We start from the raw sequence: 72,089 nt of genomic DNA on the forward strand, positions 1-72,089 counted from the left end.
ATAATCAAATGGCTCTAATCAGTGGGCCATACTTTAGACGAAAATCAATGGATAAAAAAATGGGTGCTAAGTGATAACTGAGTCGGGATTGGACGTGCGGCCGTGCGATCTTCTTCGCTCGGCGAGATCAATCAGGCAGGCAGTGTGCTGGTCATGCGCCGGTGGTAGTGGTCCGGTGGATTGCTGGTTGGGCGTCGGGTCGGCATACAGCGGGTAGAGAAAGAGAAGAAAGGGAAAGGGAGCTAGGATTGGGTGGGGTCGAGTTGTGTTTAGATTTTTTTAATAGTAAAACTTATATATATATATATATATATATATATAATATTATTTATATGCAATATATATATATATATATATATATATATATATATATATATATATATAACGTTCAATAAATTAATATTATTACTAATCGAGCCAAGTCGAGCTCGAGTTCGAGCTTCGAGTCAAGTCGAGTCGAGTTAAAATGCCCCATGGTCGAACTCGGCTCGAACTCAACTCGAGCTACAAAAATTTAGCTTGACTTGGCCCGAGTCAGCCATTTAAGCCGAGTCAATCCAAGCTGACTCAAGCCGAGTCGAGCGAGTTATTCGAGCAAGCTTGACTCGTGAACAACCCTAATTGCAAGCTGTACAATGACAATCAGAGTGCAATACACTTGGCTAAGAATTCAGCCTTTCATTCAAGGACCAAGCATATTGATATCAGATATCACTTCATACGTTCGTTACTGGAAGATAGATTGATTGCTCTGGAGAAGATCCATATAAGTAAGAACCCTATGGATATGCTGACCAAGGTGGTCACACGGGAGAAGCTGAAGCTCTGTTCAGCTTTGATTGGTCTTCAGTCTTGAAGACAGAGAGATGGTGCACTCCGGATGTAGAAGACGAAGGTTTATGCTGATGTGTCTCTAAGTGAGAGATTATTAAGGTATGAAGCTAGCAAACTAATTGTGCCCGTTGAAAAATGGAGGCCTTTCACCGTGCTGCTCGATCAGTCAAGTAGACTGCTCGACTGGTCGAGTGGCTGCTCGACCGGTCGAGCGGTGCTCGACTTAAAGTCCAGCAAACTAATGTTTTAGAATTCCGCGGTGCTTGACCGGTCGAGTGGGCCGCTCGACCAGTTGAGGCCCTTGCTCGACTAGTCGAGGCTATGCAGATCCTAGTCTGGATTTGGTACGAACTGCGTAAATTTGAGGTGGTTTTCACCAAGGTGCGGAAGAGAGTTGCATAAACTATAAATAGGGGTTCCTAGGGCTATTCTAGGGTATTCTAAGGTATATGCAAAGGGTTTTTTATATACATCTAAAGAGAAAAAGGGCTATCTCTGTGCATGGGAGCATTGAGAAGATTAATATATTGCTTGTAACTTCGTTTTCTTTATAGTGGAAGTTTGCACCCGTGGTTTTTTACCCTTGTTGGGGTTTTTCCACATATATTATGCCTTATGGTTTGATGGTATGTTTTGATTCTACTTATAGATTATATTTCTTATTGTTTATCGTTTGTGGGTGAGACCGGAGATTGGATCTCGGTTCACTAGCGTTGTTGGCGTGCTGCATAACAGTTTCAACACCCAGTCAAGGGTTCGAGTATCCATAAGTGGTGAAATGCCACTAGTGAGTGTGTGGAGGTGTGTGTGCGTGTGTTGAGATAGAGAGAGAGAGAGAGAGAGAGAGAGAGAGAGAGAGAGAGAGAGAGAATATGATTATATATATATATATATATATATATATATATATATATATATATATATATATATAAAATATTCGAGTCGACTCGACTCGAGTCAAGCTCCACTCTCCCCAACCTTGGCCCGTTTTTAAAACGAGTGAGGTCATATGAAACTTGACTTGTCTATAGTTACATTTGAAGTCAAGTCAAACCGAGCTAGATAGAGCCAAATCAAGTGAGCTTCTCAAGCTAACTTGACTCCTGTACAACTCTAACTTCAAATATGCTTCAATTTTAGTCTCATGCCCTAAAATGAGCTAGCAAATGAATAAACGGCATAGATATTAAACACATACACCACGGTAGCCTTGCGGCTTCTCACAACCCAATCCACGTCCCTTTCATGGCTTGTGATGGCTGGATCTTGGAAAGATGTGTCACGGCGTGCAGATAGCATTGGTTCTACAACTCGCCCATTTTGCCCAAAGCACAGCAAGTCAAAATGACTAGGGGAGATTTCAAGCCCACTTACTTGGGAAGCTCAAACCATGCTATGGCCTGATCTAACTCATCAAACCAACTCAGTGAACTCAACACGACCCACAAAAAATTGGGTTGAGTCACTCGCCTGAGTCATACTGTCTTCTGAAAAAGGAAAACCTCTGCCTGAATAGTAAGTAAAGATGTCGAGTCTTTGAGTCAATCTAACACGGCTGGATATCCACCGGAGTCAGGCTTTTGGGGTTTGAAATATGCATATCAGATTAAAGGAGCAACTGGGTGTAAAAGAAACTACCTAACCACTTCAAGTCACCGAGAATGGCCCATCAAATGAGTGGTGTGGCCTAATACCTAGAAAGATAATTCTTAGATACCTCGTGATAGCTACCTGGCTAGGTCAAGTTTCTAGCTAGGTCATGTTTCTCGAACATGGGAGAAAGGGACTTAAAGTGCATATACATAATCCACGCAAGCCTTCAGGTGCATCACCCCTTGTTTAGCCTTGATTTCAAAATCAAATTGTGTGAACACTTACGTGAGCCTTCTGGATGGTCATGACTTTTGGGTTCCAAAGTGGACATGAGGCAGTGTCGTTGATGAGTGGATCTCATGAAAGTTTCACCCACATGGCTCTCATAGGGTTCACTAGCCCAGTTCATGTAAAAGTACAGCGTCTTTATAAGGTGGGCGCCACGCAATACTGGTCTTATGCACCAGTGAATAGTTACAACAAGTGAACTAACAATGACCTGCCATTGATCAGAACTAAACAAGACATCAATGGGCCCATCGAAGAAGATGCACTCATGCGTGGCCAGATATTGTACATTTCTTTATATAAATCCAAGTTGCAACTTATATATTCCATGTAGAACGAAAACTGATATTAATCCTATCCGCTAATACACACACACACACACACTCATGGGAACTTCCCATGAGGTCGAGCTGCATGGCCCCACCATGATGCGTGTCAAACATCTACCCGATCAGTCAAATGCACCATTCCATGGTGGAACTCGTGCTTAAAAATAAAGTCAATTGATGACTTTTGTGGGCCACACCACATACAAAAGTTGAGAGGGGTTACCTTCCCATTATAACATTCATAATCATTTTTTGGGCCCACTAAGGTGTGGTTCACAAATCCAGCCCATTCATTATGTGTGTCCAACTTGGATGAGGGGTGAGACCAAGTTTCAGATGCATCCAAATTTTAGTTGGGTCCCACCAAGTGCTTTTATATATTTTAGGCATGTCTTCACATGATTTTAGATGGTATGGCCCACCTGAGTTTCATATACGGCTGATTTTTAGGATATCCCATAATTTCATATACGGCTGATTTTTAGGATATCCCATAATTTAAAGGGGACTCATCAAATGTACAGTGTTGATGTTCGACACACATCACGGTGGAGCCCACATAGCTCGACCTCAAGGGAAGTTCCCAAGAGTTCCACCGCATAGACCCATTTCCATATATATGCTCTCCAGCTCATGGGAACTTCCCATGAGGTTGAGCTGTGTGGGCCCCAACATGATGTGTGTCGAACATCTACCCCATCAGTCAGATGCACCATTCCATGGTGGGCTTCAGGCTTAAAAATCAAGTCAATCCATGACTTTTGTGGGCCACACCACATACAAAAGTTGAGAGGGATTCTCCTCCCATTAAAACATTCGTAATCATTTGTTGGGCGTACTGAGATGTGGTTCAAAAATCCAGCCCATCCATTATGCGCACACACATATGCAATCGCACATGATCGCATATGCTATTCGACAACATTGGCCCCACCAAGTGCTTTTATATGTTTTAGGCATGTCTTCACATGATTTTAGATGGTATGGCCCACCTGAGTTCCATATACGTCTGATTTTTGGGATATCCCGTAATTTAAAGGGGACCAATCAAATGCATAGTATTGATATTCAACATGCATCACGGTGGGGCCCACACAGCTTGACCTTATGGGAAGTTCTCATGAGCTCCACCGCATAGAACCATATATATATATATATATATATATATATATATATATATATATATATATATATATATATATATGTGCGCGTGTGTGGATCCAGGGAAAGCAGCTTATGAATTAGAAATTAATTAATGATTAGTTAACGTTAATAAATGTGAGGGAGAGAAGGAAAAGGGGTTACCCAGTCACGTGGATTCCTCTATAGTATTTATGTGAAATCCAACCAACCATTAGACGAGTTGACCCTTGTTAGAGCCAAGGTAAAAAAACTCAGCCACATTCATGATTCATCTAGCCACATTCCTGATTCATCTATAAAAATGGTTAGAAACATTACACTGGGCAACACTTACCCTCCAAACTGTTTCCATTAGTGTGGCCTACCTAAATTACAAATAGGCCTGATTTTAGGCCCTAAGATTAAGTTTCAATGTTTCATCTAATGGTTGAAGTGGATTGCATATACTCATTGTTATGGGTAAAATTGGATTGGCCAGGCAACAAGAATAGGATAGAAGACACGAGGCAAATAGCTTGGAAATAGAGGTTAGGTAAAGAGCTCGGCTTATATAGCTGAACATGACCTCCACGACCAGTTCGAGCACCAATCACAAGCAATGACTTTGGGTCTGGTTAACATCTCATTATCACAACCAACGAACGACTATGAGTACCAACTCGGCCCCAAGGATAGGCCCCGGTCATAAACCAATGGTTTGGCTTAATCCATAGAACCTCAGCCAAACCAACTTGGAGGTCGGCAACGACGCCCTCAGAAGCCGACCACTCCGACTTAGAGGACGGCATTAACTGCCGACCATGACGCCCTCAAAAGCTGACCACTCTGACTTAGAGGACGGCATTGACAGCCTACCACAGTCTCCTCGAGACCCGACCACCGGGAGATCTATTTCCTACATGAAGAGGATTAAATCCCCGACATCTTAGGAGACTGATCCAATACTCAAGTAGGCCACACTACTTGAAACTGTGGTATTGAACCTCTATTGTTGAAATTAACCATGAGGCCTGCATATAATCAACATGGTGGGCCCCATGAATATTTTAACAGTGGTCATTCAATCTCCATTATTTCTTATAATGTGGCCCACTTAAGTTTTGGATCTACCTCATGTTTTAGCCCACCTCCTAACGTGATCTGATAAAATTGATGGAGAGGGTGGATTTTTAAGAAACATCATGATGGACCTAAGCCGAGAAGATATCTTAGTTGGGTAACTAAGTTTTCAATGGGGCAGTGATCATGGAGCCAACTTGATGTATGTGTTGTATATCCATGCATTTCATCTATTTTACCCCTTCATTTTAGGGCATGAGCCCAAAAATAAAGCAGATCTAAATCTCAAGTGGAACACACTGTAAGCAACATGGTGAATGAATGCCCACCATTAAAAACTTCTTTGGGCCACAAAAGTTTTGGATCAAGCTAATATTTGTGTTTTCATTCATCCTGGTCTATGTGATCTCATCAATTGGTTGGATGGCAGATAAATACTACGTTGGTCTCATGGAGGTCATTAATGATAAGCGTTCAATCACCACTTTTTCCTGTGGAGTGGTCCACCTTAGATTTGGTTTGAGTTCGTTATAGGCCAATACTCTAAAATGAGCCGGCAAAATGGATAGGCAGGGTGGATATCTAACACATACATTAAAATGAGCCCCACAGTTACAGCATTACCCGACCAGGTGTTTCAACATGGCAACGTGACACTTTTTGGTGAGAGTGGATTACGTGAGCCCTACCTCACCCATCAGGGTGCCGCCCTTACCATGGAGTTACCATGGGGCCCACCTTGATGTATCGATTATGTAACCACCCTGTTCATACATTTTTCCATTTCAGTTTAGGGAATTACTCCAAAAATGAAGCAGATCCAATTATCATGTGGACCATGCCATAAGACACAGTGGCGATTGTCTATAAAGGGGCCATAAAATTTTTGTAGCAAGTTGGTATTTGTTTTTTAACCTTAATTCAGGCTTATGTGACCTTATCAACAGATTAGATGGCAAATAAACACTACGGAAACATCAAGGTTCACCCTAAGAAGTTTTTAATAGTAGGATGGCCAATCATCTCTATTTCCTATCGTATGGTCCACCCGATAATTGGATTTGCTTCATTTTGTGGACAATACCCTAAAATGATCCAAAAAAAATAGAGAGTTTGAATACATAATCCATACATCAAGGTAGGGTGAGGTCTGGTCTCCCCTAATCTACTCATTTTGGTGAGGTGTTTTAAAAACATACCAAACATACTTATAAATCCTTGGATTAAGCTGAAATCAATATAAACTACTAAAAGGGCATAAGTAACTTATGTATAGTAAATTTTCATTGATGACTTTTATCATTGGCTTTTCATCGCTTCTTGAAACCCACCCCCCCCCCCCCCAAAAAAAAATAGAAAAAAAAAATGGCTAACTTACGGATACCGTCTCGCAGATAAGCATTGACGCGGTCACGCCAGTTGCCAAAACAAGGCCAGGAGTGATGTCAGATGCTGCCCCGCGCTTTGGACGGTGCGTCGTTTGAAAAAGTATGGAAAGGATAGTTCTTTCGGTCCAGTCAAAGCACCCACTGGTCCTTATTTGATTGGCTCCAGCCATCCTGAGTTTTAAGTTCTTGTCTTGACATGCGTATGTGTGGGACCCACAACAGTTGTAGGACCGCTATGGATATGACTTTCCGGTACCCTCTACAGGGAGTCCTTGTAGGCGGAAGCTCTGTTGAGGCTATGGCAATGTGTGCACAGATTTCCTATTTAATCAGGTCGTCCACCAATTAAGTTAGCCATAATTTGTAAGACTCTTATTAGGTGGACTATATATGATCATCGGTTTAGATTTGACTGTTAAATTATTTAGATTGAGTGATTCAGTGGACTTCGCTATAGTTGTAATCATTATAAATATGTTTGGGGCAAGGCACTTAAGCCGTGATCCATATAAACGGTTATTAAGACAGATATAGAAATCTATGGTGTGCAGACTCTAGAGGGTTAAAATATAACAAGTAAACTTCTATCCATCTTTTCTATAAATACTTGTCTTTCTTTACTGACATAAGAAGAAAAAAAACTCTAGTTACATTGAAGGTTTTCCTTAAAATGAGGTGTGGAAGATCAAGATTCATGTTAGCGATATTAAGGCATTGAGAATGTCTTCCTATCAGGTATTCTTTAAGACTATGGCAATGAATCTCTATGTTTGATGCATAGATGATCCTTTGATATTTTCATAACATAGATCTAACATATTCAACAAAGAATAGTAAGATTGCCTAATAAACTGTGAAGTGTTTTTTTAACCTATTTACTTACCTTGAAAAGTGGACCACCTTTATCTCTCAGCAGTAGCGTCTACATGGGAATGGATTGGCTACTCCCCCTGCCACCATCCCCATGGCTAGTGGTCAGTGATTTGTGGGCCCCACCATGATGTATGTATTTCATCCATTCCGTTCATCCATTTTTAAAGATGATTTTACGGCTTTATACAAAAAATGAAAGGGTCATAAATCTCAGGTGGACCACACCACAGGAAAACAATAGTGATTGGATATCCATCATTTAAATCCTACTAAGGCCCACTGTACTGTTTATTTGACATCCAATCTGTTGATTAGGTCATAAAGACCCAGATGAAGGAAAAAACAAAGATTAGCTTGATTCAATACTTTTATGGGCCCCAAAAAGTTTTTAATGGTTGACGTTCATTCAACATTGTTTCGTATAATGTGGTACACTTGAGATTGGGATATACCTTGGTTTTTTTTTGTAATATCATAAAATGATCTAGAAAAATAGATGGACAACATTGATGAAACACATACATCATGGTGGGGCCCACATAGCGCCGACCACCAGCCATTGGCTAGTGGCAGGGGGAGTAGCCAATCCGTTTCCCGTCTACACGGTGACTTCAACAGGATGGATGGTGTGGACAATTCACTTGTGTACCACACGGTGACGTCCACATGATGGATGGCATGGACAATTCACTTGTGTACCACACGGTGACGTCCACATGATGGATGGCATGGACAATTCACTTGTGTACCACGCTTACATATATTGTGGCTGCGCATTAGCTGGCTTGTACACTGGCTGGGCTTTTAATCGTCATTGAAAGTCCAGGGCTTTAATGGCGCAGTCTCCCATGGTCCTACACTGGGAAAAGAAGCCGAGGGCAAGTGCGATCCAGTGGGTCTCTGGCATGTCTTAGCTTGACTGAGGACTCGATTGCGTAGTGTAAAACATAGCACCATGTGGATACTCTATACAGTGATGTTTGTGTTTTATTCACGCCATCCATCCATTTTACACAATCATTTTACGGCGTGAGCCCAAAAATAAGGTGGATTCAAAGCTCAAGTGTCCCAGGATCAATCGCTTACCATTGAAAACCTCTGAAGGGCCACAAAAGTTTTGAATCAACCTGATATTTGTGTTTTCCCTTCATCCAGGTCTTGGTGACCTTGTGAACAGATTCGAGGGGAAACAAACATCATGGTGGCCCTTAAGAAGGTTTCGGTGGTGGTGTTGTTGTCTCCACTGCTTCTCGTGCTGTGGACTGCTTGAACTTCCAATCTGCCTTATTTTCCAAGTCATGCCCTGAAATGATATGAAAAAATGGATGTGCAGTTGGATAAAACACATATCATGGTTGGAGCATAAAAATTTCCGACGTATACAATACAAAGTGTGAGGCGCCATTGCTTTGGGCCTACATGAGTCGACCCATGAATGCTACGGGACTGCCGTAGACGCTACTTCCCTGTAGGGGAAGTTGTGGGGCCCACTATGATGTGTCTGTAAATTTCCTGTCAATTCGAGTTAGTCAACCGGTTAAGTGGGCCACAATCAGCTGAACAAATTCATGGTCATTGTTACGATTAGAAACTCTCCGAAATATCTATGTACAAATAACAAAAGAAATTCAATTAAAGAATACTCATCATTATTCTATTTCATTAATATGAAATTTTATTATAAACCTCGCATTGGTATTGATTATAAAACAAAGTACATTCAATTAATATATTGAAAGTAATTTGACAATGATTTTAGTAGCATTTTAACTTATAAAGCATCGGTCACAATGACAAAAAAGTTATGCGGGTTTGAAATCCCTACTTCATGTTAATATGCATAAAACACGCATACTATAGTGAAACCTCTGTTGTGCAGCCGCGCAATCAGACTATGTTGCGCGGCTACGCAACGGGCTATCTCCCTACTTCCTGCATCTTTTCTCTCCTTTTCTACCATGCTTTAACCCGTGGGATATTTGAATTCTGAAGCTCTTGATTCCAAAAGCTTCCAAATGTTTTTCTCTATGAGCTCTTTGATCTTTTTCTCTGGTCTCTAAATAAGAAGGAGAGTAGGTATTTATAAGCATTCACACATGCAAAACCTCACATCCACACAATAAGGCATGGTTGCATGGGCACGCAATGCACCCCTATTGTGCGGTCACGCAACATGTTCTTGTCGCACAACTTAATCATGTCATCGGTCTCTGTCTTCCATCCTTACTTTCACAGCTTCAAACCTAAAATTTTGCCTTCAATTGCGCGGTCATGCATTGTATTATTGTTGCGCGGTTGTGCAACATGTTTATGTTGTGCAAGTACGCAATGAATTTTGTGCTCCAACAGATGCTCTCTTGATTCTTCGTTTGAATTCGCTCTAACAATGCAAACGGGGGATCGAACCTCCCTCCAAAGATTTTAGATATTTGCTTCTCAATCGTTTTCCCATTGCGTGACCACGCAACATGTTCCGTTTGCGCTATCATGTCTGCGCAATAGCCAGTCGGGTCTCTCAACCTCTATAAGTTGGCCTCCCTTCACTTCGGTCACTTTGCTCTCATCTTCTTTCTTGAGTTCTTCTATCCTTTTGTGTGACCGCGCAATAGAACTCCTTTGCACGACCACGTAATTGATCTCTATTGTGCAACATCGCAACTCTCATCTACCTCACTAAAAACTCAGCTAAGTCCATATACTTTGTCAAAATTTCATCTTGTCCTTTCTTATTCTACTCCAATCAAATGGCAAAGAGTAAGAGGACTTCATAAACCTCCTAGGAATTCCATTCCTACTCATCAATCTTCTATGAGCCAAGGAACAAGATCAACATAGATCCTTCAATCTCTGTAGGTAGATGATCGTCCTAGAAAATGAGTAAAAATGACAACTAGACACCCCTCTTTTCAAGGAGCCAAGCCCTCCAGTAATAGACGTCTTAGACCAAATAGCTCTTTTGGCTAGCTCCATTCGCTAGGGCATAATCATTAGAGATATAGAAAGACCTCCTCGACAGGGCCATGTATAAGCATGGGAGGATTGGCTGAAAACCACTTCAAATATCTGGACAGATAGCTCTAGGCCATCTAATAGAGAGATTTGTCATCATCCCTCTTTCATAAAGAAGAAGTCATTGAAGAGTAATAGGCAACAACTCCAACAGAAAATCAAGGAGTTTAATACGAAGTGTCTCCCAAATACTTTGGACGACGATAAATGTGTGCTTATAAATGAAGAATTTATACATTTTCTCCTACTAATCAGCAACTAAAGGTTTCAAAAACCGCTATTGAGCTCTTTAGAGAAATGGAGAAGTTTCGTGACATCTGTAAATTTCCGTACCTCATCTGGCTCATGCATTTTTTGAGAGACCTTCTGTACGTTCCTTGTCTTTCTTCACTTTACTTATATCTTTCATGTACTTCTTCATTATCTATTAATAACTATCTCTTTTGGCCTTGCGGCTTTGAAGGAAACCATACGCATGAGCTAAACGACCTTAAACAAAAGATCAGGGGTCCAAAAGAATATGCAATTCTGACGAGCTAGGTATTTTCTTGTCTTATTAGCTCAGCCAGGTGGTGCTCCCCAGCTCAAAATGGACTGATGCCATCAAACCCACCTTATTCATGGTCACTGGAGCAGTGACAGAGGGAAGAAAGTATCCCTTGACTCCTCCACTCCTTTGCTCAATATATCGGGCCTTCGACGATGTAGTCACTCACTGCATGAGTGTGACAGTTGGAGAGTCTTTAACCTACATAACTTGACATTACTTTGCAGGGTGGTTGGGCATATATTTCCCATGGACTTATGATGAACTAGAGAAAGCATACATGAATTTGGATCGCCTCCCACTTTAGTACTATACAAGGCAGAAGATGATTAAAAAAACCTACAATTGGGTGGTGAAAAAGATCGAAAGGATGGAGTCCATTACTTTTTTCCAATTCCCATTTTCTAACATCTTTGAAGATAAATATGCAATTGACAATGATTCATTGTCTCTAAGAGAATGTATCTTCTTTATATTTATCAGATCCAGCAACCTCCCTTTGAGGGAGAGTAGTGAATTTTGATGCGAACCTTAATACCCTAGTAGATTTACACGCCAGTTTGGCTACGATCAGACGATTTCGGAGGACTGTAGTGTCGTCACCAGGGTGATGAGGAGTTATGGCGTCAGTCCTTATAATTGAGTGCTAATCTGGGAAGAACTTATGATTGAGTGCATGGGGTCCCTCTTTATCCTATTAGGTTATAATAACTCGGTCTAAGCTTCTTACTGATGGATGCGATGATGGGTCTACCAATTTTATCTGGTACACCATTGTCACTTGGTGAACTATCCAATTTGAATTGGTCTGGCAAGGCTGAGGAATTATAGACTTGAACAGGATATTGCTATATAGTGGAGAAGGATCACTCCTCTGCCCCCAGTCAAGTATGCCTGAAAATTTCTTTGGAGGACCATATTCGCCAAGTAAAGCCTACCAATACTTTAGAGGGTTGGATTGCTTATGATATTCCTTTAGAGGAACTGAGTAGACCGGGAGAGCAACTCATCAGGGCCACAACCCCTAATCCATAAGAAGAGGGTAACATCTCGACCCTGCAAGCACTAGCAATTATGCTTCATACTCCCACTAGAGAGACCATAATGGGCACCAAGGGCAGGCTCACATCTCCTATTGTATCTCCTAAGATGAGGTTTATGAGGAAAAGTTTCTTGTCACTTGTGACCCATTAATAAAAGCAAACTCACTCCCCTCGTATAGAAGAAAACCATTAAGGTATGTCCCCTACCCTTTTAGTAGTGAGGACGCATACAAGTGAGGTTGACCCTTCCAGCAAAGACAAATAGGTTATGATTGAAGAAACTGTTCAGGGCGAGTCGTAAGAGGAAAGCGAGAATGAAGAATTAACCTCTAACAACAATTCTAATAGAGAAAGCGACTCCTTTGAAGGCGGCGATTTGGAAGAGGAAGAGGAAGTGAATATTAATGAGGATGATGTCATTGCAGCCGAGACTACCATAGCCGATCAAGAGATCCCATAAGATGTATCTACCTCGTCTGACAAGGCAAACACTCCTGTAGAAGAACCACTCAATTATGGAGAATTTAGTTATTCGACAGTGGCCAACATCTTCATGACCTTCACTGCCAATTACTCCCCCATTCCTCGCGAGATGCCGGCTATTCCGCCGATTAGTATTCCTCCAACTGACCCTCAAATTCTTCTAAGGTTTGTTGAGGTTTCCTCATCGAGGGAAGCAAAACTCTTTATGTTGGCGGTGTAAAAAATGGCAGTGGTATTGATTTCTTTGGATAGGCCTTTGTCCACTTAACATAGTGTGGAGGTTGACAAAGACACGACAATCCTTCTTAAAACTACTGGGGTGGCTGAAATTAATGTAAAATATGTCTTAAGGGATGAGGATATAATTGCATCATCCATCGTCCAGGTTACAGTTACCCACACAATTCTCTTTACCTCTGAGCCTGCCACTATGATGTAGGACGTCGCATAAATTTATTCCTAGCATGTTTGGACTAAAAGAATGTGAACCATAAATTGTCCATAACTTTTTATTCAGGTATCGTTACGGGGCGCACAACCTATTAATCTTTACTATAATGGACCATCTAAGGTGATCCAAACAACAAAGTGAGTCATGTTTGTCCGTTTCATCAGAAAAGGTGCACTTTCAGTTCAAATATGAAAATTTTAGATTTATTTATTTATTTATTAATTCTGATTTTTTAATATTTTTTTATTTTTAAAGTTTTAGATTTTCTTCTTTTTTACAAATAATTTGTAATCATGCTAGGACTCTTCTAGTAAAAGTTTATTTGGAATTTTTATTTTTAGAAATTAGATTTTAGAAAAGTTGTACTATAATTAAGATTTTTATTAGAGTTAGAATTTTTACTATTTTTTTGTAATTACAAATTTTAGTTTAGTTTTTTCTTTATTAATGGTGTAATAGGGATACATTCATATTGGACAATTATCAATTAATTTATTTTCAAATTTATTAGAATTTTTTTCTCTCTCCTCGTGGACTCAAGGAATCTCTGTGAGATGTCCAGAGAAGCTCCATGGATTCAGAGTAATTATCCCGTTGAGGAAGATGGTGATCGACCTTATCACGTTCATCCCTGCGTTATTGTTCATAACTCCAATTGCAAGGTTGCGTTGTAGTAATAATCTCGGTGAGAGTGAGGTCAAATCCACTGGGAATGGGGAACAGAGTCTAGAACTAATCTAATTCTAACTATTTTGTCTAGATTTTTAATCCAGCGATATGAAAGGAAAATTAAATAATAATAATAAAACACTTAAGATCCAAAAATCCACTTTTAGTAATCTCAACATCAATTTGCTGCTTCAATATAAAATAACACAACTGGAATCAAAGTCTTAATCTATATAGTCGTATGAAAGAGTGGTTAAACCATTCTCAAATATTAAGATGAATATGATTTCAATTGTCTGGTTCTTCCATTAAGCACTCAGACATCAGTTGTATGGAATTGAAAGCATCCAATGCACCCCTAGGCATCATTAGATCAATCATTATACAGATTGATTCCTTCTGTAAATTGGGGCTAAACAATTGCTAAATCAGAGCATTCATTATACCATGAGTGCACAACGAATCCAAAAATAAACAACTCAAAGACTTTCAAAGTAAATTTAAACCAAACCAATCTACTATCATCATTCAATGTAATAGTATTGAATTCAACAAACTAAACGCTGAAATTAACTACAAGCTTCATCCCTTAGCCTTAGCTAAGAGATTAGCTAATCATAAACATGATTAAACTAATAACTCTTAAAGGAAAACATAAAATCTAACTAGAACCAAATGGATTGAAGATGAGAGAGGACTTCTTGAAGCTCCATAACACCTTGATCCACTCCTACCCTAATTCCACCTTAGAAGAACTCATAAAACACCTTTATGTAGGCTTTGTTCGGACTAACTTCAAACTGTCTTCAATTTACGCAGCTATCGCGAATTTGAAAATGGTCAATGACTATCTTCATAAGTCAATCGATGAGATCGCCCGATCTTCAATGCAATCGAACTGGCTACGATGTCATTGAACATATGTTCAATAGGATCGAGAATTACACCCATATGTCCAATAACCAAACTTGATTTTTCTAATTTTTTTGATGGGATCGAGTGTCCTTCGATAGCATCGAACACTTACTTTGATGTCATCGAAGCTATGTTCGATATCATCGAACTGTCAAGTTCAGTAGTTTCAGTTTTCTGCACTTTGTAATCTTGATTATTTTCCTTCTTCACCTAGTTTTCGTGGATCTTAGACTATTAAATTCTTCAATCTTGACCTCCAAAGATCTAAACCTCACTTTGGTAATCTGGAGCATCAAATGTATGCTTTTTGCAAACTTTTCACCCTAAGCTCTCAAAATCACCTTGCAATACAAAACATGTAGAAATAGATCAATTAAGCACAATCATGTTCATAAAACCAAGGAACAATTAGGGTGAAATATGCAATATTTCACACTAAATAGTGATAGCTCCAACAACTCTAGATTCGAACATCATAGTCAGGGAACCTTCTTTCAACATTACTCCTGCAGTGGTGGTCCTTGAGCCATCAAATGTTCCTATTATTGTTAGAGCCTCAACCTCATCAGCTCATTCATTTGTGGCTTTAACAACAGATATGATTTTAAATCTTTGTGTTTCGTAGTTTCTCGTTCGAGTGAAATTGTCTTATATTCATTTATCTCATACTATATTTCATGCTTTTCTTACAGTTGTTCCAGCTCAGAGCTTTTTTATAGGCTCAAATGCAATGACGATGGTATTAGACTTTCTCTCTTTGGAAAGGATCCCACAATACAAGCTTACTTTAATAAAAAATGTAATTTTATCCATAACTTGTATGTTTCAAGACCCTGAGCAGTGGTCTCTTCTCAGCGACACTTTAGCAAATTTGGACATTTTTTCAAAGCTTGCCAAGATTAACGTCTCAAGGGTTCATAATTCTCTAGTCCAATTTTATGCTTCCCTTCAATAGCTAGAGTCTGTTTGTAATATAGTCATTGCTCCATAGATATTACATTCGTAGAAAGAGTTGTCGCTTCTTAAAGATAAGATATCCAAGAATTCTGCCATTTTCTCTAGGTATAAAAGGGAATGTAATTCACTTCAAGACCAAATAAAGACCTTTGAGCAGACATTGGTTGCCATTAATGAGCAAATTACTAATCTTGAAGTCTAAACAAATTGAAGAATTAGAGTTGAGCAAGATCAGGGCAGTATTATTGAGAATGTTGGTATAACCGAGCTTAAAGAATCACAACTTCTAAAGGATGAGATGATAGTTATCCAATACATCTTCTACAAGATACTAGGTAGTTTGTCTAGGCAGTGTTTTCAGAATTTGGTGTTATACTTGTAAAATCATAGGATAAAGGCTTCTTTCATTTCTTCCTGATATTGAAGGACTCCCGCTGGTAAGGCCAGGTACCATGCCATAGCCTCACTTATGATCACTAGTGAATATATGAAATTTCTCAGCAGGTACTCTTCTGACACATTTTGACGGAAATAAGCTGCTTTCTCATAGGAGTTCAAGTGTTTTAAGGGTGATTGCGTACCTTGTTTGTACAATGTGAATTCTAAAAATTTGAGAATCTGCCTGATCTTAGCAGATCGTATCATCTTAAATGACTGAGATGATGTTTCGGTCACCACTTGATGCACTTGTCTTGCATGCGCTTAATTCAAAAAAGATCAACGGTAGGTACTTTACAAGATTTAATTTCATAATTGCTACTTTTTTCATCAAACTAAAGAGTGTATGAAGTTCATGTTCTTCCTCCGTGTGCAATCTTATGCTCCTTGCGCATGATTCGACCATGTGGATCTTGGGGCATTCTAGCAGTTTATATGAACCACTAATGACATCTTTTCATTTTAGTACATACCGATAACGACACTCTTCTAAGTTGGCTTCCTATCTAACCAATTCTGCTAAGTTCATGACTCTTCTAGGCACAAAGAACTAGAGTAGGAACAAATTGTAGGCCTGCTTCCAACTAGTAACCCCTTCCTGTGCTCTAGATTCGAACTATAGTTTTATCGGACCCATCAAGGATTTGTCGATTTATTGTAGTAAATGATTTTCATTGAAGTTTTGTAGGTTGCTTAACCTTACGTACTGTATAAAATGCTATGTGTGAGACTCTGTTCTAGATAATAAGATATTATCAGTCTTGCGTATCTTTTTAGCCCTGCGACACCTCGACGGTTGAAGGGCTCGGACCCCCAAAACTGATTCTATCATGTTCTTCTGACGACCGTTGAAGACTGCGACTATTGTCATGTTGTTCTCTACGAACCTTCTGTCTAGAATCTTTATTATTTTTTATTTTCCTTTATCCTCTATGTGAGAAGTCTTTGAACTTCCATTCGACTTTTTTCTCTTATCTTTGGCCTCTTCATCATGCACTGCTAGAAACACATGCACACGAGGCCTATTCCACGTGGATACCATATTTTCTATGGCCTTCTTGTTCCACTCCTTATCATTTTATATTATAATTTTGCATCTATTCATCATTTTTTATAGTATATTTTTAATAGTATAACAGTTTTCAGTCGGATGACCAAGCATATGATGGTAATGGCAATAATTCTTTTCCTTCATTTTTCTTACCTATTCTGGGCATTTCAGGTAGGGAAATTCGATTGTCCCTATAGCCAATGGCTGATTCATCATGGGGAGTACATCTTCTTTTTCAAATGTACACCCCTTGTGATTATCATATTGTCTAGGCCACTTATTGGCCATCTTTCTTACACAGTGACTTTTGCTCTCTCTTTTTTTGTCTTTATGTCTGCTTTGGGGCTCTTCTCCCTTTCTCTTTCTGTCGGTGACATTTGTTGACATCTTACTCAGGCCCCGACATGTTGTCTCTGTTTAAAAGGAAGTCATTTTTCTAGTCTTGACTTCAAGGGCATGGACTTTAGTAGCAAGGCCATGGAAAGTTTGTATTTCAGCACTCGTCAAGCCGAATGCAAACTCTAATTCCATAGAATTAAGACACATCGTTACTTGTTCTGAATCTACTGGGAGTTGTCGACATGACATTCCTAAGGTCTTCCATCGGTTAATGTACTTTTCAACCGGCTCACTTTCCCGTTGCCGGATAGAACCCAATTTAATTAGGCTAATGTCTCTATTGGAGAAGAAAAAGATCGCCATGAAGGCATCTTGCATTTGATTCCATGTATATATGAATTCTGGTGCTAGAGCTGAATACCATATGAATGCCTTTCCTATCAAGGACGACTCAAACAACCATAAACAATATTGTGGAACTATAGAGAAATTCTCTATGGTAGTAATGAAGTGCATTAGGTTTTCCTCCAGCGATCTTTCTCCATTAAACTTTTGGAAATAAGGATATTTAAAGTTTAGGAAAAATAGTACGTCTTCAATTTCGTAAGAGTACGGCGTTTGAAACTGGAATCTTCCTTTATGCTCTGTCTCTTTCCGTTAGAATAGCTTCAATCAATGCCTATATGATTTCATCTGGGGTCACAGTGCGAGCTATGGGAACTGATCCGTGAGACCCTGCCCTCTGCGATAGCGACCTTCTAGTTGTTGTTCATTGCCACTTGCGTCAGCAATCATCAGAGGGGAAGTGACCTGAGCCATGTTGCGGGTTAACGTCGCCAATGCCTCTCTAAGATTTCTGCACTCTTCCATCAATACTGTATGTGTGGGTGCCATCTCGGCTAAATGCTCATTCGTGGAAAGTGACTAGCTCTAACTAGTTCTTACCATGAAAACTGTCATCTTTCCACTTCTTGATTGTCCTGATGTCGAAGGAGAGAGAGAATAGGTTATCATATGGGATCTAAGAGAAAATGACCCGCCGGTTGACTTGATACTGTCCTTCTATGGTCTTGGGGATTTTATCAGTCCTAAACGGGACGTGCCTGGTGCTGATGCTTGTGGTGAAGTCATCATAACAGACTTGAGGGAAGACAGACCTATTTGTCAGGAAAAATTTTCCTTTCTCTTTTTGGGTCAGCGACAAAGCTACGAATGGTAAGGTGAGGAAGTCGTGCGGGGCGAAGAGACTTATTTCAGCCTCTCCAGAATAGAGTAGAGGTGGGGTGGAGCTAGCTAAGGATTGCATTTCGCAATGTTATGTGTAATCGGCCCTTTTACTATCTGCAATGGAATTGGGCCTCTTATTGAAGGGGATCGAGTCTTCTATCTTCCGGACGTCACTACTATCTATTCCTCATTGTCCTTTTACGTTATTAGTGAGGAAGAGATTGCCCTAGACATTACCTGTTATCGTATGTTACCGGTCATAGTTGACTTACTTTCCCCAATGCCATTTCAGGCAGCAATTGAACATTGCTAGCATCATACACTGCGAACCCGTTGGGTGTGAAATAGGTGATTATGTTGACCGGAAGAGAATCCATCGCGATTATGTAAGAACGAAGTACTTGAATTCCAAAAAAGAATATTCGTTATTCAAATTAAATCAAACTGCACTTTTTTTAGATATAAAGGGAGAAATGTTCTTGTCGAGAGTTGTCATTTTGGTATTATTATAGCACCATTTCACAACAAGTATCATTTAATTGTTCTATCGTTATTATTAAACATCGATATTCCAACCAAATATTTTGGGTTTGATCCCCAGTAAAGTCACCATTTTGTTTTGATCAGAAATGTGTTTAGAAGTTTGAAAGATCTATATTCAATAATAATGAAAGAAATTCAATCAAAGAATACTTCTCATTATTTTATTTCATTAATCTAAATTCTTATTACATTCCTTGCATTGCCATTGATTCTAAAACAAAATACATTCAATTAATGTAATTGAAAGTAATTCGATAATGATTTCGGTAGCATTGGCTTGTAAAGTATCCTTCGCAATGAAAGAAAAGTTATGTAGCTTGGAAACCATTGCTTCACGTTAGTATACATAAAACACGCATAGCATGGCGAATCCATGAAAAATCTGAATGAAATGCATAACATATTGGTCATTTGTGACCTCTATTGCACAGTAGTGCAACTAGACTCGGTTGTGCAGCCATGCAACGGGTTGGCTCTCTGCATCCTGCATCTTCTTTCTCCCTTTCTCTTGTGCTTCAACCTGTGTACCTAAATTATGAACCTCTTGATTCTAAAAGCTTTTATTTTTTATTTATTTTTTACTCTATGAGCTCTTGATCCCTAAATGAGAAGGATATGGGGTATTTATAGACATTTACACGTGCAAAATCTCAAATCTGCGCAACAAGGCATGGTTGCAAGGGCAGACAGTGCACTCTTGCGCTATCGCGTAACATGTTCCTACTACACAATTATGTCATCGATCTCTGTTGCAATCCTTACTTTCACAGCTTCAAATCCAAACATTTCTCTTCAAATGCGATCCCGCGTGGCCTCATAACATGTTTATGTTGCGTGAGTGTACAGTGAATTTTGTGCTTTAATGGCCATAAAATAATCGCGGGAAGTTTTCTAACCCATTTACTTTTCTTTTTTTGTCAACTATCACGGCTGGCTTACAGAGTGACCACCTCTACCTTTCAGCAGTAGACTGTACACGCTGAAACCGACCTGATGGATGGCCTGGATGATTCACCTGTGTGCTAGGCTTACAAATGCAGCGGCTGTGCATTAGCTGATCACTTGTACGCGTGGACGGGCTTTTCAACTTAGTCACACAAGAGCATCGAGGCCAACATGCACCTAGTCCAAAAAGGAGCTAGGACAGCAACGGTGGCAATAAAGAAGATTTCCTTTGGACGGTGCTTCATTTTCATTTGATAAATGTTCAGTGGGTAGTTTTGTGGGTCCCAATCACATGGACCATATGCTTGTCCTTTTTTGACTGACTCTTGGGTTCTTAATTTTTATTTTAGTCTTTGGGTGCGCGAGGGACCCACAACATTTGGGGGATCACCGTGGACGCGACTTTCCTTTTGGCCCCTTATAAGGAGCCCAGTGGACAGAAGCTCTCTGGGGCCCACCGCAATGTGTGTCAGAAAGTTAGTCCGTCCATCAGTTTTGGCTGCCATGTCAGGATAAAGTCCAAAAATGAAGCAGATCCACACGACATGATCTGATCCAGTGGGGATGAAAAAAGTCACTAGTGCAACTTCTCAGCATAATGTTTATATGCTATCTAAATTATTCGTATGGTTATCTTCATTGGAAAGTAAAAACACAAATATTAGCCAAGACTGGAAATTTCTATGATTGCACAAATGAGCGGTGTGGATAAGTCATATATATCATGATGGCTCCATATTGATTTTGTAAATTTCTCGATTTAAGTATTAAAAAATTAAGCAGTCACATCAGAATGGGAAAGATGCAGTGCTTACCTTACCCATTTACATGATAATTACAGTTTAGACGAAAAATCAAACAGGCCATGAATGTTTCTGATGACTTGTCGTGCTCCAATTTTGAGTCTGCCTATCATTATACATTTATACTCATGTCTTGGCATGCACTGAAAAACTGATGTACGAAGTGTCACCGAACCGCATGCAGTTGGCAGCTGGAAGCCACCGTCTTTACAGGACGCCAATGTAAGCAAAAGCTCGCCCACAAGGGTAGCAGAGCTGTTACTCCAGCCTAAGTTTAAAATATAATTAGAGAGAGAGGTTGACCACATCACGCTAGGAGACGAAAACGAGGACTCGGAATGAGTGCAGTCCTGCCTGCGCTGAGCTCAATACAAGCACAACGTAATAGGAATTGATTGGAAAGTTGTTGGCCAGTACTCAGCTGGGCCCACCTCTGACAAGGGCCGGTGTCCAATAAAAAATTCTTACATCACTACAAGAAAAGGGGACTTTAGCCTCAATTTTTTAGCCTCGGTTGAAAAAATGGAGGCTAAATGTATTTTTTAGCCTTGGTTGCAAAGGACATTTTTCGCCTCAGTTGCTAGGGAACCGAGGCTAAAAGTTTGCTTTTTAGCCTCAGTTGCATAGTAACCGAGGTGAAAGGTCTACTTTTTAGCCTCAGTTGCATAGTAACCAAGGCGAAAGGTCTACTTTTTAGCCTCAGTCATATAGGAATCGAGGCGAAAGGTCTACTTTTTAGCCTCAGTTGTATAAGAACCGAGGCGAAAGGGCTACATTTTAGCCTCAGTTGCATAGGAACCGAGGTGAAAGGGCTACATTTTAGCCTCAGTTGCATAGGAACCAAGGCGAAAGGTTTACTTTTTAGCCTCAGTTGCATAGGAACCGAGGCGAAAGGGCTACTTTTTAGCCTCAGTTGCATAGGAACCGAGGTGAAAGGGCTACTTTTTAGCCTCAGTTGCGTAGGAATCGAGGCGAAAGGTCTACTTTTTAGCCTCAGTTCCACAGGAACCGAGGCGAAAGGTCTACATTTTAGCCTCAGTTCCACAAGAATCGAGGCGAAAAGTCTACATTTAAGCCTCAGTTGCATGGGAACCGAGGCGAAAGGTTTACATTTTAGCCTCAGTTACATAGGAACCGAGGCCAAAAGTCTATTTTTTAGCCTCTGTTGCATATGAACCGAGGCTAAGAGTCTATGTTTAAGAATATTGAAAAAATTTGAGAATCTTGAAAGAATTAATAATTTTTAAAATTTTTGACAATTGTGAAAAAATTGAGAATTTTGAAAAAAAAAATTGAATTTTGAATTTTCTAAGAACTAAGAATTTTTTAAAAATTTGAGGACTTTTAAAAAAATAAGAAAAAAAAATGATAATTATGAAAAAGTATGAATTTTTTTTAAAAATTGAGAATTTTTAAAAAATTCAGAAATTTCAAATAATTGAAAATTCTGAAAAAAATTAAGAATTTCTAAAACTATTAAGAATTGATTTTATTTTATTTTTTGATAATTTTGAAAGAATTGAGAATTTTAATTTTTTTGATAAATTTCAACAAATTTATAATCTTGAAAAAATTTAGAAGTAAAAAAGATACAATAAGAATCTTGATTTTTTTATTTTTGCGAATTTTTTGTAAAATTGATAAAATTACGAATTAATTTTAGTGCTGGAACCTAAAAATGAAATGATCCAAATCTCATTTTGGGCCCTGCAAATGAACAAACTCGATTTCCACGTTGCCTGCCACGTGTACCGTAGAGAGACAACTATACCATGTTCCGTTTCTTATGAATCCAATGTATCATCTCCGTGGCTTTTATTCATCTTAGAACTTGAAAGCTAGAAGCAGAGCTCTCTCTCAAAATCCCAAAGCTCCGAAAGGAAAACAGAGCGAAATCGCGTTTTACTTCTGCAATTCTATCTGTCAAAATCCCCAAGCTCTGAAAGGAAAACAGATCGAAATTGCGTTCAACTTCTACAATTCGATCCTTTACAATGCCTAGAAACGTCAATTCTGTCCTCCACACTAGCAATCTCTTCACTGATTTTAGGTACTCATTCTCTCTTTTTTTTATTTTACTTATTTCTCAACTGAAATCCTCTTGAAAATCAGAAATCGGGGCAGAAATCTCTCATTTTCATGCGTTTTCTCCATTTGGCCGTTCAAAATCTAATTTTCGCATTTTGTGGTTCGATCTGAGGAGGTTTTTTTTTTATTTTTGTTTTTTGTTTTTGCTGTTTTCACTGAAATCTTGCTCAGGAAGTGGAAAATCCTGTCGTTTCTAGCTCATTTGCTGGATTTGAGCAGTTTCTACATTGCAATATCAGCGATTAGGGTTTGGTGTTCGATTTGAGAGCAAAACTTTGTTCTCTGCCGCGAAATCTGCTCCTCCATTGCCGATTTCCATGCAAGCTAGATAAACAAGGGGCATATACACCGATATCAGCTCCTCACCGAACCGAACCCTAGCTCTTCTCTATGTCTTCCCCAATATTTCTCTCGTCTTCGTCAGATCTACCACCTCTCTCTCTCTCTCTCTCTCTCTCTCTCTCTCTCTCTCTCTCTCTCTCTCCCGGATCATCAGATCCTCAAAAGATAGTGAGCTCTTTTCCATTTTTTTTTCCACTTATGGATTTTTTTCTCAATTTTTAGTGCTTAATCTATTTTAATATGAATCCAGCTTATGTCTCTCGATTCTGAGAGATTTCGTTGGATTTTGATCCAATTCTTGCTGATAGATTTGTTTTCCTTTCGGATCTCATATCCTTAATTGCGGATTGGCTACACCTACAACCCACACTTCCTAATGCTAGGGAATTCAACATGTCCAGGTAATATTGGAGAGGGTAGAGCATTTTGCTCAGTCAGTTTCTGTATACGAAGATCAAATATTTCAAAAAAGAGCTCGTATTCAGCAGGTAATTGGCTTGTTCTTGTTCTTATTCTTCTCATCTTTGTTTATCATTGTCTGACAAGCTTGAAACTGTCATGCTTCTTGTTTTTTGTTGGGGTTAGGTCCCACAGCTTCCACGTTAAGCAAATCCGGGTCAGTGAGAATGTACTATAATCCACATCTTGTCTGTTTTCTTATTCATTATAGGATCCTCCTTTTGGGTTTCCTTTCCAGCACTTCCAACTCTCAATTCTACTCTCCTTCCTTTCCCTGCACATACCCATCTGCATTTCACTTCTTGTCTGAGAGTTTCCTTTTCCAGAAAAATGGAGTGATTTGAAACGAATTTCTTTCTGATTTGAAATGAATTTCTTTCTTTGTGAAAACAAATTCAGGTGCTGGCACGGGTATTTCCATGTGGTGAACAATGACTACACTCACTGGGAGATGTATGCGATTGGCGGAAGTGCAAATCCTACCATCAACAACCAGGGCAACATATATCTTGCCCCGATGAATTGCTTTTCCTAGGAGGTAATGTAACAGTAACAATTGAATTCTTTAACATCTCCACTACCATAAACTACATTTACAAATTGAAAAATGGTATGAGCAAGCTCTGTTAGAGTAGATTCCCACAACTGATCCTAGTATATTTGAAATATCTATTATAGATTATATTATATTACATTTTAGGTTACCTTTAGTATATAAACATGTCATTGCCAATGGAATAATTCACCTAAGATCTTCACAATGTAGTTGCTAAAATGTAAGAACTCAGTGATTTGGTCCTTAGTACAAGCTAAATGTATGTCATCTCATCTAGTGAGGTTGTCCTTTAGTATATAAACATGTCATTGCCAATGGAATAATTCACCTAAGATCTTCACAAAGTAGTTGCTAAAATGTAAGAACTCAGTGATTTGGTCCTTAGTACAAGCTAAATGTATGTCATCTCATCTAGTGAGGTTGTCACATTTCAGGCACTTGTGGTGAAGCTAAGGGAAGGCACTAGGCCAAATGCTAATACTGGTGTTGTCACTAGAGTTCTTGCAACTATTGGGGAGCTTGCTAGGGTGGTGGGTTTACTTCCCTATTTTTTGGGTTATATTTTGAATCATGCAGTGTGCTATGGTACAAGTTCAATTTCATCAAGTCTGATACTTTAAATTAGCTTGCCTTTTATGTGGGTGGTATGAAAAGGAATGATGAAAAGGTTCTATTTTGATGCTAAAGGTTTCTAGTGAGCGGTCAACATGGTTTACTGCAGCTCTTCTATAGCTTGGTTCTTGGCATTCTCCACTTCCTTCACATTCTTGTTCTGTTTATCTCGTTGCTGAAAATAAATCAATTCCTCCATTTGCACTGATCCATTCTTATGTGTGGGGAGGGTCTGCTGCCGGATTTTTCTCTATTTAGTTAGATGTTTCATTTCATTTATCAATGGTTTTACTAAGTTTATATTGAAATATCTGATGAGTAGCATAAATGAAGTCCCATAAAGAATGGAGATATGTAATTCTCAAAATTCTTGTTACTGATGGATGCAAAACTGAATATGTACTGCAACAGTGCCATTGGCACTCTCTTGAACTAAATATGTAGTGCAACAATGCCACAGGCACTGTCCTCAGAGGACACCATCAATGGGAAGAGGTATGGTGCTACCTATCTCTAGAAGGAAATAGATAATATCTTCATTTCTGGATGTCCTGATTTTGTAGCATAGTTAGGACTTATTTTTGTGTCTTGGGTGAAAAACTGCCAACATTGAGGTCTCTTGCAAGGTTATTATTGAAGGCCATTTGAGAAACATTATGGCTTCAATGAATTATAGCTGTGGGTATGTAACACGTGTATGTTTATTGTGTGATTACTCATTATATCCTACAACTTTGCACATCTTACATCTATGTATGTTTATCCCTTCTCTTTCACCTCTATACATTGCTTGTTCTTTCTTTCTTATTCTGGATCGTTGCTGAAAAATGACTTATGGTTATCATACACATTTAGCAGTTACTTCCTCTCACTCAGTTTATCATACTCAGTTAAATGGAGTACTATTTCGTTTATAAATTATATATGAATTGTCTTGTAGGTAAATTATACATGGAAATAATTTTATATACAGAGGTAATTATTTTAAAGAGACAATCCATTGCTCATGTATCACTATAAGATAAGGCAACTCCTAGTTGAATGAAGAGACATGGATTATCCAATCAATAGATCTGGATTGTCCATTAGGTTCAGCCACACTTCATGGGCTACCATGCAAAATACACTGATTGGATTATCATAACTGTCCAAAAGTTGAACTTTCATTTGCTGACATTCTGTTTTCCAAAACATGAATGTGTTGGTTAGAGTCATCTGGGCAAGGTGATTGTTTGGAATCATTAACAAATGTGCCCTACCAAATGGGTAGTTAATATGTTAATTGGACCTTTTTCATAGCAATCTCGACTCTCCATTTTATGGTTCTATTAATTGGATGGCTTGATTCGTGTCCCAACGAAGGGTGGGTTGGGTCAAAGGGACTATCAAAATCGTTTGATTGGTCTGTCTAGGTAGCCCTATGCAATTGGGAGCACATAATTTGTAGAGCTGTGGGAGCACTGGATCATTTCTCTAATTAAATTTCAGTTTACATAGTTCATAATTTCTGTGGTCAGATATCCCAAATACCAAAAGCATTAGTTGATGCATACAAGAAAGTAACAAGAACGTAGGAGGTAAAAGTGCACAAAAGATGTACCAATGTCACACAAAAAAAATTGCAAGTTATTCTTACCATGCCTCGAGAACATTCCAAAAGTATGTGGAGCAAGCACATGAAATTCCTGGAAACTATTCTTTAGTGCATCAACATGGTGATTGGCACTGGCCTTATAGTTTGACTTTGTTAATGCTTGTGTTGGAATGAAGTACCCTGAAATTTCATTTTTCTTTGGTTAGACGGTTCACCACAATGCTTACCACAAAGATCCTTATGCAAAGGAGTTTGGCATCAAAATCAGTGAGAAACTTGCTTCGGTTGAAGCACGCATTTTACCTGCACCTTGGGTAATTAAATTGGTATTTTTTTACAAATGTGGGATTTGGTTCATTGACTAGCTAATTTAACCACAGGAATTCCCTCCTGTGAGTACTTTATAATTTTTCATCATTGCTTCCGGTTGGTTTTGCAGCTCTCTCTCTCTCTCTCTCTCTCTCTCTCTCTCTCCATATATTTCTCTATATTATACATAGACACATATATAATGGTATATGTTCAAATGAGATTGGTATTCTACTGCATGCAGGTGTCATGACTGCATATATAGCATTTGGGAATAAAGATATTAAATTCAGAGTTGAGAGATTTTTGATCAGTATCACAAATTCAATTGAGACAGTTCTAAGGCACAATGTGGAAGTCAGAATGGGACTTATTGCAGTTGGGAAAATTTCTATAAACAGGATAAAAGTAGTCAAGTCACCAGATTCTATGGCAGTGGCACAGAAGCAGATAGAAATGATTGGGATGATGGGCAGGCACCGAAATGCAGATAATAGCAGATTAAGTACATCATATCAGGACCCATGTAAAGAACAACTCAATCTGACCAGAAAAAGCTTTAATGGTTATGAGTGTATGCTGCGAAGAACCCCAGATTCGTGAGATTTGTTTATTTTAGAAAATTGAGAATGGGTTCTGATTGAGCATGTGCAGGTTTGGGGGCTCCCTTGTGCCCACAATTTCCATGTGGAATGCATTGACGAGTGGCTCCGGCTGAATGTGAAGTGCCCCCGTTGCTGCTACTCCGTCTTCCCTAACCTCGACCTCAGCACCCTCTCCAACCTTCACGCTGACTCTGGGTGCCCTCTGCTAGTGTTTTGACGGTCACATTCTACGTGCATACGCAGCTAGTAGGCCAGAGCTACTTGTTGAGGTTGTAAGGCCTGCTACGGACAATCCGAATGGAGAATTCTGGCGGAGGCAATGATGATGCTGGCCTGGAAGCAGCAGAAGATGGACGGGCAGTGTTATGTCAGGGTCCGCCAAGCACGACGACACCGGTGATGACGGGCACGGCCATCACTTTGTATTATTTGTGGAACCTAATGCTATGAAACAGTTTGATTGAGTAAAACTTTAAATAGACTGTTGTTAACTGTTTTGTTGGTAGTGTGGCTTTCATGATTGATTGTTAATTCATGAGTGGATTGAATGAATGGATTTGTAGTTCAAATAAATATTTAAAAAAAATAAACATTTTTAGCCTCGGCTGTTAAGAACCAAGGCTAAAATTCTGTGGCTAAAGGCTTTGGCCTCGGTTGTTGAGAATCGATGTTAAAAATAGATTTAGCTTTAATTGGAGGCAACTGAGGCTAAAGTTTGGATTTAGGATTTAGTCTCAGTTGGAAACAATGGAGGCTAAAATTTTGATTTAGCCTCATTTCGAGAAAACTGAAGCTAAAAAGGTTCTTTTAGCTTCACTTAAAGAACCGAGGCTATAAAAGTCATTTTTGCCTCTGTTGCTAAAATTGAGGCTAAAGCCTTTAGCCGCGGGGGTTTCAACTTTGGTTTGGATAACTGAGGCAAAACTGAGGCTAAAGGTTTTAGCCTCACTTTTTAACCTTTTTAGCCTCAGTTTTGAACCGAGGCTAAAGCCCCTTTTTCTTGTAGTGCATCGTGCATGTGCCAAGCTCCACACACGTGGGGGCGGTACCTGATGGGAATCCAAAAGGCTAGGAAAGGTGTCTGGCGGTCCATCACCGGAAATAAATAAATAAATATATATATATATATGGAAAATGTACTATATGCTCTATCGTATTATACCTTTCATAAGGTCGAGTGCTGGCAGCACATTATTAGTCGGATAGTAAAAATTTTAAACAACGGGGATTTGATAGGGAAACTAGAGAAACAAAATTGGTGCTATGTGGACCCCACCATGATGTATATTTTCTATCCATACGATCCATCCATTTTGAAATATAATTTAAGGGATTTACACCAAAAATAAGTTATATTTGAATCTCAAATGAACCACACCATGGGAAAACAGTTATTATTGAATTTCTACCGTTACAAACTCCTAAGGTGCACTGTAATGGTTATGTAAAATAAGTTTTTATTGAATTTTTACCATCCAACCTATTCATAAGGTCATGTAGACGCGGATGAAGTGAAAACACAAATATCAGCTTGATCCGAAACTTCTCCAGCTCGTAAGAAGTTTTTAATGGTAGACGTTCAATCCCCACCTTATGGTCCACTTAAGCCTTGGACCTGCCTCATTTTTTAGTTCATATATTAAAATGATTTGAGAAAATTGTTGAATGGCGTGGATATAAAACACTTACATCACGTTGGGCCTCACAGAGCCCTGCACGGATGGATTACCGTCCGGGAGGTGGTAGGATGCAATCCGCGTTCTAATGGAAGCAGATTGGGATTGGCTAGTGTACCTTACACCAGCCATATAGCCGCTGTAGGTACGTGTCGTGCAAGACGAGCACTGATGCTCCTCCAGCTCCGAGTTGTACGAACGATTTAAAGGAGATTAATGTTACATGGCCCATTGATTTATTTATTATATCTACACTGTTCATCTATTTTTAGAGATCATTTTAGAGCATTATTCAAAAAATGAATCATATCCATTTGGACCACACCACAAATAGTAGAGAAGATAATGATTTTCACTGTTGAAAAATTTGTAGGGCCTACCATAACGTTTATTTTCTATTCAATCTGTTCATAAGGTCAAAAAGACTTGAATGAAGAGGAAAAAATAAAATAAAAAATCATACTGATCTAAAACTTCTGTGACCCAAAAAGGGTTTCAATGGTAGACATTCAATCTCACATTGCTTTTTGCAATGTGGTGCAATTGATAATTACATCTGTCTTATTTTTCGTCTAAAGCCTTAAAACGAGCTCACCAAATGGATGGACGGTTTGGATATATATAACACATTCCTCCTGATTAGACTAAAAAAAACTTGCTAACGTCAATACAGCAGCTATACAGCTGGGTGAGGTACACCAGCCAATCTGCTTCCCTTTTAATCTGGAAGTAGATGTACGTACAGTTGGGTATCGGCTATTGAAGCTACGTCACCAAGTTCTGTGAGCCCCACTATGATGTATGTGTTGTATCCACACCGTCCATCCATTTTGAAATATCATTTCAGGGCATGTGTCAAAGAATGAGGTAGATAAAAATTTGTAGTGGACCCACCACAGAAAACAGTGGGGAGAGTGATTCTCACCATTGAAACTATCCCAAGGCCCACCATAATGTTTATTTGAAATCCAACCTGTTCAAAAGTTAAAAAAGACATGAAATAAGAGAAAACACAAACATCTGCTTGATCTAAAACTTTCTTGACCTTTAGAAGTTTTCAATGGTGGGCCTCACTATCCCCACTGTTTTCTATGTTGGGTCCACTGGAGCTTTGGATTTAACTCATTCTTTGCATATTGGCCTAAAATGATCTCTCCAAATGGATGGAAGGTGTGGATTTAAAACATACATCATGGTGGAGCCCACGAAACTTGATGACGTCACTTCAATAACGTTTCTAGCTATTTTAATATCTAATGTACCGTGTTTCTTCGGTTTCCTATAAAATCTCCCCGAGCACTCGACCTTATAGAAGGTATAATACGGTCGAGCATATAGTACCTTTTCCCATATATATATATGGTTTTATGCGGTCGGTCGACCTCATGGGAACTTTCCATGAGGTCGAGCTGTGTGGGCCCCACCGTGATGCGTGTCAACATCTACCCCATCAGTCAGATGCACCATTTCATGGTGGGCCTTGGATTAAAAATCAAGTCAATCAATGACTTGTGTGTGCCACACAACATACAAAAGTTGAGAGGAGTTACCCTCCCATTAAAACATTCATAATCATTTGTTGGGCCCATCGAGATGTAGTTCAAAAATCCAGCCCATTCATTATGTTTGTCCCACTTGGATGAGGGGTCAGATCAAGTTTTAGGTGGGCCCCACCAAGTGCATTTATATGTTTTATGCATGTCTTCAAATGATTTTAGATGGTATGGCCCACCTGAATTCCATATACGACTGATTTTTAGGATATCTGGGGACCCATCAATAGCACCATGTTGATGTTGGAAGCAGATTGGCTGGTGTACCACACACCAGCTGTATAGCTGGAGTAGATACGTGTCATGTAAAGATGAGCGCTTCAAACCTAGTTGTATTAACGGTTCAAAAGAGATCAAAGTTACATGGCTCCACAATGATGTATTTATTATATCCACGCTGTTCATTCATTTTTCGAGATCATTTTAGAGCATTAGCTACAATTTAATCATATCCAAAGCTCAAATGGACCACACCATAAATAGCAACAGGGCAATGATTTTCACCGTTAAAATATTCGTAGGCCCCTCATAGCGTTTATTTTCTATTCAATCTATTCATAAGGTCAAAAATACCTGGACAAAGAGGAAAAAAAATTCATATTGTCCCGAAAACTTCCGTGACCCCAGAAGGATTTCAATGGTAAATGTTTAATCCCTCATTGCTTTTTGCAGTGTCGTCTTGATCTTTATATCTGTCTTATTTTTTGTCTCAAGCCTTATGACGAGCTAGCCAAATGGATGGACTGTTTGGATATAAGACATACCTCATGATGGGAACCACAAAATTTTCCTACGTCAATACACCTGCTATATAGCAGGTGTGTGGTACACCAGCCAGTCCACTTCCGTTGATGTTCGACACGCATCATGCTGGCCCACACAGCTCGGTCTCATGGGAAGTTCCGGTGAGGGCAACCGCATAGTCAGATGTACCGTTCCATGGTGGTTATATATATATGTGTGTGTGTGTGTGTGTGTGTGTGTGTGTGTGTGTGGAAAAGGTTCTATGCGAGCTGTGTCGGCCCACCATAATGTATATATATGGAAAAGGTTCTATGCGAGCTGTGTGGGTCCCACCATGATGTATGTTGAACATCAGCACCGTGCATTTCATGGGTCCCCTTTAAATTATGGGATATCTTAAAAATCAGCTGTATATGGAACTCAGTGGGCCATACCATCTAAAATCATGTGAAGACATGCCTAAAACATATAAAAGCACCTTATGAGGCCCACCTGAAATTTGGATGAGTCTGAAACTTGGTCCGATCCCTTATCCAAGTGGGACACACATAGTGGATTGTCTGGATTTGTGAACCACATGTCGGTGGGCCCAACGAATGATTATGAATGTTTTAATGGAAGGGTAACCCCTCTCAACTTTTGTATTTGGTGTGGCCCACACAAGTCACGGATTGACTTGAATTTTAAGCCCGAGGCCCACCATGCAATGGTGCATCAAATGCATGGTGTTGATGTTCAACATACATCATGGTGGGGCCCACATAGCTCGACCTCATGGGAAGTTCCCATGAGCTCATATATATATATATATATAGCCCACTTGTGGCCCACTCATGGGAAGTTCCCATGAATATACATTTTTAAAAATATTTTTTTTGGTATGAACCCAAAAACTGAGGTGGATCAAAATCTCAAGTGGGCCACAAGTGGGCGACAGTGTTGATTGAACTCTCACCATTAAAAACTTCATGGGGCTACCAATGTTTTGGATCAAGTTGATATTTGTTTTTTACCATCATCCATGTCTGTATGATCTAATCTATAGGTTGGATGTCAAATAAACATCTCGGTGGGCACTAGAAAAAATTTAACGGTGTGAATCATTATCAACGCTGCTTCTGTGGTGTGGTCCACTTGAGACTTGAATCTGCCTCAGTATTGGGATAATGCCCTGAAATGATAAGGAAAAATGGATGGACAATGTGGATAAAATACATACATTATGTGACCACTCAAAGCTCTTGCCCCTTCCTAGCTGGAGATAGGTGGTGGTAGGACGCAATATACAGAGAGGATGCGGATTCCGTCCTATCGCTGCCTGTCTCTAGCTAGGAATGGGCATGAGCTTTAAGTGGTCACGTAATGTATGGTTTTTATCCACACCGTCCATCCAATTTTCCTTATCATTTCAGGGCATTATTCCAGAACCGAGGCAGATCCAAATCTGTAAAGGGTTGGGCCCTTGGAATTGGAGACTTGACCAATTTATCTATAGCCATCTATCAACGGTTGTCCAAGCCCGGCACCTATGCTAGATAACTAGGGCCAGACCCATATCAACTCACTAAATAAGCATATAGGTCAGAACTGACCAAGCCCAGTAGCCAAGAACCACTCCAACGGTGTTAAAAACAAGTTGTAAACAGGGGTGTCAATGGGCTGGGTTAGGGACGGTCCAAGCTCCCTAAAAGCGGCCCTCGTTGCTCAGCCCAGGCCAACGAAGAGCTAATAGTCCAGCCCAAATGTCTATGCTAGCCCAAGCTCAAACCTGAGCATTGGTCAGAAAGAGAGATGGGTGCTCGGATTGGAGTAGTAATGTGAGGAGCGAACCCGGATTTTTTCATATTGTGCATATTACAAAATTGACCTTGCAAATCCTTATGGGTCGGGGCAGACTGACAGGCTGTTGTACAGTGTCCAAACCGGCCTAATGGAGAAACAGGTGAATTGTAAGTTCGAGCCCGTCCTTTGGGTTTAATACTCAAACTCAATCCTGGGCTGAGGCGGGCTAGGGTAGAAAGACCAACGGGCTAGCCTGGTCCAGTGACAGCCCCTAGTTGCAATGATATCTTCTTTCATGTTTTTATTATATACATTTTAAAATGGGCCTATCTTTTTAGTTATCGGGTCTTCTCTCTCTCTCCCCCTCTCGCTCTCTCTCTCTCTCTCTCTCTCTCTCTCTCTCATCTACCAGAGATCGATGCAACATGCATGGTCATAAATATGGTGTTCCCACCAGTAATCAAGTGGGCATTCGATGAATGGGCTATGGCAAAAAGCAAGTAGCAGATCCCCACAGCCTGTTGCACCGCAGAAGAGAAAATTATGCAAGAGAGCTGGCCACCATTTCCACACGCTTCACACACTTTTTGTGCAATGGGTACTGCTAATCCAGTGAGCTCGCCGCCAGAAAAAAAAAATAATAATAATAAATAAAAAATCCATGCTATTACTGTAAAACTCACGCATGTACCCTATTTGATGAATGTTCCCCATCTTTTGACATTACACTGATGACTGGCTTGGATCTTGAACATGTGAGATTTGAGTTCTAGAAATTGCACTTGCCTGTGAGGAAAACACAATAGTAATAAGTGTTGGGGATTTGCTTTGCGGAATTACACAGATCTAAATCTAGGATAGGAATTCAATATTAACAAGCAATCACAGAAGAACACAAAGTTTTAACGTAGAAAACCCTTGCGGGAAAAAAACCACAGCATAAAGCGACAAAAATTCACTATGAAAAGAAAGTTACAAGAGAGAGGACTTACCCGATTCAAACAACCTTGAATCTTACCCTTGCTATCCTTTGATAACCCTAGAACCCCTTTAGAAATCTTTAGAATAATTTCCCCTCATTAGAATAGCCCTAGGGATTCCTATTTATAGTTTAGGCAATTTCCTTTTGCACCTTGCGAAAGACTGACTTAAATTTCTGCAGTCCGCATCAGATTCGGAAACGAATCTGCGTAACTACGACTAGTCGAGCTGAGGCTACGACTGGTCGTAGGACCCCCACGACCGGTCGAGACATCCCTTCGACCGGTTGTGAACCTTGGACCCCGAAGTCATGAGCTCGCTGGACTTTGAGTCGTGAAGTGCTCGACTAGTCGAGCAGCTTCCTCGACCGGTCGAGGCTGACCTACGACCGGTCGAGCAACCCAAAAGTCAGAAGATTTAAGACTTCTGACAACAATCTCCACCAAGTCTTCAATCTTCAATCGTGTAGCTCCTTGAACTCTCTTCCTTACATCATAGCTTCAATCAATGCTTGTCATGCATACTCCATCCTTCTTTTACGCTATCGCCAAGCCCAGAGAAGTTGCACAGAACTTGAACTTCTCTATAGGAACGACCTTGGTGAGCATGTCTACTGGATTCATGCTGGTGTGAATATTTTCCAATGTGACGGCTCCTTTCTCCAGCACCTGTCGGATGAAGTGGTGACGACCATCAATGTGTTTAGTACATGAGTGATAAACAGAATTTTTAGCCAAATTGATAGCGCTCTCGCTATCACATTTAACCGACACGGCCTCCTACTGAAGTCCCAACTGATTTATCATGCCTCTGAGCCAAACACCTTCTTTAAATGCTTCCATCACTGCCATATATTCTACTTCGGTCGTGGAAAGAGTCACCACGGACTGAAGCTTTGACATCCAACTGATTGCTCCACCCGACAGTACAAACGAGTATCCTGAAGTAGACTTCCTAGAATCTATACTGCCTGCGTAGTCAGAATCCACATACCCTACCAACTTTGTCCCTGTTTTCTCAAAAGTTAAGACGTAGTCTTTCGTACCTCGAATATATCGAAGTTACCATTTTACTGCTTCCCAATGTTGCTTTCCGGGGTTTAACATGTATCTGCTCACAGCACCGACTGCCTGTAAAATATCCGGTCTCGTACGGACCATGGCATATATTAAACTGCCAACCACATTCGAATAGGGCACATGAGACATAACCTGTTTTTCCTCATTTGATTTAGGACATTGTTCTGAGGAAAGCTTGAAGTGAGCCGTGTGGGGAACGCTCACCGGCTTTGCTTGATCCATCCCATATTTGATCAATACTTTTTTAAGGTATTCTGTCTGTGATAACCAAAGCCTGCTCCTCTTCTTGTCTTTATGAATATCTATGCCAAGAACTCTCTTTGCAGCCCCTATATCTTTCATCTCGAATGTCCATGATAACTGAGTCTTTAGTACGTTGATTTCAGACATATTATGATAGTTGCTCCACCTGATCCTGTACCTCTGTCTTTGCATCTGTCTCTGCCTGTGTATCATCTGTATCAATCTGGATGTCTACGATCACCTTTTCCGGTTGCTCTTGCTCCTTTTGATCATTCTTGCGAAATAGGGAGCTTTTATTGAATCTGACGTCGTGGCTAGTGATAACCTTGCGTATGACCTTGTCGAATAACCTGTAACCGTTCACACCAATGCCATTGCCGACAAAGATATACTTTATGGCTCTATGATGTAGCTTATCTCTCTCAACTGACGGTACATGAGAGTAAGCCTCATAACCAAATATGCGTAGATCTGAGTAGTCGAGTTTCTGACCACTCTATACTTCCTCTGGGATTTTACATTCAATTACCATTAAAGGAGAACGGTTTACCAAATAACAAGCCATGTTAACGGCCTCAGTCCATAGGTCCTTGCCCAATGTAACATTACTTAACATGCATCTGGCCCTCTCTAGGAGAGTCCGATTCATTCGCTCAGCCATACCATTTTGCTCGGGCATGTGGCACACTGTGTTGTCCCTGATAATCCCTTTGTCCTTACAATAATCATTAAATTCAGTGGAAGTAAATTATCCACCATTGTCAGTCCTTAAAACTTTTATTTTTCACCCTGACTATTTTTCCACCATTGCCTTCAATTGCTTGAATATGGTGAAAACTTCGGATTTATGTTTCATGAAGTAAACCCAAATTTTCCTAGTGTAGTTGTCAAAGAATGAAACAAACTATGACAACCCCCCAATGGAAACTTTTGGAGATGACCCCCATACATCAGAGTGTACATAATCAAGCACTCCCTTTACAAACATGTTTTTCAGATTTAAAAGATAGTCTAGATTATTTACCATATATACAATGCTCGTATATATCTAAATCAAAATTTTTAAAAATTGGAATCAAACACCGATCAGAAAGTACCTTCATGCCCCGTTGGCTCATGTGGCCCAGACGAGCATGCCACATACGTAGAGACATTGAGTCTGCAATAGATGTTGCCACTCCACCTGCCGAAGTGCTCCCAATCAACCTGTAAAGGTTTCCATGCCTCTACGCACTCATAACCACGAGTGCCCCTTTTGAAACTTTAAGGACACCATCAATACCAGTGAATTTACACCTTATAGCCTCGAGTGCACCGAGAGAAATAAGACTTTTCTTCATATCAGGAACGTGCCTGACGTCAGTCAAGGTACGCTCCATCCCATCAAACATCTTAATACTCATTGTGCCAATAGCCACAACATTACAAGCATTGTCATTACCCATAAAAACCTGTCAACCATCGCATTTCTTGTAACTGGCGAACCAACTCCGATGAGGAGTCATGTGATAAGATGCTCCTGTGTCAAGTATCTACTCGTCTTTATGATTGTCGTGTAAGTGACCAATCATGGAAACAGATAGAACATCACCACCACTTGATTCTTCATCAGATGTGACCACATTGGCCTCCTTGGAAGAAGCCGCTGAATTTTCTTTCTTCGTTTTAAGATTTCTATAATCCTTCTTCATGTGTCCAGACAACCCACAATTCCAACACTTTAATTTTCCTTTGCCCTTGCCCTTGGATTTGGATCTAGGTCTTAAGGATCCCGTACCTCTCTCAGAATCTCTACCCCTCGTAATCAGTGCATCGGAAGATGCCCCTATGTCACCGTTTAACTTTCTCATAGCTTTTCGTTGAAAGGCTGAAATAACGATGTCAACACCTAGGGTTTTATTTGCGGTGCACATCGTGTCTCTGAAAGACTCATATGATGCAGAAAGAAAATTCAACAATATATATACTTGTTCCTCATCTTTACCACTTCCTCTATATCTATTAATTTGCACATCAATTTATTAAAGTTGCTGATATGGGCTTCTAGATCTCCACCCTCTACCATCTTGAATGAATAACACTATAACTTCAAGTGTAGGCAATTTTCAGAGGACTTCTTTGCATTTATGTTCTCTAACTTCGCCCATAAACCAGCCGCAGTTTTCTCCCTCAAAACATTATAGAGAACCTCATACATGAGACATAAACGGATAGAGGCTAAAGCATTACTATTAAGGTTTTTCCATTCATCATCTTTCATGGTAGATTTTCGCTCCTCAAGAGCCTTAATCTCGCCTTAATTGGTTAACAGGCAAATCATCTTAACCTTCCATAACTCAAAATTATTTTTACCAGAGTACTTCTCAATATCAAACTTGCCGTTTTCGATTATTACTAATCCTGCAGATTCAGATCTGTGCCCCAACAATTGCTCTAATATCATTTGTTAGGGATTTTCTTGCTGAATCACAAAGATTTCGATCTAGGATAGCAATTCAATAGTAACAAGCAATCACAGAAGAACACAAAGTTTTAACGTGGAAAACCTTTGCGGAAAAAAACCACGGCACAAAGCGACAGAAATCCACTATGAAAAGAAAGTTACAAGAGAGAGGACTTACCCGATTCAAACAACCTTGAATCTCACCCTTGCTACACCCTTTAATAACCGTAGAACCCCTTTAGAAAGCTTTAGAATAATTTATCTTGATTAGAATAGCCCTAGGGACTCCTATTTATAGTTTAGGCAATTTCCTTTTGCACCTTGCGAAAGACTGACTCAAATTTCCGTAGTCCACATCAGATTCGGAAACGAATCTGCGTAACTACGACTGGTCGTAAGACCCCTACGACCGGTCGAGACATCCCTTCGACCGGTCGTGAACCTTGGACCCCGAAGTCATGAGCTCACTGGACTTTGAGTCGTGAGGTGCTCGACTAGTCGAGCAGCTTCCTTGACCGGTTAGGCTGACCTACGACCGGTCGAGCAATCCAAAAGTCAGAAGATTTAACACTTCTGACAACAATGAGGAGATTTACTTAGAGCTAATTCTTTCCTCCAACAAATGCAACCAAGGAAATGTGGTTAAAATTAATCTATGCTGGCCCCAAGGTCATCTGTGAAAAATCTGCTCACCATCGTAACCCAACCGAGGTGTATGCTTTTTTGTTCTCTTGATTTCCTGCCCATAGCCTAGCCTTCTCTCTCTTGTATTTCTTGACCTTGGCTTTTAGAAGTATTAAAAAAATTATCATCTTCTCTCTCTCTCTCTCTCTCTCTCTCTATATATATATATATATATATATATATATATATATATATATATATATATATATATATATATAACATCCATATCGTTAAAATTGTGACTAGCTTAGATGAACGAGAAAATCAAAGATCAGCCTAATGTTAAGCTTCCGTGAGTTCTAGTAAGGGTTCAATGGTGTGCATCGTGCTAGCACGTGCAATTTCTTGTGGCCCACTTGATGTTGTATTGGCCTTGCATTTGGCATCAAGCTTAAGCCTGATGTGACTGGTTCGCTAGGTGGCTTTGATACATTAGGGACCTGGTGGAGTAGATTAGGTACGGCCTGGCCTCACCCAAAACGTTGTGGCCCTTGCCGTGGAGTTATATTAGTATGCCAAAATAGTGGAAACAAAGACGAGCCAAATCTGTTGCAAATTGTAAATAGCAACGTACTTGGTCCATCGCAGATACCAGTTGCAAAACAAAACCACAGGATCCATTGCTAAATTGCGATGGATTGGCCGGCAATAGATAAATCCACATTTAGCAACGGATTTGTTCATCATTTTAAAATACAGCGGCAGACTTGGTCCTTCACTAATCATAATTGTGATGGATTTTAAACACGTTGTCTATTCATAAATTCGCTACAGATTTTGATCTATTGCTAAAATTTCTACAAATAAAAAAACAACATATTTTCCTGCCCGATAATCATCTCATCCAAAGTCCAAATAATAATAATAACAACTCCTAAATCTCAATAACTTCAATTCAATGCCTTATATAACTAAATCACAAATCATCAATACCGTATACAATCAAATCACAAAAAAAGTATATTAATATTTGTTACACTACCTTATGTGTAATGACTAGGCACATTTAAGTGATTCATTCTTAGTAGAGATGAGCACTTAAGCTTGGCTCGATTAAGAAACAAGACGACCACATATAGAACTGACCATTCCACCTCTATAGATGCAATAACGGACATGGGCACTGCATGCAGCAAAACTTGTTTAGCAAAAGAACCATATGTTTGTGCTTGCAATGCTCCTTCAAATGCCTCTCCAAATAATGACATCTTCTACCTTGTGGATCCCTAGCATCCAACACCTACAAGATAGCGTTCACATCATGTCATAGATATTTCAAAACCATATGGTGCCAAAATCAAGCTTGCTAAGCATATTTTCAACATAAAGATTAGCCAAATGTCTAACACATTTTCACTCACCTTGAGATAACATATGCCAGAGACATATTGACACCGGATCCTAGGGAGCCCATAAGTGGGGCTGCCCCAAGACCATACCGGATAGGCAAGAAAGAACACATGTGGAAAACCTAAGGACTAGAGATATTTAGGACCGAAGAACCACTTTTACAACTCATGGAAGGATAACGTTGTGAACGTAGCTAATCCTAAGGATAACAATAACTCAGAAGGAGCCCCGAGGGTTTACTACCTCGGGATTCGCCCAGATAGACCAAAATAGAGCTAAGCCACACATCGTAGGTCCCTTAAACCCAAGACTATATGAAATCATCCATCTCACATAGGCTTGACTCCCCTCATGGTTGGTGAACTAAGAAAGTGCCCGCAACTACTTAACTTGAGCCAGAAGCTGAGTGCTTCGAACATGCGAATGCTATAAGCTAAAATTTGAAACTTAAGTGAAATATCTCTGTGAAGTCGACTCCAATATCTCTGTGAAGTCGATTCCTTCTCTCTGAGCATAACCCTTCGCTACTAACCTTGATTTGTATCTATCCTATTTCCTTTTGAATAACCACTTGCATCCGATCACTTTTCAGCTCACAAGAAGCTCCACCAGCTCCCATGTATGATTTTTGTGCAATGGATCCATCTCATCTTCCATATCCGCCTTCCACTTTTCTACATCAGGCTCATCAAGAGCCTCTTGAATAGCAGATGGGTCACCCTCATCTGTAATGAGCGCATATGCAATATTTGAGTCGTCCCTATATCTTGCCGGTAACTTGCGATCACGCGGTGGATTCCTTCTCACAGGTAGCTGCTCCACCTGATCCTGTACCTCTGTCTTCGCATCTGTCTTTGCCTGTATATCATCTGTATTAATCTAGATGTCTACGATCACCTTTTTCGGTTCCTCTTGCTCCTTTTGATCATTCTTGCGAAATAGGGAGCTTTCATCGAATTTGATGTTGTGGCTAGTGATGACCTTGCGTGTGACCTTGCCGAATAACCTGTAACCTTTCACACCAATGGCATAGCCGAAAAAGATATACTTTTTGGCCCTATGATGTGGCTTATCTCTCTCAACTGACTGTACATGAGAGTAAGCCTCATAACCAAATATGCGTAGATCTGAGTAGTTGAGTTTTTGACCACTCCATACTTCCTATGCGATTTTACATTCAATTGTCGTTGAATGAGAACGGTTCACTAAATAACAAGCCGTGTTAACGGCCTCAGTCCATAGGTCCTTGCCCAACATAGCATTACTTAACATGCATCTGGCCCTCTCCAGGAGAGTCCGATTCATTCGCTCAGCTACACTGTTTTGCTCGGGCATGTGGCGCACTGTGTTGTGCCTGATGATCCCTTCGTCCTTACAATAATCATTAAATTCAGTGCAAGTAAATTCTCCACTATTGTCAGTTCTTAAAACCTTTATTTTTCACCCTGACTGTTTTTCCACCATTGCCTTCCATTGCTTGAATATGGTGAAAACTTCAGATTTACGTTTCATGAAGTAAACCCAAATTTTCCTGGTGTAGTTGTCAAAGAATGAAACAAACCATGACAGCCCCCCAATGGAAATTTCTGGCGATGGCCCCCATACGTCAGAGTGCACATAATCAAGCACTCCCTTATAAACATGTTTTCTAGATTTAAAAGACAGTCCAGATTGTTTACCATATATACAATGCTCGTATATATCTAAATTAGAATTTTAAAAAACTGGAATTAAACACTGATCAGAAAGTACCTTCATGCCCTGCTCGTTCATGTGGCCCAGACGAGCATGCCACATACGTAGAGACATTGAGTCTGGAATAACTGTTGCCACTCCACTCGCCGAAGTGCTCCCAATCAACATGTAAAGGTTTTCATGCCTCTGCGCTCTTATAAGCACGACTGCCCTTTTTGAAACTTTAAGGACACCATCAATACCAGTGAATTTACACCTTATAGCCTCGAGTGCACCGAGAGAAATTAGACTTTTCTTCATATCAGGAACGTGCCTGACGTCAGTCAAGGTACGCTTCATCCCATCAAACATCTTAATACTCATTGTGCCAATAGCCACAACAATATAAGCATTTTCATTGCCCATAAAAACCTGTCCACCATCACATTCCTTGTAACTGGCGAACCAACTCCGATGAGGGGTCATGTGATAAGATACTCTCGTGTCAAGTACCCACTTGTCTTTATGATTGTCATGTAAGTGACCAATCATGGAAACAGATAGAACATCACCACCACTTGATTCTTCATCAGATGTGACCACATTGGCCTCCTTGGAAGAAGTCGTTGAATTTTCTTTCTTCGTTTTAGGATTTCTACAATCCTTCTTTATGTGTCCAAACAACCCACAATTCCAACACTTTAATTTTCCTTTGCCTTTGCCCTTGGATTTGGATCTAGGTCTTGAGGATCTTGTACCTCTCTCAGAATCTCTACCCCTCGTAATCAGTGCATCGGAAGATCCCCCATGTCACCGTTTAACTTTCTCATAGCCTTTCCTTGAAAGGCTGAGATAACGATGTCAACACTTAGGGTTTTATTTGCGGTGCACATCATATCCCTGAAAGACTCATATGATGCAGAAAGAAAATTCAACAATATACATGCTTGTTCCTCATCTTGGACCACTTCCTCCATATCTAGCAATTTGCACATCAATTTATTAAAGTTGCTGATATGGGCTTCTAGATCTCCACCCTTTACCATCTTGAAGGAATAACACTATAGCATCAAGTGTAGGCGATTTTCATAGGACTTCCTTACATATATGATCTCTAACTTCGCCCACAAACCAGCCTCAGTTTTCTCCCTCAAAACATTATAGAGAACCTCATCCGTGAGACATAAACGGATAGAGGCTAAAGCACTACTATCAAGGTTTTCCCATTTATCATCTTTCATGGTAGATTTTAGCTCCTCAAGAGCCTTAATCTCGCTTTAATTAGTTAACAGGCAAATCATCTTAACCTTCCACAACTCAAAATTATTTTTACCTGAGTACGTCTCAATATCAAACTTGTCGTTTCCTATTATTACTAATCTTGCAGATTCAGATCTGTGCCCCAACGATTGTTCTGATACCATTTGTTGGGGATTTACTTTTAGAATCACAAAGATCTAGATCTAGGATATCAATTCAATAGTAACAAGCAATCACAGAAGAACACAAAGTTTTAATGTGGAAAACCCTTGCGGGAAAAAACCACGGCACAAAGCGATAGAAATCCACTATGAAAAGAAAGTTACAAGAGAGAGGACTTACCCAATTCAAACAACCTTGAATCTCACCCTTACTACACACTTTAATAACCCTAGAACCCCTTTAGAAAGCTTTAGAATAATTTCCCCTCAATAAAATAGCCCTAGGGACTCCTATTTATAGTTTAAGCAACTTCCTTTCGCACCTTGAGAAAGACTGACTCAAATTTCCGCAGTCCGCATCAGATTCGAAAATGAATCTGCAAAATTATGACTAGTTGAGCCGAGGCTACGACTGGTCGTAGGACCCCTATGACTGGTCGAGACATCCCTTCGACCGGTCGTGAACCTCGGACCTCGAAGTCATGAGCTCGCTGGACTTTGAGTCGTGAGGTGCTCTACTAGTCGAGCAGCTTCCTTGACCGGTTGAGGCTGACCTACAACCAGTCGAGCAATCCAAAAGTCAGAAGATTTAAGACTTCTGACAATAATGAGGAGATTTACTTGGAGCTAATTCTCTCCTCCAACAAATGCAACCAAGGAAATGTGGTTAAAATTAATCTATGCTGGCCCCAAGGTCATCTGTGAAAAATCTGCTCACCATCGTAACCCAGCCGAGGTGTATGCTTTTTTGTTCTCTTAATTTCCTGCCCATAGCCTAACCTTCCCTCTCTTGTATTTCTTGACCTTGGCTTTTAAAAGTATTAAAAAAATTATTATCTTCTCTCTCTCTCTCTCCCTCTATATATATATATATATATATATATATATATAACATGCATATCGTTAAAATTGTGACTAGCTTAGATGAACGAGAAAAATCAAAGATCAGCTTAATGTTAAGCTTCCGTGAGTTCCAGTAAGGATTCAATGGTGTGCATCGTGCTAGCACGTGCAATTTCTTGTGGCCACTTGATGTTGTATCGGCCTTGCATTTGGCACCAAGCTTAAGCCTGATGTGACTGGTTCGCAAGGTGGCTTTGATACATTAGGGACCTAGTGGAGCAGATTAGGAATGGCCTGGCCTCGCCCAAAACGTTGTGGCCCTTGCCGTGGAGTTATATTAGTATACCAAATGAGTGGAAACAATGACGGGCAAATTCGTTGCAAATTGTAAATAGCAACGTACTCGGTCCATTGCAGATACCAGTTGCAAAACAAAACCACAGGATCCATTGCTAAATTGTGATGGATTGGCCAACAACTGATAAATCCACATTTAGCAACGGATTTGTTCATCGTTTTAAAATACAGCGTTGGACTCGGTCCTTCACTAATCATAATTGGTGATGGATTTTAAACACGCTGTCTATTCATAAATTCGCTACAGATTTTGATCTATCGCTAAAATTTCTACAAATAAAAAAACAACATATTTTCCTGCCCGATAATCATCTCATCCAAAGTCCAAATAATAATAATAACAACTCCTAAATCTCAATAACTTCAATTTAATGCCTTATATAACTAAATCACAAATCATCAATACCGTATATAATCAAATTATAAAAAAAAAGTATATTAATATTTGTTACACTACCTTATGTGTAATGACTAGGCACATTTAAGTGATTCATTCTTGGTAGAGATGAGCACTTAAGCTTGGCTTGATTAAGAAACAAGACGACCACATCCAGAACTGACCATTCCACCTCTATAGATGCAATAACGGAATCGGATTGCGTACTGAGTTACTCAGTACGCTCTTATCGTACTGAGTAAACTTTGTTGGGCCCATCGTGAATGCATGTAGTTTATCCACGCCATCCATCCGTTTTTCCAGATCATTTTAGGGGTTGTGACAAAAATTAAAATATATCAAAAGCTCAACTGGACCATACCACAGGAAACAGTGGAAGTATTGATTTCCACCATTAAAACATTCCTAAGGCCCACAATGGTGTTTATTTGTCATCCAACCATTTCATAAGATCATACAGACAAAGATGAAGGGAAAAAACAAATATAAGCTTGATCTAAAACTTCTGTGGCCCTCAAGAACTTTTCAACGGTAGATGTTCAATTCACACTGTTTCATGTGGTGTGTTCCAGTTGAGTTTTTGATATCATTCATTTTTTGGATGAACCCCTAAAATTATCTATTAAAATGGATGAACGGAACGGATGAAATTCAAGAATGACAGTAGGCCCCACAGGGTTTACTCAGTACGCAATCTGCTTCCTGCAATAACGGACATGGGCACTGCATGCAGTAAAACTTGTTTAGCAAAAGAACCATATGTTTGTGCTTGCAATGCTCCTTCAAATGCCTCTCCAAATAACGACATCTTCTACCTTGTGGATCCCTAGCATCCAACACCTACAAGATAGCGTTCACATCATGTCACAGATATTTCAAAACCATATGGTGCCAAAATCAAGCTTGCTAAGCATATTTTCAACATAAAGATTAGCCAAATGTCTAACACATTTTCACTCACCTTGAGATAACATATGCCAGAGACATATTGACACCGGATCCTAGGGAGCCCATAAGTGGGGCTGCCCCAAGACCATACCGGACAGGCGAGAAAGAACACATGTAGAAAACCTAGGGACTAGAGATATTTAGGACCGAAGAACCACTTTTACAACTCATGGAAGGATAAAGTTGTGAACGTAGCTAATCCTAAGGATAACAATAACTCAGAAGGAGCCCCGAGGGTTTACTACCCCGGGATTCGCCCAGATATCCTTAACTTAAGTGAAATAACCCCCCCCCCCCCCCAACTCTTTGGTGAAGTTATGACTTTCTAACCGTCAAATCGTAACCAAAGTCAAGGTACGAGTTAAGGATATTTCTCCACTCGTATCCATATCACTGCGACTTCAATTGATCATCGACAACAGCCTAATGTAAGTGCGGTCCCCACGGTTGATCGAAGTGTCTGAATTCTTCTAAATCCTGCCAAACCATAGATCCCACAGTGAGGTGCTTTCCCTCTAGTTTGGATGAGTCAGTGGGCCCACGGAAGGGCCTTAAAAATAAAAAAATAACTTCCCCATGGGAACTTTAATGGAAAAAGGGGCATCGAGGCTATTTGTGCGCATTCTTGGCACTATAAATAGCCCTATTTCCCACTTTGTCACTCTCCAAACTTGGAAACCGGGCTCACAAAATTTTCGATCGCCGAATCCGGTGCCGACAGCCTCTTTAGTACCCCATTCTCGGCTACCAGCGCACATGCGCTAGATTTTGATCCTGGGATCCTACAAGGAGGATTTTCGGTATGATTTTTTTTTTTTTTTGTAATGGAGCATAACCACAAGCATAACCAAGTCACAAAACAACATCATCACCACATATCCACTAATATAATCATTTGAGTACAATGCTGAAATGGAAATACAATATGAAGATATCAAAGAAAACTCCAAAAGCTCTACCGCACACTCCGGCCTCAAATCGACTACATCCTAACATCACCTGCACGCATCTATCATGCATAAGCTTATAGAAAGCTTAGAGGGTGGTGAGAGAGTGTGTGCAAGATAAGTGCCAAGCACACAAATGCAACATGGAGCAAATGCTGCTCCTGATGCAACAACAACAGCAACACCAACAAACCATATTCGTGCTTGTGGGAGCCATCACCTAAAATATGAATATGGCCCTGCCAACATAGCCCATGCAAGCCCCAGTAACGCCAGTGACGAGTAGTTTATTTAAGCGCTTTCAAAGTCTCTGACTGCCTGCCTTCGTGGGTAACCATCGACCTGAAGACGTTGAGTACTCGCTAAATCAGGTCTAAATAATGATCAGACTACTTCGCTGCTCCAAGATAGAGCAAGTTGAGCTCATGACATATGGGTACGAGAAGGAAGCAGGCCCATGGTGGGATAATGTATTGAGGTTTGTTCCCATTGGGTTTGTATGGACATGGGACGAGTTCGAAATGCACTTCTTTAATAAGTACTATCCACTCATCTATTGCAATGAGGAGGGCGAGTTCCTTTGCCTCCAGCAGGGGGGATGTCAGTGGTAGAGTAGGAGAACCACTTCATAGGGCTGTCAAGGTATGTGCCCCGTATAGTTGCAGATGAACAAAAGAATATGCAATATTTCTCTGAGGGGCTACGGGCAGGCATTCGCATGAAGATGTATTGCACCAACATCTGCACTTATGCCGACCTAGTTAATATGTCCTTACGGTTCGAGCAGGATGGGGAGAATGTTTCCCAAGCTCGCCTAAAATTGGGCCCAAGGCATAAAATTGAGGCTCAACCCTCGACACTTCCGAGAAAAAGGCCTCGGATGGACTCGCCCCCGAGACTCATGGCTCCGCTAGCTTCCCGATTGAGGCTCAACCATCTATGCAACTAATGCAAGAAGGTGGGCCACACTACCCCTTTTTGTTTCACCAAGATGAGGGATAACGACTACAAGCCCCCTCCGCGGATGAACCACCAGCCCCAACAAGCAATTACAGCCCCTCCTCTGTGAGCAATGGGACCTGTGTAACAATTCAATCGCCCTCTTATGCACCAGAATCGGCTGCCTCAATAGCCCATCATTGTGCCGCCAAACCGTGCATAGCAAGCGCGGGTACATGCAATGACCACAAAAGACACCGATGCCACCGTCGTAGTGCCATCAACATTGGAGGTTACTGGCCACATTTAAGGTACCCCCATAATCCTCTTAGTAGACATTGGGTCCACTACTTCCTTGATATCATGTGCAATAGTCAACCGTCTAAAGTTAAATACCACCCCTATGTCAGGGATGGGGATTATCGCTGCCATAGGGACTTTCTCTGTTGCTTCCTAAATTTGTCATAATTGCCCCACAGAATTGGGAAGTAGGGAGGTGCACGTTGATTTAATCGTGACAAGAATATTTCATTATGATGTCATCATTGGCATGGATTGGTTAACCGCGATGAAGGTAGAGATCAATTGTGAAGCCCAATTAGTCACAGTCTGCAAGATCGAGGGTGCCTCCTTCACATACTCGGTTTAGGTCATCCAGTCACACTGAATTCACTATTATGCCTCTTTACTAAATGGGTACAATGGTCCCTCATTAACGAACACACTTATGGTCTGAGAGTTCACAAACATGTTCAACATAATACCCAGACTCCCTCCGTAGCGTGAGATTAACTTCACTATCGACCTCATGCCGAGCACAACGCCTATCTCCTTAACAACATATCACATGCCCCCATGTGAAATGGAGGAATTAAAGACCCATATCGATGACTTATTGGAGTCCGGCTTCATTCAGCCGAGCATCTCGCTGTGGGGAGCCCCAGTGTTGTTCATGAAAAAGATGGACAAAACACTGTGAGCGTGCATTGATTAATGTTGGCTAAACCAGGTCACTATTAAGAACAAGTACCTTTTGCCTAGGATAAATGACTTGTTTAATTAGCTAAAAGGGGCCAAATACTTCTCGAAAATAGACTTACAGTTCAGGTATCATTAGTTATGGGTTAGGAAGGAGGATGTACAAAAGACAACTTTTAGAACTAGTTTCGGACAATATGAATTCTTGGTCATGCCGTTTGGACTCACAAACGTGCCAGTAGTGTTCATGGACCTTATGAACAGAATCTTTAGGCTTCACTTATATAGATTTGTCATTGTATTCATCGATGATATCCTAGTGTACTCAAAGTGTTGGGAAGACTACGAGGAGCACGCGTGAGCAATCTTCTGCATACTCAGGAAAAATCAACTGTTTATACAATTTCGAAGGTGTGAATTTTGAAAAGAAGTCAAATTTTTATGGCATGTAGTCTCAAAGGAAGGCATAGCCATAGACCTCACCAAGGTGGTGACAATATAGGATTGGAAACAACCCAACCCTATTTCAGATGTGAGGAGCTTCCTTGAACTTGCAGGCTACTATCGCAGGTTCATCAAGGACTTCTCAAAAATAGCCCAACCATTGTCCCAACTTACTCGGAAGGATATTAAGTTTTCCTAGAACGAGAAGGCGGAGGTGGCTTTTAAAGAATTGAAGAACAAGTTGACATCCGCACCAGTACTTGTGTTACGCGAGGAAGTACACTATCTATAATGACACTTCCCAGGTCGGCTTGGGATGTGTACTCATGCAGAAGGATAGAGCTATCGCCTATGTCTCCTGGCAACTAAGAAAACACGAGGAGAACTACCCCACTCACGACTTGGAACTAGCGGCAGTCATCTTTACATTAAAACTGTGGAGACACTACCTCTACAACGAAGAATTTGAACTCTTCTATGACCACAAGAGGAATTTGTACATTATCACCATAGCACAAGTTCATAATAATAATAATAATAATTTAAAAATAAATATTTAAAGGGATAATGATTATTCAAAAAATATTTCAAAATTAAAGAAAATAATTCTATAAATGATTGAATTATAAATACACTCCTCTACAATTAAATTTGAAAACATATTTAACCCTAACAATTTTTTAGGAAATGACCTTGGGCAGAGCACCGCGTGATATCTTTTAGAGAACGATCGTAGGTAGAGCACCACGTGATAACTTTAAGAGTTCGTCTAAGGCAGAGCACCCTTATCTATGTATCTTTTGGAAAACTACCCAGGGCTGAGCATCCTTGCCGATCTTTCAGGAGTGACTCAGGGCAGAGCACCAATGTGTGTATCTTTTAGGGAATTACCTATGGTAGAGCACCCATGCTGATCTTTCGGGAATGACCCTGTGTAGAACACCCATGATATATTTTAATATACTAGGGATAGTTAGATCGCACATAAACATATTCTCCCATGTATCCAACATCCGACTTTTCTCATTCAATATTTTCGTGAACATAAAGTATGATGGAGATATCACGACAATAACCATTTGAACAACAATTCCAACTATATATATATATATATATAGAACAAATATTCCTTTGAACAATACTTGGCAACACAACTAAGGTTCAATGTGTATGATATTCTAACAATCCATTTAGTATACAAGCAAACAGTTACTTATCCATAAGCACTTTGCATATCAAATCAAATCCAACATGCACAGGGTTCTAACCATCCATGTAACATAGAAACAAATATACAGTTATACAATACTTTTGCATATTAAATCCAATAAACATGACATGTGGTTAACATTATAGTAATATAAAAGGATTTAAAAATAAAACTAAAATTTAAAATTCTAACAGTACATGCATTATCACTACTCAGCATATACAACTAATTTAACTAAGGAATTCTAATGTAAATCTAAAGGTGATGTGTACATACCTCCAATATTCAGCATATACAATGATTTAACAACACAATAATCATCAAGATTCCAGATACACATCAACAATGCCATGCATGCACAATCAAAGTTCTACATGTGCATTGGTTTAACCCTGCATTCATTACAATCAGGAGTATAAACATTTTTATGTTTGCCAGTTTACAAGCCGAAACATCATCTTATGCTTATGGTGTTTTACTTGTGAAGCTCGATATGGATTAGATCACCTACCTGATGAGTGACCTACATTCACAGATAGCTATTATACAGTGCAACAGGTAATGGTCTTGTTGAAGAAGATAATACCTCCTCTAATGGTGAGTGGTTGATTGATGGTTTTATGGTGATTTCACATCTTCAGGATCATGGAGTTTGATGTAAGGGAGTCTTGAAGAGATGAGGGATTGAAATTTTAATGGATATTCATTCGCCTACGGTTTCGGAGGTTCATGTCTTCGTGGTTGAGGTGGGTGCCTGCACAATGCACATCACTGATTTTTTTTTTTTATATAACTGCTAGATTGACGGTAGCTCAGATGAAGCATCAGGTTGAGGTTAGTTTTAGAAAGAAAAGAGGAAGGAGAAGATTGCGGAGAAGTCGCGTTGGTGTTGTGGACATGAAGATCTCCCATGTGAGTTGAATGTGGGGTTCCGGTGGGGTCTATTATGATTTAAGATGAGAATCTAAACCATTCATCAATTTCCTCAGGTCAGTGTTGATTTTGGGGTAAAAAATGGGACAAATTAAGTGATCAGGTGGGTCGTGTTGATGGAGTTTGAGTAAGGACTTTTAGTAACTAAGGTTTTTCAGAGATGTGAATCCAGTGAACGGTTTAGATCAGGTAGTGGGGTCTACTATGAAGAAGGGTTTGAGTTGATGGGTTTGGGATAATGTGTATTTGTCTGACAGAGTAGAAGGGATGAAGGAGAGAAAATCAAAGGGGTTTGTTGCATATAAAGTGACATGATGACGCACGTCACTTATCTATTATTTTTTAAAGCACAATGGGCCCCACAGAGATGAGGTAACAAAACCATACCATCCATCAGTTTTGCCCAGTCATGCTAGGGCATGGGTCCAAAAATGAAAGCAATCTAAAGTTATGGTAGGCTAAACCAAAGGAATCAGTGAGACTTGGTTCTCACCATTTAAATTAAAAAATTTCAGGTTGTTACAGCCGGTATTGTTGTGGTGAGTGCAGGTATTGTTGTGGTCTTGAGGGTGGTTGCTGGGATGCCTAGAATTGTGTCTAGGATCCCAAGGTAGCCATTGTGGCAGTATAGGGAAAATTTGTTGAGAATGGCCTAACCCTCCACAATTATTGCATCTATTACGCCCCAAACTCGGAAATCGGGCTCACAAAATTCTTGATTGCCGAATCCGGTGCCAATAGCCTCTGTGGTACCCCATTCTCGACTCCCAGCACGCATACGCCAGATTCCGATCCTGGGATCCTACAAGGAGGATTTTCCAACGTACATTTGTCTCATAAGAAGCATAATCGCAAGTTTACCCAAATCACAAAGGCAACATCATCATCACATATCCATTAATATAAACTTTGAATACAATACTGAAAGGAAAATACATATGTTAAATAAAATCAAAGCTCCAAAAGTCTGTTGCATGCTCCAAGCTCAACGCTATTACAACCTAACGCCATCTGCACGCATCTATTGTGCTTAAGCTTATAAAAAGCTTAGTGGGTGGTGAAAGTGTATGCACAACTTAAGTTCCAAGAGTAATCAGAGTAAGCGAAAATACTGACAAGTCCATAGATCATACAATATCAGAAATGCTGGCAAGTTCATAAATCATACGATATCAGAGTAATGCGAAAACATGCTGATAGGCCCATAAATACCATCAGCCTTATCCAGGCTATGCGATGCAAAAATATAATGAACTAATATCATATAATGATGAAGCAATGTAGATCAGCTATGCAATGTGGAGACAGTAAGCCAAATACTATGTGTTGAGGATGCAATACAATATGCGATGCTAATGAAATGATCAAGCCGGAGTGTGAAGTCGGGATGATATTACGTAATATTGCAGGCTACGGGGTCCACCACAAGGGACTTCTATCTAAACCAGTCCTATACCTAAATTTGGATAGTCAGAATCAATGCAGTAAACCCTTGATCTCAGGTTAGTCACGCGCCCCAACTGAAATCCTAACTATTGTGAAGGTACACGTAACAAATAGTTACGCACCACCAGCTCGAGTGGATAGTGAATGAATGAATGAATGAGTATGCAACTCCTGCTCAATAAGTCCACATATCAATACAGTTCCTCTCTAAAAAATTATTGGGGTCTATTACACTCTAAACCAGGTTACCGCCCCATTGCGCACAATAAGGTGAGTGGATGAGACCTCACTATCCGCCTGCTAATATCAGGTCCGACTCGTCGATAGTAGACCCATTCCTCGAGCTGGTCAAACTCAGCCTAGCTTTGCCCCCTCCTCTCGGGTAGGTAAGGCCGCACCCCCTTCCAACCGACCACGAAACAGTGGGAGACGCGGCCTAACGGTATACGGCCCTCATGCGCACATGCATCTACTCGATCTAAATATTGAAGCAACCTCTAGAACCAAGAGAGTTTAGAGAATTTCACATAGGGATATCTATAACACCCTATGTAGAACAGATTTTCAGTGTCCCATCTGGCCATCCACGATATACCTGTGGAGGCTACGGCCCTGATGTCACTAGGACGTTCGGTGGTCATATCACAAAATACGAGATGTATGAGTCATACCATCTAGTTATCCATCAAACCTGCGCGTACCGCGCGCTCATGTGGGGCAATCTCCGCCTATCAGGGAGTCTCATAACAACCTACCTAATAACATATGCAATGGTTAACCACGTCTCATAACAAACATGCAGATGATGTGTATGGGCATGTATCATGATGCTGTGTTGTCACATACTCATAACGGTATCGACAACCAGCACCAAGGATTGACATAGTTAATCAGCCTATACAATCAGCCTCGACAATTGGAATCAGCCGCGATAATCGAAATCGGCCTCGACGATTGGCCTCGGTAATCGGAATGGGCCCCGACAATCGAAATCGGCCTCGACGATCGGCCTCGGTAATCAGAATCGGCCTTAACAATCGGAATCGACCTCGACGATCGGAATCGGTAATCAGAATTGGCCTCGACGATCGGAATTGGCCTCGGTAATAGGAATCGACCTCAACAATCGGAATCGGCCTCGACAATTAGAATCAGTCTCGACGGTCAAAATCAGCCTTGGTAGTCAGAATCGACCTCAACAATAGGAATCAGCCTCGACAATCAGAATTAGCCTCGACGATCGGAATCGACCTCGACAATTGGATCGACCTCGACGATCGGCCTCGGTAATCAGAATCGGCCTCAACAATCAGAATCGGCCTCGACAATCAGAATCGGCCTCTATAATCGAAATCGACCTCGATGATCGGTCAAACAAGGCCTAAGGGAAGGTCACAATAATGACATTAAACCATCATTGCCCAACAATGTGGCCATTTAACTAACATTGCTCCCAAGGAGGGGCCCACATAGAGCTAAACGTATAGTGGGCCCATGGCCTCACACAAGGGTCACATATACATCACATCGGGCCTCAACACATGGGCCATAAATACATTACATCGGGCCCCAACACATGAGTCGGGTACACATCATATTGGGCCTCAAAAATGGGCCTCATACACATCAAGTGGGCCGTATCAATGGGCCTAATACTTTCCAAAAATGAATCATATCGAAAGATCATCTGAACCACACCCTAAATAGCGAAGGAGATGATGATTGGAAAATCATCTGGACCATACCACAAATAGCAGTGGTGATAATGTTTTCCACCACTTAAAATTCCCAAGGCCCACCATGACGTTTATTTTCTATCTAATCTATTCATAAGGTCACAAGGGCCTGAACTAAGAGGAAAAACAAATTTCATATAAATCCAAAACTTCTGCATTCTCAAAAGGGTTTCAATGATAGGCGTTCAATCTCCTATTATTTGCAGCGTGTTCCACCTGATAGACAGCGTGGATATAAAATAAATACATCAATGGTGGGTCCCACCGTCTATCCATTTGGACGGTGTGGAATACAATACATACATCAGTGGGTCCCACGGAGCTTAGTGACATCAAATACAGCAGCTATATAGCTGTTGTACACCAGCCAATACAACAGTAGCTGCAAGTGCTGGAGGCAGCCCATCTTCAAGGTGGGTCCCACTTGCTGGAGGCAGCACATCTTCAAGGTGGGCCCCACGTAGCTAGAGGTGGATGGCTAGGATAAAGAACATCTATCAATGTGGGCCCCGCCATCCAGCAACTGCTGGACGGTGCTGAAACACATACATCATAGGTGTGTCCCACATGGCAAAAACAGATGGACGGTTGGATATGCATCATGGCAGGCCACACGTGGCAGCAAAAAGGTGGGCCCCACGTGCTATGCATGGACGGGGTGGATCTAGAATACACACATCAGCGTGGGTCCATGAGAGTGGACGGTTTGGATTATAACACATACCCCACGATTAGAACCTCAGGGCTGCTGACGTTAAATCAGCAGCTACATAGCTGATATGGTGCACCAGCCAATAGGCTTCCAGGCAGGTGGGTCCCATGTGGGGCCACCATAGTTTTATATATAGTAAAATATTATATATATATATATATATATATATATATTTATTTATTTATATAATCTTAAACTACCTGCCAGGCCTGTTGCTGGACAAAAATCTATCCAGCAACACCTGACCCATCTGGACGACGTCCAACGTGGCTTAGCCTCTCCACTAGACGGACGGTGTGGATGGGGATCGCGTACATCAAGGTGGGGTCCACCATGTTTTTGAAGAAAGCTTATATTCGTGTTTTCCCTCCATCTAGACTGCCCATCTAGACGGTCAGTCTAGCAGGGTGGGCAGCAAGGCTGTCCCACCTACTGAACGGTCTGAATTGCCCCTAGGTGGGCTAAAAACCAGGGAAAGAGAGAGAGAGAGAGAGAGAGAGATCGGTGAGAAGGGGAGGGACCCCGTCACTATGGGCCCTCCCTATACAATGCATACATCAAGATGAGTCCCACCATAAGTGGGCCCTTAAATCACAAAATCAAAACATAAAATCACCCACCTATGGTTCTTACTGGACTTTTTCTTTCATCAACATCTCCTAAAGCCCCAAGGGATGCATTTCAATGGTGGAGATGGTCTTTGGATGGTGGGATTGACTGGTAGAGAGGTAGGCCACACTAGCTTCCCATCTCTCCCATGAAAATGTTGGACATGGGTTGCTTGAAGAATGAGAGATAGAGATGAGAGAGAGAGGGTTGTAAGGGAGAGGGATGAGTGTGATGGGTGATGTGTACTTTGACATGTAAGGGATAAATTGCTTTGACTTTGGGGTTGCTTGGGGATGGGGTATTGTACTTGACATGTGAGGTGATTGATGGGATGTGATGTGATTGATTTGAAAGATTATTTTGAATTTGTAAATGCACAACGTTTTCCTTGAACTGGACGCGGGCCCACATCTCCTGACTCAGGTATCGCCTCGGCGCGTAATGCATGGTGTTGGAACCGCGACAACGGCGCGGTCGCAAGGATATAAGTCTCAGGCCGAGCCGACTTAGATCGATAAGATGCAACTCAGGGTCGTGCGCAACTATTGATAACAGATAGCGGGTCGTCGAAATCCGACCGGGAGGACCGCAGAGGCCTACGGAATGGTACATGATAGGATACGGGTCTTACAACATTAACCAGTAAATTAATTCTGGAACGACTATGCTAGGGCCGCATTAGTTAACATTGTCCTAAGCCTTTTATCCAGATTCAGTTGCGAGGCAATCCACACAATCTTATTCTTCATCCCTGTCTCCGTCTTCCTTTGCTCTCGACCCTTCCAAAAGACCTCGTAGTCCTACTTTGCTATTAGGGCCTTATTTAGGACTTCAGCATAAGTTGGCGTGTCAAAGGTTACCCCTCTACAATGAATGGATCCTTTGAGACCCATTTCGAACTTTCTAAGTTTTACTAAATCATCCTAAACAATGGAAGGGGAAAATCTTGAGAGTTCAGTAAATTTGGCTTCATTTTGTCTAATCAAAGAACCGCACCACTTTCCCATCACGGACACTTTTGAGAAAATATTATTTATTGAATTTTTCACGAAATAAATCCCATGTCCACATGATCCCTACAACAGCTGCTCTTACCATAGATTTCCATCAATGAGCAACTTCACCTTCAAGTACAACAGCGGATAGTGTGACCCTTTGTCTTTGCATGCACCCAATCTCATCGAAGATCTTCTCCATCTGATCCTCCAGTTATTAGCCTGAACTGAATCAGTAAAGCCTTTGAAACAGCCAGCAGCCTTAATTAAGCTTCCCGTGCCCCCATGTACTATTGGCCCAGGTGTCATATCAATCCGTAAGATATAAAGCTCTAGGATATTTACTACGTTTCCAGTTAATTACCTGCATAATCCCTTCAATAAGCTGGCCATTATTTGAGTGTCCTGGTTTCCATCCATGGTGGAGTGGAGGGCACTCCATTACTAATATCTCACGTCCTGAATTAATTATCTACTATTGTCAAAATGAAGTGTATCATATTTAAGGGAATAAATCTAGGCAAAGCAACATCTTCGAATAGAGAAAATTTAAAAATAAATCCTAACTCCATCTTCTCTATGTGTAATTCATAACCCTAAGTCTAAGATGATACTAAAATTTAAGCCTTGATACTGAGCTGTCACACGTTTAGCCTTTTGATAAGGTTAAGAAAACTGAATGAAGTGAAAAAATATCAGCTTGATCGAAAAATTTTATGACCCACCAGAAATTTTAATAATCAAACTTTACTGTTTCCTATGTTTTGGTGCATCTAAGATTTGGATCTGCTTAATTTTTGGGCCATGCCCTAAAATGATATGGAACTATGGATGGATGGTGTGGATATACAATACATACATCCAGTTGGGCCCCATGGTCAGGGCAGCACCGTACACGGTGAGACTGGGACAAACCTGATCCACTACATGGGGATTCGGATTGCCTACGGACGCTGCCAGTAGGGAGGTGGCTACTGGACAGTGTTGTGGGCCCACTATAATATATTTGCTTTATTCATACCGTCCATCCATTTTCTATAATTATTTTAGGGCATGAGGAAGATCCAAGTGTCAGGTGAACCGCGCCACATGAAAACAGTGGTGATCGAACTGCCACCGTTAAAAACTTCTTAGGGCCCATTGTAAAGTTTATTTGTCATCCAACCTGTTGATTACCTCACACAGACATGGATGAAGGGAAAAACAAATATCAGCTTCTTCTAAAACTATTGTAGCCCCTAAGAAGTTCTCAAAGATGGTCTTTCAAACACCAAAGTTTCCTGTGGTGTGGCTCACATGAAATTTGGATCTGCATCATTTTTGGTATCATGCCCTGTAATGATGTGAAAAAAATGTATGGGCCGTGTAGATAAAATACATACATCATGATGTGCTCACAGAGCACCCTCCAGTGGCTTCTGGCAGCGTCAAGGGCAATCCCAAGAAATCAGATTGCGTACTTATTATCATGCTGAGAAAAGTCTGTTGGGGCCACCTGAATGTACTTAGTTTATCCACGCCATCCATCTATTTTTCCAGCTCCTTTCAGGGGTTGAGCCCAAAATTGAAGCATATCCAAAGCTCAAGTGGACCACACCACAGGAAAAAGATTTTCATCGTTAAAAAGTTCGTAGGGCCCATAATGATGTTCATTTGTCATCGAACCAGGTCATAAGATCAACCAGACATGGATGAAGGAAAAAACAAATATCAGATTGATCCAAAACTTCCGTAGCCCCCAAGAAATTTTCAATTATTGACATTCAATTCACACTGTTTCTGTGGTGTGGTCCACTTGAGCTTTGGTGATGCTTCGTTTTTGGGCTCAAACCCTAAAATTATCTGGTGAAATGGATGGACTGAGTGGATAAATCATTGTGCCCCCCCTAGAGTTTACTTAGTTCTGTTAGTGTACTAAGTACGCGGTCAGCTTTGATCCCTAATGGCACGGGTTTTGGTGGATCCCTATGGGGGCCACTTTAATGCATTTTCCTTACATTCACACCGTCCATCCATTTTAGTAGGGCATTATCCTTAAAATGAAGAACCAGATCAGATGTGGACCACATCAAAGGAAACAGTTGTTATTGAGTCCACATGGATAAAAACATCATGGACGCCACGGGAATGTTTATTTTCAATCCAAGATGTTTGTAAGTTCAGAACAACCTGGATGAAAATACCACCAAATATTAACTGGATCTAAAGCTTTTGTGGCCCACAAAAAGTTTTTAATAGCTGATTACCCCTGTTTCTTGTAGTATGGTTCACCTAAGAATTGGATCTCCTTTGTTTATTTATTTATTTTTATCATACCCTAAAATGAGTTTTTGGAAGACAGCCTGATATAAGGGCCTGTTTGGGAGCATGGATTTGAAACCCATTGGATTTAGAACCCTCCTGGATTCGGATCCCCTCGGTTCTATTAGGCACCTTGTATTTGGAATACCCTGGATTGTAAAATTTGTGCTTGAGAGTGTGGATTTGAAAACCTCTCAAATTTTGTAGTATATTTGCATGAATATATAAGGAGACTGAGTAAATTATTTAAAATATACAAAGTTATTAAAATATACTACAACATAAATAATTATGATAACAAGCTCATCAAAATATACGTATTGTTAAAAAAAAAAAAAATTCTAAACTTTAGGTGGGCCATGAAAGTGGGCTCACTAAATTTCACCACTGTCATGTGTTAAGATAAACATATCTACTCTAATTCCGGGTGGTCTAAATACACACCATAGAAATTACAAAACATATGTGCACCCCCGCTAATAAATAAAAGGATAAAGAATGATCAAATATAAAATATTTTTAAAGTTATACAAACTTAAATTGCCAAATTAACAGAACTTAAAAAAAAGAACGTAATACAATCATCAATCTCGAATAGTGTTTACAAGAAACTCCCACCTCAGCTCAACATGCAATTCGATGAAGAATAGTACTGACTCTCTATGATCTAAGAGATACCTTAATCCTTACCATGTATACAGTTCGTCTATATTTGGTACGTCCCTAAGGCATTGCATTATGGCTTATCGGAAGTTACTCTTTTCAATTTGGGCTGCGTGATGCATATTTACGAAGTCATTGAGTTTGTCTTGCATCTCTATCATTGTGGGTCAAGTCACTTTGATAGACAAGGCTACATGCTTCATCTCTTGCACCATTTCATTGTTAATTGTGGCATTCCTTTTCTTCTTTTGTAGTCTTGATGAAGATAACCCAGCTTATGGAGTATTAGTCATTCCAAATATTGGCGATGTTTCAAGTTGTGTACCTGCATCAGAGTAATCAGACCTTGGAGGCATATTGGGGTTAACTTTAAATGGGTTTGAGTCAAATGCCCCATATGTGGGATTCTCTGATAATTCGTTCGATTCAGTATGTGCCATTGATTTGCTGTTAGTAGCATAGTCGGTCTCAGCAATTATTGCCATATTATCATATTGAGGAAATGGGATGTTCTGAAATGCTTTCATTCCAGGGTGCATTTGTGGTCATTAAAATACAAATACATATTAACATTAATACAACCATAAAGATTTTATATGCCAAAAAAATTTATTAATTTACCTCGATGTGAGAATTCCATACTTCTGCTTCAGCAATAACATACTTTCGAGTTTCATCCCATTTAAACTTATAACGTCTTGGAAAAATCCGTACAAAGACCCAAGTACCACCTCAGGCAAAAGTCCCTAAGGATCATATTTTGTAGAAATTTAGGCGAACATTAATTAAGTGTTGAACATTAATTAAGTGCTGAACTAGATTAATTAAGTGCTATCAATATGAATGGTAAGACCCAAAACCATCAAAATCGTTAACTCAACACTGCTTGAGAATGTAGGAAAAATCCCAAAGCCTATTGCTTTCGAGAGCACATTGAAATTCCGTATCGGACCCGGACAGCATGTCGAAAGTCCGATGACCACAAAACTATAGGGTTATGACCGCCTTATTGGGCTTGACAACCATCAAAGGAATCGAGCCTAAATAGTATCCAAAAATGCACAACTTAAGCCTTGAGCGATGTATGTGAGAAACGCGAATATCTTTAGAAAATGAACCCAAACTTAAGTGAATTGGACCGCTCGCTTATGAGAGAAATTGAAGACTTCAGATCGTCAGTTTCTGGTCAAACTTCACTTATGGATTAGAGAAATTTCCCTGCATATATCTGCATACTTGTGGCCCTGATCGAGTGAAATCGATCGTTGAACTGATATAGGTCCTCCACGGTCGATCTGCTAATCCGATTGTACCGAAATCATAACCTGGCCTAGATCCATTGTCGGCAAACTTACCCCATACTGTAGGTGAGTAATGAACCTCCAGATGAGTCCCGTTTACCCGAAACAGACACCCTTTGGCTATAACCTAAGTATACCATGGCCCTGGGGCCATTGACATCAGTTCTGGGCCTATATAATGCCCTTAACCCACCCCATTCTCATTCCATACGAATTTCCTAAAAACCCTAAGAGAGAGAGAGAGAAGTAGGAAGGAAGAAGGATTTCTGGGAGATTTTTTGCTGAGATTTTTTCCACAACACCATGCGCTGATACACCTCTCTCTTACACTACACAACTCGTTTCAATGACGATTTGGGCAAGAAATCCAAACCCTAACGCCGTAGTTGAGGTATAAAATAGCTGTTTGTCAACCTAGCTAACGATTTCCTGATTTAGGTACTTATGTGTTTTATTTAGGAATAGAGGATTCGAACCAAGTCCGAATAGTGTATTCCGATGAAAAGTGCGGACTATAAATGTTTAGGTTATGGTTTTTAAGGCTTTCAATGTTGGCAATGATTTATGTTTGACTTGATTGCTGCCATATGATCTGAGTTACGACGTTCTCCATATGTTATATATGTATGAACTATGTTGGATAAATATGCATTTCATGTGTTTGTTGAAATGTTTGAATGAACTTGAAATTATGATTTTGTGCTTGTCATGATATCTAATCTAAGATCCATGTTTTTTATACGCGTTATATCCTATGTTGCACAAGAAATTGCTATAGTTCATGTCATAATTAATCTAGTCTATGTATCTGGTAATGTGTAGTTTAAGTGTTTGATAAAATGTCTGAATGATAAATATTGTTTGATGAATTGTATTTAATAAGGGTGTTGAGATAAGATTCTCAATTATCTTATCTATATGTATAATTTCCTTCATGTAATCTTAATTTCAACTATGCAATTTACGGATGAAATGTAAACGTCTAGTAACATGTTCAATGTGTTTGCTAAAATGCTCAAATGGGATTTATATTTGAATTGTTTGTTAAATGTTGTTATGATTATCACATGTGACTACCTATTGCATTTGAGTATGATTGGGACTATTACATGGTCCAGGCAATTGGTAACGATCCCCGATTGAGTGGCCCAACTAGTCTCGCCACATTTGATACGTTCAATGAATCCGAGCCGTACGGTGATTGTCGATAGTGGTTAGGCCACGTGGAGTTCTTGTGCACTCTATATCGATTAATCCAGCGTGCGCTCATACCAATCGAACTTGTCAAATAACCCGATTGACATAATATGTGTTTACCATGTATGGACACTACTGCTTGAATTTAAGGTACCACTTACCAACGTAAAGCCTGTTTCAACAATGATACCAAGATCCGCTAAGACTCATAAGCCAGGCATGCTCGTATGGGACACCGTGGTCGAGCTGTCGGCCTATGCTGGGTTGATGAACCTCTCCGTAGTGACCAGTGAGCAACTTAAACTCGTGAGCCAAATATAGTGGTGTATGGGACACTGTATCCGAGCTGTCGGCCTATATTCTGGTGACGAGCCTCCCGTAGTGACCTCGAGTATAAATACTTAGACTTACATATTCACTACTTTCATTAGGGGTGATGCCCTACAACTTGCATAATGTATGTGTTTAACTAGGATTGACGACCCTAGATGGATCCCCACTTGGGTAAATGATATAAAGGGAGGAACCTTAACTTCCCGAATCTGCTGTATGAATAAGCCTGATTAAGAACTTGGCTAATACGACCATGCACAGCATTGCATGTGCTTTGGTGAGGAAGCGCACGTTTAGGGAGTTTGTCATATGCGAATGGTTGATGAAGTCACTGAGGGAGTGCAGGCGAAGGCATGCATCATTACTGCATATCATCCTTGCATTAATAAGAGTAGTTAGGAATGATTGTTGTACTGCTTTATCATTACTGCTTGATTGAATTGGTAACATGTTAACCTTTGCCTTATAGTACCACCGAGTTGATCACTCACTCCTACTCTGGGATAGTGTTTTAAAACACCAACTAGACTCTGTTTTAGTTGCAGATGATGATGAGGCTTACGTGACAGAACCGATTTTCATAGATGAGGTGGAGGAGTTCTCCTACGTACATCTCTCAGGGGGTTTGTGTAGACCCAGAGCTGTGTCGCCAAGATTACAGGGTTATGGGATAGTTGTACACTTTATGTTTTACTATTTTGTAAATTTTAGAAACAATATATGTAAACATTCAGCCCAGTACATACTTGTACTCTGGAGGTTGTAAATCGCTTACTTGTTCAAATTTGCACGTTATAGTCTTCCGCTTACTTAATCAAATTACCTCTGAAGTATAATATGCTATTTTAGTGTAATCCCACTCATGTTTAATACACTAATATGGACAATATTTAAACATCATTATCTATGTTGTATAAGTGATGTGTTGGATTTCGGGAGTCGAGCTTTGCTCGACCTTCGAAATCCGGGGCATTGTAAATTGGTATCAGAGCATGATTTGGATTAAACTTGACTTGGGTTATGGTAACACAATGCACACTGACGTACTATTAGTTAGGAGGGGACGATAAATGTAGAAATGATTGTATGATCCCAATGTTTTACCGACGGGCGAAATTGACCATTAAAATGTAACCCGTATGCGTCTTGGATCATGTGAAATGATCTTAAACCCTTTTTAAGCCGTCAATTGATGGGTTTAAGCTGTAAGTCGGTAAATCCCAAACTTGAAACATGCCAAAAGTCATGAATATGTGCGAGATGGACCAAGAAAATACATCACATGGGCGTAGGGGCCCAAAGCGCAATTTTCAGTGGGACCCAGGGGGTCCCCAGTATAGGTACGGCACCCCGGGAGGGGTTGGCCACCGCCCCAGGGAGGGGCCACTGCCGGTACCTCCAGAGAGGCGCGACGGCACCTTTCGGACGGTGGCGCACTGTCCGCACCTCCAGTGGGCCGCGGCGGGACCATGGTTTCGGCGGCCCACCGCCCTCACCCACATATGTGAGGCCTTGTCTTACGTGTGGGGCCCTCTATTTCACTCCCCTAGCCATATTTCACTCCCATTTCAAGCTTCTAAACCCTCCAAACCCCCCCAAAAGTATCATTTTCTCTCTCAAAATCTCCATTTCATACACTCAAGCTTCTTCTTCTTCTACATTACACACCCATCCTTCACCATTCTCTTAAACCCATCTCTTACAACCTTCCATCCCCCATTTCAAACCTATTTGAGCACAAAAACCCATCCTTGTGTCTCATAATCTTCAAACCCCACAAACCCATCTCACCCTTCAAGTTTCTTCACTTCCATGGCTCTTTTTGAGCTAGTTATCTCTATTTTCTCCATTTCCGCACTCCTTTCCCTTATGGGGAAGAAGAGGGCGTCCGCAGATGAAGCTTGGCCTAGCTGCCCAACCCGTTCAAGGAAGAAAACAGGCGCCGAAGCAAGCACAAGTGCCGAGCGAGAACGAAGGTCAAAATGGGATCTTGACCCGCGGATTCCCATCGAAAGATCTCTACCACCGGGCATCGAACTTGGTAAGTTCCATGATCGCAAAGTTGTATTTGAGGCTCATATTGATGAAACGCTTTTCGGGTTGTACCCAGTGATGGACATGCTCCTGAAAAATGGGTGAGGTCACATATTTGAGGGAAATACTCATGCAAGTGAAAGCACCGTACGAGCCTTCTACGCTCATATACGGAACTCACTATTGGAGTCTCTTCTGTTTACTATCCCTTTGGGGAGAGAGGAGGTCATAGTCAATGTAGATGTGGTGGCTCGTGTCATGGGTATGTAATGTGGACTTGTAAATGTTAGTGAGACAAACCTTACTAGTGAACGAGAAAGAAATCATCGCACATGTTTCTTTTGTGGCCAGCTTTAGTGGTGGAGGCGAGGAAATAACCTTGCATCGACCAAAATGATAAATGATTTCCGCCTGCTCCACCACATATTCACATATAACGTGTATCCCAGGTGGAGTAATCACATGGAATGCACTTGACTTATGGTGGATTTCTTATACAGAGCTGGTTAGGGAGACAAGTTATATCTGCCTACATTCGTTTTGTCTCTGATTGTGGGTACTGCATGATCAACACGGGGAGATGCCTCACTTCCCTTCGGTCGATTTATTTGTAAGATTGCCTGAAATTTTAGCTTCCGACTCCATATGGAGAACCATGCCTCGATTCATATCATCAGTAACACTACGCTCAACAATATGGGCATAGACCCCAGGCAGCGACAAGCAAGGCTTGATGAGTCCGGGGATGAAATTGAAGAAGAGAGTGAAGAGGAAGATGACAGTGAAGAGGAAAGCACTGAGGAAAGAAATGATGAGGAAAGCAGTAAGGAAGAGAAGGAGGCCCAGGATTCAGGTGGGGGACCTCTTAATACTACTCGTGAGGACCGTCGTGATCATGCCGCCTTAGAAGCTCGCATGGCTCAGATTGAAGAGAACCAGGCCGCCCTGAGACAGGAGGTCATGGAGAATCAGGCCTATCTGAAATAAAAATTCAAGAGAATGTCGCGCACCTTGAAGACTCTCTTATGCTGTATGCATGACAAGGGTGCACCTCTGCCTTCACCAGAGTCAGAGGACTATACATGTGTTGTAGTCGTCTTTTGGTTTAAATTGTTTCTTGCTTATCTTTGTAATAGCCTTGGTAGGTTTCGTTATATGTTAGAGTAGTTGGTGTTAAAAGCTTTTATTAGGTTAACTCACATGCATCTTCTGTCATGGTCCATGTAAGACTACATCTCATGTATTGTGACAATTTTGGGTTAAATGAAATGCATGAAGCTTCTTTTGATTTGGAATGTGTAGAATGCTTGAAAAATTGAGCGTTGTTATTCAAAATCTTACATATGTTGCACCCTATGTCGTATATGGGGAATGCCTCCTAAAAACACTCGGAACATCACACGTCTCGCACTTGGCGGATCTATTGACGGGGCACCCCTCATGAACGATAGCCAAACGGACCCTAAATTGGGCTTGAATTTTAAGACAATGCCGAATTCACAGCCGGCCACTGGCCCCATTAATGGGCCAATACCTTGTGCACCACCAGTTCCGGAACAGAATCGTGCGTCTTTATCGATGTCACACATGCCTCAAGCGGCTCCTCTCCCTAATAGGTTGGAGAAGATGATGCTCCTAATGCAGCAGTAGCAGCAAGTTTGGGCCACTATTGCGGGGGCCATTGCCCAAAACATGAATATGGTCCCGCTGCACCACCTGTGCAGCCTGTTGGGAACATGAATACCAGCGGTCTTTTTGAGTGCTTTTAGCATTTCCGTCCTCCCACTTTGGCGGGTACTCACAGACCCGAGGAGGCTGAATACTAGTTGGATCGTATATCCAAGATGTTGAAACCATTACACTGTATTGAGGTAGAGCAAGTAGAGCCGGATATATATATACGAGAAGGAGGCTAGTCTATGGTGGGACAACATCCTACGAATAGTTCCCACAAGACACGTGTGGACCTGGGATGCATTTTGAGACTCGCTTTCATGGGAAGTACTTCTCCCTCACTTATCATAATGAAAAGCAGGGTGCGTTTCTCCACCTCCGAAAGGGAGGAATGACCGTGGCTGAGCATGAGAACCGCTTTACAGATCTAGCCAGATATGATCCTTTGATCCTAGCCGATGAGCCGATGAGAATGCGGCAATTTTCTGAGGGTCTGCAACCCGATATCTGTACGAAGATGTGTTGCGCTAGCATTCCCAATTATGTTGAGCTAGTGAACATGTCCCTGTGAGCCGAGCAGGATGGAGATAGACTATCCCGTACACGTATGCCCATGGACCTAAGGGCACAACTTTTACTTTTAAAGTTTAGGTCAGTTGTCCCTACCGCATAAGTTGTTACGCTTCCTTATTGGAAAATGCTGATGGCTCGACACTTGGGGATACCCCTGTAGTCTAAGATTTCATGGACGTGTTTAAAACGATACCTGAACTACCTCCTGGGCGCGAGATCGACTTTACTATTGACCTTGTCCCTGGTCCAACACCCATTTCTCTACCGATGTATCGCATGCCTTCATGTAAAATCGAGGAGTTAAGGAGACAGATCGATGATCTGTTGGATGCAAGTTTTATACGACCTAACGTATCTCCTTGCAGAGCACCTATATTGTTTGTAATGAAGAAATACGGATCGCTGCGATTGTGTATTAATTATCGCAGGTTGAACCAAGTGACAGTGAAGAACAAGTATCCTTTGCACAGGATAGATGATTTGTTCGACCAGTTGAAAGGGGCACAGTATTTCTTAAAGATTAACTTACAGTTCAGATATCATCAGTTGCGCGTCAGGGATGAAGATGTGTAAAAAATAACATTCAGAACCAGTTTTGGGCATTATGAATCCTTGTGATGTCATTTGGACTAACAAATACACCGGCTGTATTCATGGACCTTATGAATCAGGTGTTCCGGCCGTATCTGTACCGGTTTGTCATCGTATTTATAGATGACATTTTGATATACTCCATGAGCCGAAAGGATCACGAAGAGCACCAGCGAGCAGTCATCGATACTCTCAAGAAGAATCAGTTATTTGCTCAATACCGGAAATGCGACTTCTGGAAGGAAGAAGTCAAGTTTCTGAGACAAATGGTGTCCAAGGAAGGAATTGCCATGGACCTTGCCAAGGTGACCGTAATACAGGACTAGGAACAACCCGGTTCGGTTATTAAAGTGAGGAGTTTCCTTGGCCTTGCAGGCTACTATCATCGATTTATTAAAGACTTTTCCAAGATAGCCCGACCGTTGTCTCAACTCACTCGGAAGGATCTTAAGTTTGCTTGGAACGAGAAAGCAAAGCAGCCTTTCAGGAATTAAAGGACAAGCTAACGTCCACATCCGTGCTAGTATTGCCAGAGCAAGGATTCAGATATACTATATACACCGACACGTCTCGTGTTGGTTTGGGTTGTGTCCTTATGCAAAAGGATAGAGTGATTGCCTATGCATGCGACAGTTGAAAAAACATGATGAAAACTAACCTACCCACGACCTGGAATTGGTAGCAGTTATCTTCGTATTAAAGCTCTGGAGACATTACCTCTATGGAGAGGAGTTCGAGCTCTTTTACGACCACAAGAGCCTCAAGTACATATTCACGCAGAGAGACCTGAATATGAGGCAACGACATTGGATGGAAACCTTGAAAGACTTCAAGTTTGAGGTTTCATACCATCCTAGCAAGGCAAACCTTGTGGCCGATGCGTTGAGCTGCAAGAAGACGATAGAATTTGCAACTCCGCTAATGATAGAAGAATGGAATATGGTAGAGTTTGTGCGAGACTTCGAACAAAAGCTTACAGTAGAGGAGCAATTTGAGAGCGTCGTACACATCAACGTATAGTCACTTATAGATGACCGAATTGTTGTGGCTCAGAAGGAAGATGAATTGTTGGTGAAAATGAGAAATGAGCGAGTGACAGTGAAGACTTCGAATGGAGGGTTGGCTTAGATGGAGGTTTAAGATATTGTGGCCGTCTGTGTGTTCCGAATCTCCATGACTTAAGAAAGGAAGTCCTGGACGCTGTTCATAATTCAAGGATGGTGATGCATCTGGGCAGTACGAAGATATATAGAGACATGAAGCGTTCGTACTGGTGGCACATGAGGGCCCACATAGGAGATTATGTATCCTGTTATCTCATGTGTCAGCAGGTCAAGGTCGAGTATCGCCGACCTCCTAGTTTACTTTAGCCCATGCCCATACCTGAATGGAAATGGGATTTCATATATATGGATTTCATTTTTGGGTTACCGAAGACGAGGAAGGGACATGACTCCATTTGGGTGATGTTGGACTGATTGACGAAATCGGCTCATTTCTTCCTGATTAAAGTTTCAAACTTAGCAGATAATTTCGCCAAGCTATACATTAAGGAGATTGTACGGCTGCATGGAGTGCCTATGGAGATTGTGTTGGATCGAGACACGCGATTCACGTCCATTTTCTAGACTCGAATCCAAGAAGCAATGGGAGTGTGTGTTTGATTTCAAAGACCGATGGGCAGACAACGGGTAAATCAGATATTAGAAGATATATTGTGGGCGTGTGTGTTTGATTTCAAAGACAGTTGGGATGACTATCTTCCCTATGCTGAGTTTGCTTATAACAACAACTTCTAAGCGAGCATTGACATGGCTCCCTACGAAGCATTGTATGGGCACCCATGTCGAGCACCCCACTGTTGGGTAGAAGTTGGCGAGAAGAGTTTGATTGGCCCAGATTTAGTACAGGCGACCTCAGAGAAGATCGACATTATCAAGCATCGACTTTTTGCAGCCCAGAGCAGACAGAAGAATTACGCTGATACAAGACAGCGACAGCTGAAATTTGAAGTTGGGGACCATATATTCCTTAAGGGTCAGTTTGGGCGGTGAGATTAGAAGGGATGGGATTCATTTGGTCTTGTGCCAATTCCACTCCATGTTTGGGAAGAATGGAAAAGCTTGGAGTTACATTAAATGGAATTGCATTAGGTCTCGTGCTAATTTCTCAATGTTTGGGAAGTTGTGTAGGTCCCACCATGATGTGTGGGCTATATCCACACCGTCCACCCATTTATCGTAATTATTTTAGAGCACGGGCCAAAAAATTAGGTAAATCTAAAGCTCAAGTGGACCCCACCATAGAAAGCAACGGGAATTGAAAACTTATCGTTGAAAACCTCTTTGGGGCTACATAAGTTTTGGATCTACCTCATTTTTAGGTCCATGCCATAAAATGAGGTTACAAAATAAATGAACATTTTAGATATAACACGTGTGTTATTCTCAGTAATTACAAATGATGGTGGGTATATCCATTCAATGTAACCTTATTGGGCTTGACAACCATTACGGGAATCGAGCCCAAATAGTATCCAGAAACACACAACTTGAGCCTTAAGCGAAGTGTGTGTGAAACGCGAATATCTTTAGTAAATGAACCTAAACTTAAGTGAATTGGATCGTTCGCTTACGGGTGAAATTGAAGACTTAAGACTGTCAGTTTCTGGTCAAACTTCACCCATGGATTAGAGAAATTTCCTTGCACATATCCGTATACTTATGGCCCCGATCGAGTGAAATCGATCGTTGAACTGATACAGGTCATCCATGGTCGATCTGCTAATCTGATTCTACTGAAATCATAACCTGGCTTAGATCCATCGTCGGGGAACTTACCCTACGTCATAGGTGAGTAATGGACCTCCAGATGAGTCCCGTTTGCCCGAAACGGACACCATTTGGCTATAACCTAAGTATACCATGGCCCTGGGGCCATTGACATCAGTTCTGGGCTTATATAATGCCCTTAACCCACCCCATTCTCATTCCATACGAATTTTCTAAATACCCCGAGAGAGAGAGAGAGAGAGAGAGAGAGAGAGAGAGAGAGAGAGAAGGAGAGAAAAGAAGAAGGAAGGAAGAAGGATTTCTAGGAGATCTTTCGTTGGGATTTTCCCCACAAAACCATGCGCCAATACACCTCTCTCTTACGCTACACAACTCGTTTCAATGACGATTTGGGTAAGAAATCCAAACCCTAACGCTGTAGTTGAGGTATAAAATAGCTGTTTGTTAACTTAGCTAACGATTTCCTGATTTAGGTACCCGTGTGCTGTTTTGGAAAAATAGGATTCGAACCAAGTCTGACTAGTGTATTCTGACGAAAGGTACGGACTATAAACGTTTAGGTTTTGGTTTTCAAGGCTTTCAATGTCGGCAATGATTTATGTCTGACTTGATTGCTGCGATATGATCTTAGTTACGACGTTCTCCGACTATAAACGTTTAGGTTATGGTTTTCAAGGCTTTCAATGTCGGCAATGATTTATGTCTGACTTGATTGCTGCAATATGATCTTAATTACGACGTTCTCCATATGTTATACATGTATGAACTATGTTGGACAAATATGGATTTCATGTGTTTGTTGAAATGTTTGAATGAACTTGAAATTATGATTTTTTGCTTGTCATGATATCTAATCTAAGATCCATGTTTGTTATATGCGTTATAGCCTATGTTGCGTAGGAAATTGCTGTAGTTCATGTCATAACTAATCCAGTCTATGTATTTGGTAATGTGTAGTAGTGTTTGATAAAATGTCTAAACGAGAAATTATTTGATGAATTGTATTTAATAAGGGTGTTGAGATAAGATTCTCAATTACCTTATCTATATGTATAATTTCCTTCATGTAATCTTAATTTCAACTACGCAATTTATGGATGAAATGTAAACGTTGGGTAACATGTTCAATGTGCTTGATAAAATGCTCAAATGGGATTTATATTTAAATTGTTTGTTAAATGTTGTTATGATTATCACATGTGACTACCTATTGCATTTGAGTATGATTGGACTACTACGTAGTCCAGGCAATCGGTAACAGTCCTCGATTGAGTGGCCAAACTAGTCTCGCCACATTGGATATGTTCAATGAATCCGAGCTGTACGGTGATTGTCGACAGTGGTTAGGCCATGTCGATTAATCCAGCGTGCGCTCATACCAATCGAACTTGTCAAATAACCCGATTGGCTTAATATGTGTTTACCATATATGGACACTACTGCTTGAATTTACGGTACCACTTATCAATATAAAGCCCCTTTCAACCATGGTACTAAGATTTGCTAAGACTCACGAGTTGGGCATGGTAGTATGGGACACTTTGGTCGAGCTGTCGGCCTATGCTGGGGTGACGAGCCTCCCCGTAGTGACCAGTGAGCAACCTAAACTCATGAGCCAAATATGGTGGTGTATGGGACACTGTATTTGAGCTATCGGCCTACGTTCAGGTGATGAGCCTCCCATAGTGACCTCGTGTATAAACACTTGAATTTACCTATCTACTACTTTCATTAGGGGTGATGCCCTACAACTTGCCTAATGTATGTGATTAACTAAGATTGAAGACCCTAGATGAATCCCCACTTGGGTAAATGATATAAATGGAGGTACCTTAGCTTCCCGAATTTACTGTATGAATAAGCCTAATTAAGAACTTGGATAACACGACCATGCACCGCATTGCATGTGCTTTGGTCAGGAAGCGCACGTTTAGGGAGTTTGTCATGCGCGAATGGTTGATGAAGTCATTGAGGGAGTGCAGGCGAGGGCATGTATCATTACTACATATCATCC

General features: G+C 40.7%; 1 protein-coding gene and 1 long non-coding RNA gene across 5 annotated transcripts; both read left to right on the top strand.

Moving 5' to 3' along the window:
- The first annotated feature begins 22,738 nt into the window (after nt 1–22,738).
- On the top strand, nt 22,739–25,649 carry LOC131253937 (uncharacterized). Of its 3 annotated transcripts, none has more exons than XR_009175369.1 (6): nt 22,739–22,977; nt 23,759–23,845; nt 23,943–23,985; nt 24,216–24,354; nt 24,807–24,902; nt 25,307–25,649. It is a non-coding gene; the product is annotated as an uncharacterized LOC131253937 (long non-coding RNA). The 3 variants fall into 3 exon arrangements; XR_009175367.1 differs by having other exon boundaries at nt 23,943–23,973; XR_009175368.1 differs by lacking the exon at nt 23,943–23,985.
- Nucleotides 25,650–26,299: 650 nt separating this feature from the next.
- Nucleotides 26,300–27,984, top strand: LOC131253938 (RING-H2 finger protein ATL5-like). 2 transcript variants are annotated; one of them, XM_058255034.1, is made up of 3 exons: nt 26,300–26,643; nt 26,785–26,892; nt 27,542–27,984. In XM_058255034.1, exons 1-3 carry the CDS (start codon nt 26,587–26,589, stop codon nt 27,707–27,709), a joined length of 333 nt encoding a protein of 110 aa, XP_058111017.1. In that variant the 5' UTR covers nt 26,300–26,586; the 3' UTR covers nt 27,710–27,984. The 2 variants fall into 2 exon arrangements, 1 of the variants encoding a protein (XP_058111017.1); XR_009175370.1 differs by lacking the exons at nt 26,300–26,643; nt 26,785–26,892 and adding an exon at nt 27,032–27,461.
- Nucleotides 27,985–72,089: the final 44,105 nt, after the last annotated feature.

This window comes from Magnolia sinica, chromosome 8, assembly GCF_029962835.1.
Source record: "Magnolia sinica isolate HGM2019 chromosome 8, MsV1, whole genome shotgun sequence".
Classification (NCBI taxonomy): Eukaryota; Viridiplantae; Streptophyta; class Magnoliopsida; order Magnoliales; family Magnoliaceae; genus Magnolia; species Magnolia sinica.

What these genes read in the sequence shown, in the direction of transcription:
- LOC131253938 (XM_058255034.1), top strand. Translation starts at nt 26,587, where the DNA reads ATGTCACACAAAAAAAATTGCAAGTTATTCTTACCATGCCTCGAGAAC. An exon ending in GCCTCGAGAACATTCCAAAA is followed by an intron (nt 26,644 to 26,784) that starts GTATGTGGAGCA and finishes TTCTTTGGTTAG; the next exon opens with ACGGTTCACCACAATGCTTA. An exon ending in GCATTTTACCTGCACCTTGG is followed by an intron (nt 26,893 to 27,541) that starts GTAATTAAATTG and finishes GAGCATGTGCAG; the next exon opens with GTTTGGGGGCTCCCTTGTGC.